Here is a 55,507-nt window from a genome sequence, read left to right as displayed (position 1 = left end):
AAGAACAACTTGTGACCGTGATTACTTTTGATCATTATAGCCACCATGGTATTTTACTGAATTCCTCACTGGCAGCTTGGCCAGATGGATTGTGAAATGAAAACTTTTTTGTTATTCAGTTGAACGGACTTAATTTTCATGGGGCTTGAGCTCGAAAGATTTCATGAAGCTTGACAGAGAAATTGATCTCGTTCAATTTATGTAGCTGCGATGAAACGCGACGCAAAACTAACAACTTGAAACCATTGATCCCGGCGTGGGCGTGTTAGAGAACTGTGACGTCACAAATGTCAGCGTTCCTGTCTAAACAGGTTTTGATGGTAGTGGCAGTCAACAAACTGGTGAATGAGCGTCGGTAGAGATTGTGATGCAACTATGCAAGCCGTTTGCACGAGATCTGTAACTCACATCGAGACAAAATATTGATTGAAGATTCAATTTGTGTCTTGATATCAATTTGTTACTCAAGGCATCAACTGAACATAAACTATTCGTGAGAATAGAAGACAAAGCAAAATGTGTTTGTAGCGTAAGTTCTTCCTTTGTTACGTCATGAGGCAAGAAGCGCTTTGTTTTTTTGAAATGCGCAATTCTCCACGATCCATGGAAAAATACTGGATTCTTTTAAAACTTAAACAGTTTCAGAAAACTTGTTAAAGTACAGCAAGGATTAACAAGGAGACGTAAAAGTCGCCACCATGAACCAGCTCTAAAATTGTCTAAACAATAACTGTATAACCGGTTGGACACTGAACCTGGTAGATGATCTGATAACTGGTTCAAATCAGACAGCCTACTACAATACAAAATCAACGCAGTTTGTTGTTTAGCAAGATTTACTATCTCGACTTTTAAGCTTTCAGATATTTTCTGACCTCTGTCTTAACATTACTTTTGTCAGCAAACATGTTTTCTTATAAATACTTTGACGTTGATCTCACGCACACGCAAAATTACTCACGCACAAAAGCACGCGTATCAGAATTTCTTTGTAACTCGATAATCACATGACTCATGCCATCAGCAGGTCGATCTATCTATTTTTGGGTCGGTGCTAACTTTCCCCTGATCAAAGTTTTAACTCACCAGCTAAAGACACAACTGTCATCTGCTAGGGCACTTTCACGTTGCAAGCACCACACCCCACAATCATATTGGCCGCAGATTGTCGGCCTGGCTTTTAAAGTGGATCCAAAGAATTCGCGAATGTTCGTTTACCAGCAGGGGCTTCCCCTGGCAATGACGGCGAGTGGTGAAATACTTGTGCGGTCTTGTGATTGTGACGTCACACTGAAACCGCTGGAGGCAAAAATGTCAGGAACTTTGGGAAGCTTGAAAGTGCAAGACGAAGCTGAACCTTATGAAATATTAAACTAAACCTTGCTGGGATTATAATGTCTGTGTGTTTGTTGAGCTTTTATTGTATGTTTGATGTGCTGTTAATAATGTAAACAAAAATCAGGCTATGAGCTCTCCTATTGTAAGCCAAACTATCACAAAGCGCTTGTAATAAAGTGATTAGTTTAGTTCACACCAGAAGAGCGTACTATGTCATTGAAATACTTGCCTGCTGAGCAGTGTCACTCAATTATTTGAGAAGTGTGGGTTCATCTATGTAGCTTACTGGGTCAGCACGTCACAATGAATGCGCCCGATCGTCAATGCACATTAACAAGAACTGAAATTCGTCAACATAGTTTTCTGCTGGTATCAAGAACAAAGTTATGAGAAAGGATGAAACGCGCGAGATCAACTTGGCTGCTTTCTACGAGTGATCACGTCATTTCGAACACGTTGGTCAAACTACCCAGACAACAAAATTCGTCGTTCAACGTCTGCAGATGTTGAATAAATGTAAAAAATGATTATTCAGCTGGATCGATGGTTGCCTTGATCATGTGACAGATACGACATCTTTCGTGAGCGGTACACTTGCTGGAGTGAAATAATGTCGTCATGGTGTCGTTGTAAAAACTGCTGACTCGTGCCTCGTCTAAAATGACAAATGGACATTCGACACAGGGTTGCCAAAGCCTACAAGTTTTTCAAGCCAAAAACTGCAAAAACAAGCCAAAAAGTTTTGGAGGTACAGTAATCCAAAAAAACATTGAAGATGTCTGCTACATAGACTTACCCTAATTTTTTACCCTCAATTTCGGAAGTTATTCCATTTTTATTGATGAACGTTTTTTTGTGTCACTCGGTAAGTCAAGATGTTACACACGTTGTCACATACTGTAACAAGGAATTTTACTGAGTTTCGGAAGTTATTTTGTAAATTTCCATCTGTGAATGGAAATTAACAAAGTAGACACTTTGCCTTGTTGGTTCATCAATTGAATTTCATTCCACAACATTGGCTCAACGTGGTTTATTAATTTTTAACTTTGCCAGAAGTGACGTCATTGGAAGTGGGTTTGCAGTGGAGGTCCCGTTGGGTTATTTATCAAGAAAGTTACATAACCCCACAGCGAAATAGCCTTTTTACGTAGATTCAAGAAAAATATGAAAAATGATTTTCACCTAAAATACCAAATCTAGAGGCAGGTTTGAACCGTTGAGAGGATAATTTGGGCCCAGTGCCAAATGAGATCCTCGGGGCCTCCAATCACGACAATTCTAAGAAAAAGATTCTGTATTCAAAAAATAAGCGGTGGCTTCTTCAAGTTCCCGGGTCTATTGGAAAGGTTTCGGAGCGCGAAAATCATCCAGACCCAGAATTTAAAAGTACCCCATGACCCCATGCGGTAATTTTAAACCTCTCAATTCCTTCCATAAAAACGAGGTGTGTGGGGGGGGAAGTTTGCATTGAATAAATCCGACTAACAGTAACCTCTTTTGAAAGGGTTCTAATCATTCTGACAAACCACACCCCAGATAGCAAGTCAACTGTTTTTTACATTGATGCAGCATCTGCTGACAAATTTATCATGTAATTGAGTCAATGCAAAAACGATTGATTTACTGTCTGGGACGTTTGCAAGAAGGAAGATCTGATGACGTAGCCACACAGACATGTTAGTTGACACGAAACCAAAGTAAATGTGGACTGGAGTCTGGATTACAAAATCACTTGTCCAAGTTCACATCCCTGGCTTGCTGTAGGGAGGCACTGTTAGATAACAAGACATCTTTATTGTGTTACAAACAAGTCAAGGGCTATCTGTTCGAAGTGCTAAATTTTTATCACAAAGTTGTAATTTCAGGTAGATTGTGTGTCTTTTTGAGCATGTCAACTTTAGTGTAACTTCTCTCGTGCCTCCATCAACTATTTAGGTGTTGCTTACAACGATGTCTTTCGTATGTTGCATGGCTCACCTAGCAATGCTAGTGCCGCACTATTCAAATTGAACAAAATATTTTGAACTTTGAGCAAGTATTTCACAAATCTCTTTACAACTTTTTATGTAGATGCCAATCTTAAACTAATTGTTACATGTATGCCCACTGCAATTCTGACGCTCTTGTCAAATCGTCCTACTTCAATGGCGCCATTCGCAGCTTACTCGTTGATATAATTCTCCGCAACAGCATTATCTGTTAACTGGGTTATATTGTGATTATTACTTGTATTGTTTGTTTCGTTTTTTTTTTTTTTGTATTTTTGGCAGTAAATATGAATGATCAATAAATTACAAAATTTAAAAATTGGTTGGTTGTGCTTTATTTGTGTACTGTATTACCGTGATTTTCAAACTGTAGGCTACTTCCCAACGAACTGGTGCGATGTCATTTGAACTTTCAAAGGACATTGCACAAAGGTTTGGTTTCCTAACTAAAAAAATATCGTACAAATGAATTAATTTTTTTAATAAGGCTTTGTTCAACTTAATTCTGTTGAGACAGCACTCTAATGATCACTGCTCAACTTAGACTGCTATTGGGCTGATGCAAATAAATAATAATAAGTTTTTAAGCAATCACTGAGTCATTAATAACTTGATGCATTGCAGGATGTGCCGCATCTGTTGGCTACGATCAAGAGTGCCAACAATCCAACAAGAAGATATCCCTGTATTTACTATAATTTACCCTGCTTAAAATTTTGCTTAGCATTGAACAATAATTTTGTAGTGTTAGTAGTAGGCTACGTTAGATTTGTGATTCATCTTCACTGCTGTTAGTGATGAATAATTTCAATAGAAATCACCGACAAAACACAAAACAATTGTCGCAACGCTTCTACAACAATCGTAATTTTGTGATTAGAATTCTTTGGCACAACTCACAACTACAAACTTTCTGTGATGGGCGATTCTAAAGGGCAGGCTACTTTGTATGTGTAAAATAATTGATTTTATGAGCTTTTCAAAGAAAATGTAAAAGTTCATTTGTAGGCTATTTCCACAACGAAGAGTTTACAAATTAATCTTTTTCACAGAAATTTATCTTTGGATCCCCATAAACATTTTTAAACTATCAACTACAGTATTTGAAGTATGAGATCAACCAATCAATCAATTAATTATAATTATGTATAATTAATTATGGAATCAAATAGCTCGCTTCTTAGCGACTTAAAACAAAACTGTTTTAAGAGTTTATTTGCATGTAGATTGCTATTTTACCTTACATCGCTGTGCAAGGCAGACTTGGACAACTAGATAATTCTAGTTGTTTAATTCGATAAATTAGAGCGAAATGTCGGCAATTCTAATCTAATTCAATAAAAACTTTTTGCTCTAATTGTAGTTCTTATCCAATATCCACTTTTGCTAAAAATTTTAGTTTGTCCAACAGTCAGTGGCGCGGGAACTATTTTTCTCTAGGGGGGGCTGAAGCTGTCGTAGTGTTATCAGCTTCTGGGGGGCTTCGCCCCCCAGACCCCCCCTTGTGTGCGAGTAGATTTATAAAACTGGTAGTGGCCATCCTGGCGCCTCCTGTATAAGATAAACGACGCCAAAACACACACATTAAAATCGAACAAATTAAAAAGTTATATGAAATCGACATTTTGTGGAAATGAGCTCTCCCACGCTTCCGAAGATTGATTTTCGCTCAGATGTCGTTTTGTCTATGAACTGTGTCATGAGTTCTTTGACATCGACAGTTTCCAAAATGTTTTGGTGGACATGCATTAACGCAAGATGAGTAGCCTACCGTGAGTCTTTTTTTGTGTCATTGAGCTTCTCAACCCCGTTTTCAGGCGTATTAGAGCAGAAAGAGAACGTTGTGATGATGCAGCTGAAACCGAGAGGTAAAGGCAGAGCACGAATTTTCGCGTTTCTTTGAAAAGATCTAGTGTTTGAGGGTTTAGTTGCGATAATAGCTCAGCAACCTTTCGAACGGAGTTTGCGGTTTTTTTACTTACAACATCGCTGAGCAAAGTAAGTTTCGTTTTTAGGCGATGGCATCGGGTAAGCTGATCTCAGTATCAGATCTTTCCTTACCGTTTACACAGCTCAAAAGGGCCTTTTCTCTGTTGGCTGCTGTAAGCAGATCCGCCTGGTCGAATCTTCGATCAAGCTCAGCTTGAACCAAATCAAGGGCTTCGATGTATTGCCGTTTCCAAGCTCCTTTTCCCGCAGACGACAAACTATCCGATTCCTCTGTGTTTCGAAATCTTGCTGGAGTTTTGCTCACTCGGGGATCTTTTGGCGTCTTTAGGTTATTAGCAGACGCAAAGACGTTCGCTGCTTCCATAAGCTTGGAAACGAATTCATCTTTTCTGAGATTTCTGATCCGTTCGCGGAGAATGGTGATTGATTCCAAAGCTGAAGAAGCAGAGATCTTCTTGTTTTGGAGCTGTCTTGCGACGGCTTCTGCAGGCTGAAAAACTTCACAGCTGCAGGTAATCGCAAAATAAAGCCGCATAGTGCGTGCTTGTTTTACCAAGCCGAATATGTTTGCATGTGCGTCTTCTCTCATTGCACAATCTTCTGTCATGTCGGTCAGATATGACAAAGCAATATCATATATTATATTGTAGCCTAATGTTCAAAAGTAGCCTACAGCATGAAATGTAAATATTGCAGAACGATGTCCAATAAACGATGGACCGCCGTGTTAGTAGGGAGGGTGGCTAGTACCGCTACTGCGAGGTAGCCTATATAGCTCCCTATGATTGACGACTCTTTATTGCAAATGATGAGCGCGACCACACGTAACAAGAACTCGATTCATCGTAGCAATATTATTGTTCAAAAAATTTTCTGAAAATATGTTATGTAGGCCTACCTTAAATTGTCAGAATTTTCTAGGGGGGGCTGAAGCAATTATTGAAAATTCCAGGGGGGGCTGAGTTTGTTCTAGGGGGGGCTGCAGCCCCTTGAGCACCCCTACTTCCCGCGCCCTTGCCAACAGTGTTTTTTTGGCAAATGGAAGGATACTGCGCTCTTATCAACGTTATACAAAGAAAATGCAATAAAACGATCAAGATCAAAGTGTCATTTCATCCCTTGAGCAGCAAAGTCGTGAAAAATTCAATTAATTCATCAATTTACTGACGTTACAATGTATATTATGACGTAAGTGGTTTTGGCGCTGTGATGATGGAATGACAGTTTGATCCCGAGTTGCCACATTGGCGTTTTTATCCAACTAAAAGAAGATATGTGACAACTGCGTCCACCTAATTCTAATCTAGTTTAAATTCTACTCTAATTTGGGAAAACTGGGTAGCTCTAATTCTAATCTTAGTCTAATTTGTAAAAGCTTAAATTACTTTAATTATAATTCTAATCTAATTTCGAAAGACTTCAAAAATTCTAGTTGTCCAAGTCTGGTGCGAAGATTCTAGAACTAATTTCAAAACTTTTAAACAATATTTCCAGTTGTGACGCGTTTTAAAACCGCTACAAGGAAGAAACATTTTTCCATTGAGAACAATCAACCTCGAAGATCACCGACTTGGTGGCTTGCTCAAAAACATGAAGATCGTTCACTTAAAAATATAAAATCAAACCAACTCACCCTGCTCACTCCTTCCGCCGCCATTTTGATGGGTCACCTCGTGGCTGCCGCTGGATATTTCGCGCTGGCACGGAGGCGGCAACGACTTTTAAGCGCGAAGCATTACGTCATGGTCACGTTCTCGTACTTTGAGCTTGACGTTTAAATAACATTGTTTGCATGTTGCATTGCCACAAGTTGAAAGTGCTGGTCCGTAACATACAAATGGAAGCGTTTTCAAACAACAATGTAGATTGCTGTTGGAAGAAATAACCCGAGCTGGGACTTTCCGAAGGGATTTCGCAATTTAAGGCAATTCTCATTACGCTTCGACCCTTTGCAGCAGTGTTTCCCACTCAAAATAAAGAAATCTAATCTGCGATTGCTTCACTTCATTGTTTCACAAAAGAATATTTGGTACAACTGACAACTAATCAAATCTTTTCAATCTTTTTGCTTCTGCACCACAAAGTAAGATCTTTTTTGCCTCAAACATGTTTTAAATATGTCAATTGGAAACACTGAATGTTGCTTTTCCAGTTGTACAAGGTCTTGTGCAAATATTGCCCTTCACAGCGATAACTTAAAACAACAGAGTTCTTTGTATCTCGGACGATGAACTGATCACTCATTAAGACAGTTTGTGTTTAATGCGTTCATTCAATATTGGAGGACAACAAAAAATCAATAATTTTGTGACTTCTCATGTCCAAGTAGCAAACCATGACAAACAAATTTTAACGTGCGAAACGCATCAATGTTTGATGACGGAGATGCAAACGGTTAGAAGAAAACTTATATTATTGTTGCGAACGTGTCATATTTCAAACTGATTATTCTGCTTTGGGATAATGCACGTTATAACATCCGCGTTTTGTCGCTTCTACCTTTTTCTAGACCTCTGCTATGTTTGTCATACATTGCTTTTTTTCGTTGTGATGGTCAGAAATAAAAACAAACTGAACTTAAATACACAAAGGGTTCATGGATCAGTTTTGCTTAGGGGTGGCTAATTACTTGATGGATTAATGGGCCATGTTGTGTTTGGGGGAAGGCTTTGTATTCTGTTAAAGTTAACTCTCCCTTGAGTAAATTGGTGCATTATTTCTCAACAATAAGAATTATACTATCACGCAACAATCAAGAGATCGAGGCGCCTGTCATTGATTCTTTGATGAATATTCTCAGTAAAAGCTTATTGGGCGACGCCATTGAACCACTTAGCTCTCTTGCTCCAACTTGAGATTTTGTAAAATATAGAAACAAAGCACGCGATGTCAGTCGTTCAATCTCATCACTCGATGACGGCTGGTGACGTCACCTGTGTGGTCAACCTTCGTAATGAAGTGCATCAAGCCTGCAGAGACTTTCATCTTTCTGCAGCAGGCACGGTCACCAGAATAAAGCTTCTGATTGTTGAAGAATTGTTTTTTCATTTCATTTATTCTGTTTGCTTGCTAGCCTATATGGCGCTATTGAAGCAAATAAATTGACTAGGTAGGACTTGTCATTCAAGTAATTTCGCCCAGTCCACTTTATCCGCCCCGTTAGCTCAGTGGTTACGCGCCAAGCTCAAGATCACGTGGCACTGGTTCGACTCTCGGGGTGTGCGCTTGAGCAACGTATTTCAGGACTGCTCTCCATTCAGCGGCACCTAGTGAATGAAATAATTCCCGGGCAGCAATACTTCAACAATCGGAAAATTTCACTCTGCAAATCTCGATGACCGGCCCTGCGTCAAGAGCCTCTACAAGCATGCGAAACTACCAGGAATAACCTATCAAGGCTTTGTCAGTCCGAGGATAAAGATTCAAAACCAACCAACCAACCAATTCTATTCCATTCGCTAGAGTAAGATTTGTTTTATTTGCCCTTCCAGCAGGAGAAAAAAAAATCGAGCAATTACACAACAGAGTACACAGTGTTGTACGCCGTCAACTTTTTGATAACGCTGAGGCTAGCGCCGTCATTTTTTTTTAATTGACGGAAGTGATAGCGCCGTCAACTATTTTGCCGATTTTAAGCGTCAAGCGCTATGCGTCATTTTTTGTTTTCATGGAAAATCTCGTTTTGCAATGAGAGTTTCACAATGTATTTTGGCCAGCGCGACTCTTCCGAGTTACCCGCTTTCGCGTTGGTTGGAATGGCTACTTGGAATACAAGCGGAAGAAGTTCGCAAAATGGTGATCACTCATATCGTGAGCAGTAGCCTATCGAGAACGAGGGATCAGACAGAGAAAGCGAAAAATCAATGAATGTCATCGCGGAGATTAAAGATACTTTATTTCAAGAGCTCTATGCCCCTGAAAAGAGCGATTTTGTTGCAATGGACCTCGTTGAAAGATTTATAGCCTATATGCTAAACCATCACAGCACGCTTGGAACAGTGATACATTTCCGAGTGAACGTTTTCAAGGTTTGTTTTTGAAATACAACACACCAATACCATCCAGCGCTGCTGTGCAACACATGTTTTCACATGGAAAGGACATTATGCGTCCCAAACGCAGCAGATTGTCAGACAAACGTTTTGAAATGCTTGTGTTTCTACAAGGAAATAACTAATAGGCTAAGCAACCAATTACAATACAGTCTCAAATCATAATACCTGCTCTTTATTGATAGCTATTGTTAGCCTAAACTTGGTTGAAATACTTCTGTTTTGTGAGACCCTGGCTAAAATACCGCTAGAAATTAGCGCAGACGCCGTCAATGTATTTAAGAGCTGACGCAGTACTTTACGCCGTAAAGTTTTTAGGCAATTCGCGCTGACGCTGACGCCTTCAATTTATTTCATTGATGCGTACAACACTGAGAGTACATATATAATGCAGAAAGGACTGGCAGCACTGGATGACCTTTCGGTTCACTAGTGACATTGATGAACGGAAATATGACTTTGAATTGTGCTGTTGGATTTGCAAGTTTAATTTGATTACACGTGATATGTTTTTATCAAAGATTTTATATAGACACACAGAGGTCGTTCAGTACTTTTCTGGATCTATATTTATGTTTTTCATGAGTAACTTAATTTTTCTTCTAACGTATTTTGATTGCTTTTGTTGTTGATACTTTATTGGTTTGTGTGCTGACCTATCACACTGATCACGGAACTTTTCATCCCTCCTCATCACATTCCGTCCTGCTTTCTCCCTCCCACTTGGTTCTCAGCTTCTGCGACGGGATGTTGCAACACTGAACCGATTAAGAAAGCGAGTTAGCAGTTTTAAAGCTTTACTCGATACCTCAATTGGTTAGCGCGCGACTTCTGGAATGAAGAAGCTTCAAGATCAAGCGGCGCTGGTTCTACTCTCGAAGTGTGCGCTTGAGCAAAGCACGTTAAGGACTGCTCTCCATTCAGCGGCATCTAATGGATGGAATACTTCCCCGCCAACAAACTTCAACAATCGGAAACTTCACTCTGCCAATCTCGGTGACCGGCCTGCGTCAGTGATTCAAAGCCTCTACAAGTATGCAAAACTGCTAGGATTAAGCTCTGCAAGAAGCTTTCCCAGTCCGAGGATAAAGATTCAATCAATCAATCAACTACGGTACTCGACATATTAGAGCGTGAAGGCTTCCCCAGCAAGTCAGTGCGGTGCGATGGAACATACCCTCAATTACGTCATCTCTGAGTGTCCCATTTATTTTCCTTCTAACGGAGTGACAAGCATGCACTCGCCCAAAAAACGACCAAGAAAATTTCTCCAAGTATGTTATTTTATTGCTTTTATGCGAATAGCGACGATCACGGCCACGATAATCTATTCAAACTGCCACTTGATATCGCTGCGCAGTCTATGGAACTACAAAGAAACATTTTTTCATGGCGAGATCATGAGGCCAGCTTCAACGCGCTGTGGACCATCAAATTAATGAAGGTCGGCTGCATAGTCGAGTGGTGATAGCACTGGGACGGCACTCGAAAGGGCGCTGGTTCGACACCGCTCAAGAGCATGCAGCTTTGTCTTTGGCTTGAAAATGGACATGAAGATTGGCTTCCTTGCCTTCCGTCCACTTGATCCAAACCTTCAACCTCAGGGTGTAATCCTGGATACGAAACACAATGAATGAAGAAAATTGGCAAAGTCTTGTCGGCATCTTCACGAATTGATTGAGAATCCGGCGCAGTCAATAAAACGAATGAAAAGATAAAGGTGAGTCCCATACTTGATTCAAGCATCAGGGGATGAGAAGATAAGGTTCTCATTGTACTAAGCCTTCGGCACTAACGAGAGTAGGGTGGCCAGTTTCTTTCTCTCGGCCGCCTTTCCTTCAGCAACTACGCCCACCCAATTTATTACACCCTGGGTAGAGGTGAGCGGTGTTTGTCAACAACCAGCATAAGCCGGGAGTCGATCCAGGATTGCATGATTGGAAAGCCAACACCTTATCCGTTGCGCCATCCCACCGCAATGAAAAGATAAATGAACACAAAGTAAAAATATAAAGTTCTTTTCTTGAGCATAATGGCTTGATGATTGTATTTGCTTTTGTATTGGTCTACACTAGGGTACATTATTACCCCTTATTTTGGAAATTCAACTTGTGCCATTCAGAAATCTTGACCACTCCAGGTCAGATTTAACCAAACATATACGAGGTTCACCGGACCCCCCTTACCACCACCTTCTCACTCTTCTAACAAGATAACCAATTAACCACATAGTGTTTGGTACTAAATTTATTGCATCTACTAGATTTAGTTCAAATATACAAAGAAAATAATGTTTCAAAATCTTCTACATACTTAATATACTTAATACATAAAAGCTGTAAGAAAAGCTCTAAAAAGCACGGATAAATAACTAAATTGAAACTTTGCCATACCAAAATATTAAGCGAAGATAACTGAAAACTGCATAAATAACTAATTGCGTGAACTTTTTCGTAAGTTGGGCAATTGAGCATGTCACATTTGCTTCTTTTTATCACCTGAAGAGTATTCTTCAAGTTTTTCTGTGTATAGCTTGATGATGATGATGATGACCTGTAGCCAACTTTATTTCTCGCTGAAAACAATCATTAACAACACTGATGATCTTATTTTTTCTTGTTGCAGAAAAATCTTGTATATGTGTTTTGTGGATTATGAGAGGTGTTTTTACTGAGTTCAAGACAAGTGATGGAGTCGGCAATGAAGAGGTAAGTCATTCCAAAGGTGCTGGTATTAGCTGGTGGTGGTGTCAATGTGTGAAGGTGCACGAACGAATGTGAAAGTAAGGAGAGGCTGAGAGTAAGATCGAACGAGGATAAGTACAGTACTATGACCTCTCATATTTGCTCTCGTTTTTGATGTTGCGAATGGAGGAGTAAGGGATGGCATACTGAGTGAAATTGTATATGTATATGATCTTGTCTTGAAGTATAGTATGGAAAAACTGGAAACAACTGTAAGAAATAGAAGGAAGAAACACTTTGCTCCTCAAAGGGAGGCCAGATTTGGCCCCCCCCTCATATTTCCGTTGATTACTTGAAGCACAGTAACGCCATGCACTTGGTTTTTCTTGACTTTTCCTAAAATTGCCAAGCGGATCTGATGATACTAAATTTGATGCTAAAAGTTGTGTAGTTTTCTTGTAAATTCAAGATTTTGGTGAATTTTTGCTATTTCTAGCTAACTTCCAGCAAAGCGTGAAATGGATTACATTGCGATAACAAGCCATAAGCTCATAATTGCTTCGTGAATCCATATGCGCGAGCAGAGAGGAACGTCCTCTTGTTTTCCTTTGTTTGGTTTGACCTCAATAACACAAAGCGCGTTATTTCTAATGCTACAAAAAGAAGCCAGTGATCACAAAGTTGTTAATTAGAAACAATAATAGCAAACGTTTTTTGCGTTATCAGCTTTACGAAGAAAAGCAATCTATGATCAATATAGGCAACAAACTATTCAAAACAGTTGTTTCAACCAGCAAATATCCATTGACGAATAAAAAGCGTTACAATAAGAAATCTTCCCTTAGGTAGTGAGTAGTGACATGAAAAACCTGGTTTCGAAATAAACGTTCTATGGAAATACTCTCATTGACAAAACTTTTCATTGAGGAAATGTATCACTTCAAATGCTTTTGGAAGAAGCTGAAAAATTGGCGTTTTTGCAAACAGTAATTGTGAGATACAGTATGCTCAAAATTATGAGATCACGTAGCAGCTTACTCGATGACTACAGGTCCCTTCGCTGCTTTATGTCGCCTACGCTTACTTGTTATGTGTTGCATTTTTGTTCGACGGTGCACTGTGTATTGTTCCAAAGAGAGCAAAATAAAGATGATAATGCCTCGTCTTCACTACAAAATATTTTGTTTTGTAGACTAGGCATAATGCTCGGCGTCACATCAGACAAACAACAAATCGGCTTTCTTGATCATTGATTCAACATCTGAATACGTTGCGCCAATGTATAAGAGGCCGGCTATTGTGAAAACCCGCCATTTATAAACGATCTGATTATTCCTAAAGTGGGATCAACTAATGGATCAAAGAATGAAAACACAATGCTGAGAAAACTAAATCTAAGTGACGAACAATACCGATGTCTTCATTTATTTTGCAAAAATGCTGCCTAAACTTATCAACAAAAATACCGAAAAAAAACGGCAGGGATCGCGAAAGCAGAATTTGCTCGACTTTGGCATGAATTTAGTCAGACACCTAATAAATCCACACATACAATAACGGCCACTCAACGGCTATAATATTCATAATCAACCTGGTTCTGGGCGGTTTGTGTAACAGTTCAGGGGAAGACACTACTTGAAATGGTGCACCACACAAAAGATTTTCAATGTTGATTGTGGATTTCTAAAAACCGGTGTGGATTGTGCTGCACAGTGACTTCAAGTTTAGGACAGAAAAGGCACAAAAATATCACGATAAAAACAAAGACCTTGTGGGAAATTTGTGGGAATCATAACACGATGCAAATACCATATACGCGTAGTTTGCATGCTGCTCTAAGCTGGCCGGTAACCACAAAAGTAGACAACAAAGGCAGTTTATAACTAGATAACAGCGTAATAAACATTATAAATACGTAACCCGACAGTTTTCTTTTACAAGCGTTTTACGTCTAACAGTAAAGTCTCCGCAAAAATTTTATGAAGCGTTTACAAACCATGGTTATTGGTTATGTGAAATTATTCATCATTATTATTTTTACTTTTCGGATGTTGTAAAACGTCATCAGAAAAAATCACAAAAAAAACATTTCATTACTTCAATGTAGTAGGCCTAAGAATTTTTTATAGAATTGTAGCCACGTTTTATCAACCAAGAAGCCATTTTTTGGCCATATGAAGTTATACAAAATAATTTGCAATACTGCAAATGTTTGAAAAAAATCTAGGAAGTCTTCTCACAATCTAGCACAAAATGATTGTGTTCATTGTATCTCTGCAATATTTTTTATGACAAATTTTGAAGCTTCGTTATAATCATTTTTATCTTTCAAGTCATAAGTCCATTTTTTTATAATCGCTGCTTTGCTCTTGTATCGCTTCGTCGCGTTTACGCGTATTTTTTGTGTTCCAAACAATAACGACCAAGTCAGCAATTCAGTCCATTTACATTGATTCAACATTTGTAAACGTTAAATTAATGTAGATCTGCTGACTGTGGGTTTATTTCACATTTCCTTTGTTTACGCATGTTCCTCACTGCGCTGTTGAATTGTTTCGACGGTAGCGGACTAAAATGCATTTTCAAATTGATTGACACAATCTTCAATAAAAAGTGAACTTCGAACTTAGCTTTGTAGATGTCAATTCTGTATTTTTAGTGGATGTAATTCATGAGTTATGTTTATAAACACCCGTAAGCTAAATGACTTCTGATGTAGCCTGCATGATATTTGTGATGCGACTTGACACAAATCCACAATTCCAAAAGCGCCTAATTTGAACTTAGAAATTTCAGATAATTTCAACAGCTTGTTCAATTGTCTTCTCTCTACTAAAAATATTCATACTACAAACTCAATTGTAGACCTAAAATACACAAACGAACATGTAAACAGCTATTCAAGTAGGCTAAGGTGTTACTTATGAGAAGTTTGGTTCCATAAAACAAGAAGCTGGCCATGGGTTTCGCAAAGCATTAGTTCAGGACAAAAATATAAAACAACGCAGTTTTGCTTTTTCAAATTCATGTAACAATGTTACTCTGTAACTATTTTATAATTAATGAGTAGCCTACAATAAGATTTGCTCGCATGTCGTAAATCTTTATCGACGCAATGAGTCGGCACACCGCACACACACTTCGTGCGGTTGATCGAGCTCTTTGTCCTTTAGAATTTTGCATGAAATCGGATTAGCACGGTTAATTAAAGGCGGCAAGTTAAATCAAAATTGTCGTTTTTGGGTACCTTTGCAAAAGTTGAAATATCAAGTTTAACATATAAAATTTTAGAATAATGACTTTTCAAACTTATAGACAAATGATTTTTTTTCACACCAGTGCAACTTTTGTTGAAATAGCACCAGCGGATCACACGTAACAGCTGATTGAATTTGATCCAAAAACGGCCCCCCCTTGAGCAGTTAACTTCCAAAAAAACGTTGAAAATCAAAGGGTTAAGAAGAGCATGAAATAAATCTTGAAAAACCACCCAAAAGTGATAGATAGGGGAGCAGAAGAAACAATTGTTAACAACAAGTGGATCCATGTGCAACACGTGGTAAAGTAGTGATACGGAATGTAAAAAGTGGGCGCATAGAAAATGTAGCAAGAGCAACAAGATGGGCAATTCGCATTTTTTTTGTAGGAAGTATAATAAAGAACAGGATTTAGTTGAGAGTTACGACTACTGTAAAGTTTCTGCCATTTTATCGGAAAGGCTTGAAATTTGTAGATGGAGGGAAAAAGGAAACGAGGACATCCATAAAGAACATGAAAAACAGATAAAAGATGAGGCAAAGAAGTTCGGAAAGGTGGAATGCGGTGAAAAAGGATTGAGAACAATCGCGGCAAGGGAAGAATCAGCCCCACCAAGGAATGAAAACATCTCGTAAAAACAAAAAAGGAACAAAGAAACAGAAGTCAACAATACAAAGATAAAACAAGAAAAACTAAAATCATCATCGATGTTTCAGTTTTTTTTTTTTTTTTATTATTTTGGTATGGCAAACTTTTATTTTGGTTATTTGTCCTTGCTTTCGATAGCTTTTCTTGTTATGACGATCGTTACTTTTTATGACGTTCGTTACTCAACAAACCGCATGAAATCAACATCATTGCCAAGTTTTCAGACATTTCGACGCTTTTGGTTAACAGTGACTTTGTAAAATGAAGCAATAGTGACTTTATGACGTTTTTATGACATCTTAACTTTGTAATAAGTAATAACTAAAAGCCAGAAGACAATCGATAAGGCTATTGCTGATGACGTCAGTTGAGTCGCAGTGCATTGTGGGAGGTATTCTCCCATGAAATAAATTCTCTAATGAAAATAAACGAGGTTGTAATTATTTTTAATAAAATAGAATTAGTTGGAGACGCTTCTGATTTGGGAAGCCCCAAAGGGGGATTTCTTCCTATCGCTTAATTACAGGAGACTTCTTTAATTAATATGACACGTCTACCTCGGTAAAAATCATATAGATTTTCATTAAATTAGTGACTTTTCTTTTCCAATGGAATGGTTTTTTTATTAAAAAATCTTTTCTTCTCGATTCCCATCGGACTTTGCGGCTCTTTCATAACGAGCTCATGGCACTGCAACTGTAATCCTTGTTTCATCTCAAACTGCATGAATAACATCGAAACAATGTAATCGTGATGTAATCTTTGTAAGCTATTGGCGGGTTGATATTTTCAGCTTCAGATTTAGAATCCCGTCACACTTTGTATCAAACACTCTAGGGTTCGATTCTCAGGCTAGTTCTACAAACTGCACAACAAATCTACTTTTGGGTCTTTAATTCTTTCTTTATATTTCTAACTTGTTGGAGGTCCACTAATCTTTCACATATCGTATGAGTTGGTTTGAATCTTTATCCTCGGACTGACAAAGCATTGATAGGTCATTCCTGGTAGTTTCGAATACTTGTAGAGGCTCTTGACGTAGGGCCGGTTACCGAGATTGACAGAGTGGAGTTTCCGATTGTTGAAATGTTATTGCTGGGGAATTATTCCATTCACTAGGTGCCGCTGAATGGAGAGCAGTTCTGAAATGCGTTGCTCAAGCGCACACCCCGAGAGTCGAACCAGCGAAGCGTGATCTTGAGCCGGACGCGTAACCGCTGAACTAACGTATAGTTTGAATGACATCTTCTTCAAAACAATTATTGTTTTGTTTTGGCTTGTCAGTAATGCTTGACCTGAACTTGGCATTTTCACCATAACAATAATAACTTCCCATGTTGTCGCAATAAGGACAAATAAAAGCTTGAATATTATTATTACAAAATGGTGAAAATAATTATATTAATAATGATTACATTAGTTTAGTTATTTTTAAGTTCAAATGATTTCAATACCTTTAGAACCCAACAACTGCGCGTGCTAACCCATCACCAAACCTACAATGCACTGATGAGGAAACAAAACATTTCTTGTTAATCAATCAGCTTCCCCGCGATGCGGTCACTGAAGCGATCTCTGAGCGAATCAGCTGAAGATGAAACATATGACGTCACCATGTTTGTGGTTTGTCGATTATCCTGTCGCTAGGAGGCGTGTAAAACCGGGCCTGCGACCCAGCGGATGGAGTGCCCACCTATGAGTGAGTAGGAGTTGTTCTGTCCCATCTCACAAGAAAGAAGAAGAATGGGTAGTTGTGGGTACAACAATTGACTCCTTGTCAGGTGGTTAATTGGGATGATTAATTCTTGTGGCAGGTGCAGTTCATCTTGGAAAGTCCCATGAAAGCCGCCATCTTGTTGCCATGTCAACCCATGGGCGTTACCAGGGTAACGATTCCATGAGCTCTGTTGGAAGCTTGGAAAGCGAATGCCTCTTTTTGTCACAATGACATATTGCAAAGGGGTTTTCCTGCTTACCCCAGAAGGCTATAAAGTTAATTCTTGAAAATTCTAATTAACAATCACCCAGCATCTTAGAGGTTTTAAACTGGATGTAAATTAGATCGAGCATGAGAAAATTAATGAAAATTCAACGAAACGAAATTAAACTGTTTGCTTCAGAGATTATCTTCAATTCGAGTTAAAATATTCATATCTGCAACTGCCCGATCTCACTGTTGGAGCTCTCTGGGGAGTGACGTCATTGCAAATAAATTGTGAGTTAACAAGCCCAAACTAAGACGCCTTCAAGCGCAGTAATTGTATCTTAAAATTCATTTCACAAAGGTTAATTACATCACAATAAAACAAACAGAAAGGCTATTATGCGATGATAAGCCGTGAAACTGAACAATCAAGATGGAACGTTGAAGAAAAAGGCGAAGAAAAAAATTTTTTTTTCCTAAAAAGAATTTGAAATTGAAACAGAGATAGACGAGTCTGGTCACGGGCGTGAAGGCTTTTGTTGAAAGTTTTCGAGTCTTTAGTTTCAATAGAATAAGAAAGAATATCTAATTTATTGGAATGGGGACATGTCATTCTATTTGAATAAGAAACTTCTTTTGATAACACTGAGGTTGTTTCATTAGCAATGGTGAAAGTTTAAACAGTGCTTTGCGATATTTGCACCAGATATGGCTCAATGTTAGTATTTGCCAATAGCTGCTCTATTTTTCACTTCTTTGGACCACAAAAAAGTTGGGTTAGTTTTCCATAAAATAAAACAAAGCAGCAAATCTTGACGCAAAAAAACACAAATTTGAAAAATAAATAATCCCCAGAACAAAATTCTAATTACGATCTTACCCAGATGAAGGTTAAAATGTTGATATTTCTTAAATCGACTGCCAGTCAGCTGACAATAGTTTCTGACTGTTGCTCGATTGTGATGACAAATGTTGCTTTTGTTTTTAGTACTTTGCTTGTGCTAAAGTTTGCTTTCAATTGTGCTTTCAAAAAAACTTGGTGAGTCCCATTCTACTGTAGATCCAAGCATGGGGGGATGAGAGGATAAGGTTCTCACCAACAAGAGTAAAGTGGCCAGTTCCTTTCTCTCGGCCGCCTTTCCCTCAGCAACTAGGCCCACCCAATTTATTACATCCTGGGCAAAGGTGAGCGGTTTTTCAACAACCAGCTTAAGCCGAGAGTCGAGCCAGGATTGCATAATTGGAAAGTGAGGGCCTGATCCCTTGCGCCATTCCACCGCTTTTAAAAAGTTATGTTATTGTGCGAAATGCTAATAACATTAAAACCAAAAAAGTGGTAAAGTTTATCTTGAAATTATTTTAAACTACTTTGAAGAAGTAAACTTAAAAAGCTGACTACGTCAACAAACATGACGTCATTGCAATTAAATCTGATTTGCACCAAGGATTGCTTTTATTCAATAGCACTGAAGATGAAGATAGTTTAGTTTTGGAAACGTTTGCTGAACATGAGTTTAGTGGGTTCTTTATCATCAGATTCCAACCATTTTGTTTCTAAACAAAATCTTCATTTTGAGATTTCGAAATTAATTTCATAATTTTGAACATTTTGTTTGTTTTCGGTCTTTAAATTGTCATGGTAACGGTTACTATGGCAAACTATCATTAAAAACTCTCTTGATAAAGTTTTTATGCTGCAAACGAAAAATGGCGATAACCTGAAATCATTAATTGATATGAACCGATTCTCACATGGCAACGTATAAAATACGGCAATGCATTCTAGCACATTCAACAACTCCCCACAGTGACTTCTAAGCACCCCTGAACGCCCCTGTTTAACTTAAGTAAATTTATTAGATGTGGCGTGTAACTTTAATGTCTCCATTACTATTTTTAAATTTATGTTTTTTTTCCCTCTAAACCCAGACACCACCAAACCGCTGACGTAGGTTCTGGTCGTAATTTGTGCTCTATCCTCGAAACAATTTTCCTCAAAAATCGAAAAACTTCATTGAAACAGTTTTTAAATAACTTTCAGTGGAACAATATTAATTTCAATCCAGTAGAGTGATGAGTGATTTGCGGTCTAGCTTTGCTTTGTTGAACATGTGTCAGCCCGTTAGCTTACTGTCCCTACCACGCGGCATATCACGATCGGGGACATCACTGCTGCCTCTGCCGCAATCCAGTTCTTCAATCTCAGCTGAAAGGATGCTCTCCACCGAGCTTCCAATTAATGGATGGAGCAAGAATCACAGCCGCTCGGGAGAAGACCCAATCAACTCTTCTACAACTGTGAGTTCTTATTTGATCAACCAATTGACAGGAGACTTTTTATTACAAATGTCAGAAATCTTTTGTATCAGAGAAATTGTTCAATATTAATCACTGTAGACACGAAACAACAACTCGTTAACACAAAACTCGTTAAATTTATTCCTTATTGAGTAGTTTTTAGTTTTACTAATTCAAAAAATTTTTAATCCCAAAAATTCCACGCGCTGTATGAAAACTTTTCTAACTGAAATAATCTTCCACTTCCTCTTTTAATTTAAAAAAATTAACATTTTTTATCTTTTGTATAAGTTGAAGATAAATAACAAATATAAACTGATCAAAATTGGAGAGTCCTCATCATTCTTACACTTTAGGAAGAAGCGTCACCATCACGTCATACCGGCACATCAACGTCATCAGCTACGTCATTTAAATCAGCAACCAATCAGGCGTGGTTTCTCAATCATCCAATTGGTTCTTTGTCGCTATTCGATCAAGCGTGGTCACGTGACAAAACTTTCAGCAACTTGGAGCCAGGTGGATTTTGTTGCATTTTCTTTGTTTGTTTCTTAGACTTCGGTACGAAGCGTAATTGTCACGTGGACAATGTGCAACCAATCAGAGACAAGTTTCTTTTGTTCAATGGAGCTTTATATCTGTTCACTTTCAGGCTCAATGTTGGTTTCTGCGATTCTTTCGCAAAATCGAAAACGACGAGCTCTAGGTTTCATTAAAGCAATTTAAAATCCAGATTTGAAATGCAGACGACCTCTGGTGTCCAGATTTATTTTTTGTTAAAATTCGAATTGTTGCTATAGCTGACGTCACCTACGTCATTGACGTCACCAACATAACTAACGTCACCAAAAAAAAAATTGCGTTTAGTTTGACTTCTTTTGTGACGTGAATAATGGCGGCGGTAAAAATATGTTTAAGAATCGTTTAAAGTTATTAGGCGATTATTATTTACAAGGAACAATAATATTGATATCATCAGCAACGTTGACCATTGCTGCGAAGCTCACCTGGAGTACAGCTGCTCCTAACACCGACTGAGGCTGTGCTAACAACTCGGATCATAATAGCTGTGGAAATAAACTACTTTGAAGCCGCATATGACTTCCTTGATAATTTGTGTTTGCATTTTCAATGTCTAGTCTACTGCTTATGTCAAAAAATACTACAGGAGATGCTAACCTCCTTTCTTGAAAGTGACAACACTGCCTCTCTTCGAAAAAATGGCAGCACTGTTTCAAATAATGTTTTCTCTCGCTTTGATAGGTATTTTTTGAAAAAAATATGAAAATTAAATTCCAGCATTCCAGACAAAGGAGTTATAGTTTTAACTATGGAAGCTATCGTTGCCCAGAGTAAAATTCTGCATCTCGCGAAAGTTTTTATGCGCCGGTTTTGATGCGAATGAAAGCTTCCCATTTTACGCTTAGAAAGATCTGGTGATAGGATTCAAATTCCATGATGGGAAGCATCTTGAACGCAAGCAACTTCCACAGCATTCCAATCCTTTCCAAGTGTTTCGTTAGAATGACCTTTCACTTTCTTTAGATTAAGTTTCGTTGCATTTTTGTTAATTTTGCATTAAAAAGAATTAATTTCGAATGAAAAACAAACAAATATTCTACGTCACGGCTTCACGCGACATCAAGCATTTGACGTCATAAATCTGATTATTATTTCAACCTTATAATTGGTCAGCTGGCGCCTTACGTCACGGTGACAGAAGGTAACGTAATCAAATTGAAATGAATCGTTTGCTGCGTCGCCATGGCAACGACTGAGCGAGGATCGATGATGACAATCAAAGCGCTGATTGCAGCGACTAATCCCCGAAGATGGCGAAAGCTTAATTGGCTTACTTGGATATTGCAAACAATATTTCTGTCAGTTTCCGTCGTTGCCAATCGGAAAGAAATTATTTGACGAATCTTCCAGCTGCTTTTGTTGAAAATATAAATAGAAATTTATCAAACAATTTATGTGGAATAAATCTATCCTCTAAATCTTAATTAGAAACTTTGATGTACCCATTTAAACCGACTTCTACCCTGTTTCTACTTCTAAAGAAACGATTTACCAAACTTTTCAAATTAGGTAAATATTTAGCAGGAAATTAATTTTCAACATTTTTACAAACATTTTGCAATATTAGTTTTGTGGATGACAAAATATTTCATTGTTTGACCGATATTAACCTTCCGGCCATCCTGTCGGCGATTGAGTGTGAAGGACATGGGAGGCGGAATTTTACATATTAAATAAACACGAAAGATGATTGTTTTAAAAAAAAAATTGGCCACCATCTTGATGTTGGGAGTTTTTTGGGATTGGAGGCTTATTTGGAAAGAATCGGGTTATCTGAGATCAAGAAAGGGGGGTTCTAGGGGCACTTCTCTCAATTTGTTTATGGTGTGTTCAGATGGTTTTGTTGAGGATCTTTCCCACAACACCGGAAGTAACATGAAAAGGCGTCGGACGCGAACGAACTTCAACCACTGGCAGATCGAGCAACTGGAAAACACCTTCAAGGCCACCCATTACCCGGATGTTGACATGAGGGAGAAGCTTTCCCAAGACCTGGACCTTCTTGAGTCACGTGTTCAGGTGGGTCACGTTATTTATTGACTGAAAAGCAACTATCAAAATAAAAAAATAAAAACATTCTTGACTTTTAATAGTTTTATATCAACATATCTTGTTGTTTCCATTTATCACTTTGAAGAAAATTTTTTCAAACAGCCAAGAATGTTGAATATTCGAAAGTAAGCATACCGACTTCAAGTATACCTATGTGGCAAGGCTACTTAATAGACTACATGATACACTGAACTTCCAGTGATTTGACAAAAACAAATTACATTCGCTTTGTACTCACAGCAACAAATCCTAACATAGACAATCTTTTGTTAGTCTGGACAGATATTTGTTTCTGATCCTATAATTTAGTCCTAACATGGTGATTTGCCGTGAATAATGACTGAGGTAGGATTTCTTTGCGCGGCTGAGAAATTGGTTTATTGTGGAATACAAGAAAATTACAGCGTCTGTCCTTAATATTCATGTAAAAACATCTGCAATTTCAAAAACTGGGATAAGTTCTCTAAAATAAATAAAATAAATTAAGGCAGAAACTTTCTGAGATTATATTATGCCCCCTTCAATTAAAGACTTAGGAATAATTTGAACCTTGAAAAATTCAAAGGAAATTATTCGTGATCAACGAGGCGTGACGATTTTTAGAGTTGAAAAGTCGTCACAAATCCTTTAACAATCGGTGGAATTGGAAGAGGCAGCTTCTTATAATGCCCAAGGCAGAGTTGATACCCTCATAATTGAAAGCTTCATGGACCCCAGGCCTGTTGTGACATCTCACAGTTATTCGTTATTTTTACAACGAATCAACGTTTCTTAAGGTTGTTATGACATAAAAAAGTAAACATTCAGATAAAAATGAGAATTTTTAAAGATATTTCTTGAAATCATAAAACGTAATTGACAGTTTTATAACAAAATGCTGAAATATAAACCACTGCTCCATTGCAAGAAGGATGAGCCGCCACCTGGCCATTCAGATGTAATTCTAAGCTATTGAATCATAAGACCAACTAAATAAAATTAGAACCACTGAATTTGTGGTTTTACGTCATAATGATGATATGTGACGTTGTCATGAAAAGTTATTAGACTGAATTGATAACTTGAAAGAAAACTTGATTTTAACAAAACTAAGGCATCAAGGTTTAATCCAGTAGATGTTTCAAGATCACTCTCATATGCAAAGACCAAAATTGTTGCCACATTTCAACAAAACTTGAATTTACTTCCAGGTTTGGTTCCAAAACAGAAGAGCAAAATGGAGGAAGAATAACAATACGAGGAAAGGACCTGGCCGCCCCCCGCACGACGCCCACTTGACCGTGTGCTCAGGTGGGTCGCTAATCCGTTGAAGCGACGTTGCTTGAATACAATGACGTCGCTTCATAGCGTCATCAACATAAAACAAAATGTTCCGCGTCTATTCATATTGTTCTTAGACCACATCAACTTTTGTTGATACTTGTTTTGTTGATGTGGATGAAATATTTTTAAATTTTGTCTTAAGATTCTAATTGTGTTTTGACTTTGCAGGTGTTCCTTTGGATCCCCAGGAAGTGGAAGAAAGAAGAAAAAAGAGGGAGAAGCGAAAAAGAACCAAAACGTTTAATTCAAAATGTCTGCACCCCTGGATCTCTTCAGAAACAACAAGCGATTCTTCTTTTCCAGCGGAGCAAACGTTCTCACGCTCTTTGAATGAAGAGCTCCACAAAGCGCTGGATCTGAGTTCGAAATCAAATGAAAGCAATGAGATTGATACGAAGTGGGGCGATCCGTGTATCGCAGGAAAGTATTTCAATGTTAATTCCTTGAAAAAAGAAAAAAATCCAGAAATTTTAGGTCTTCCGCCATCTTGTAGCAGATTTAGCAATCCCCAAGAATCATCTCAAACTTGCGGACGTCTCAGACCCAGTGCGGCCGCAACGTCCGAAGGAATTTTCTGCAATGATTACAATACAACTTCTTTCTCAGATACTCCGTGCTGCCCTAGAGGAGAAAGAACTTTCTTTCCCGACGTATCAGAGAAAAGGCCGCCCCCTTACAGCATAGAGAGAATCATGCAAAAACAAACCTTCGAACCTCGGTTTCAAGTTGGCCCATTTTCCAACCTGTGGCCGATAAATCTACTAGTGGCCGCTGGTAGCCATCATGCTTTGCCGATGACGCAACTCTTTCGTCATCAAGCAACGTCAATGACGTCGGCGATGAACGACGATCTATTTCTTCCGAGAAGTGTGCCCATGATGTCTGAAGCGAAGCAGCAAGATCTTTTTGAAAAATACTCCAAGTTCTATCAACAATATCAAACCAATCTCCAACTTCTCCACGAAACCAACTCACCCGAGATGCAACATCGCTCTTCCCTGTAGACACTAATAAGGAAAGATCTGTTTTTGTCGCTGACTTGTCTAATAAAAATACCAATTGCAGCAAGCGATAGGTCAGCACCGAAATGACATGATCCGATAAGATTCATCACATAATCGTCAGCATTGGTGGATGAATCAGTGTCATTGATGAAAATTAAACTTTTCAGTTTCAATCCTGCACCAAGACATGTCACCTAGCGGATATTACTGACAATGATGCAGTGAGACCTTTGCAAGGGTATAGCAACAAGTGCTAGAAAAGATTATCATTATGTTGTCATCGTTATTGGAGCTTCTGATCTTACAGTATCTTTTGACTAGCAAAGGGATATTAGTTTTGGCCGTTTCTTTGTTCAATCGTGCACCTTTGACATGTCTAGCGCAAATACTTTATGATGTTATGTTTTAGCCGCAAATTTTAGAACAATACAATTTGTTGATATTTCCACTACGCTACTTTTGGGAAGCAAAACTTGTCTCAAAATCGTTTTTAAATTTATTTTTTTACTGAAAGTAGATCTATAAGAGTTAATTCTAATAGCTACATGAGATATGTCTGTGCCACTAGGTAACGCTAATGAGAAAACCTGTTTGGTTTCGCAGTCCAGCGGGAACAATCAGGAATATTTATGATGTCACATTAAACATTGAAATACTTCTTTACATCGCGCAAGAACCATGACAATGTTCATCCGATATTGACTTTCAAGAACGACTTAAGCATTCCTTGTGCCAACAACATAGGCTAGTTGGTCGATGAGGTAGGCTACGCAGCTGACACACAAGCTGCTGTCTTGACGTCACTTAAATCTCGTATGAAGCTTTGTATTGAGTTGGTCAACCCAGAAAACCACGTGCTTTGAAGCTTTCTTCTTACAAAGCTTAGTCGGTTGCAAGAACAGGTCAGCTGCTTTGTAGTTTATTGGAGTTAAACGCAAGCATCCAATCATACCCGTCGCTAATCGAAGTGGAAACCATATCAGTGCTAAATATGAGAGAAGCTGACGAGCCAAACGGACGAAGCTGGAGTAGGTGAAGCCAAATACCTCAAATTGTGCACAGACATCGGGTGAAGCACGATGTTGACTTAGAAATGCGATGATCTGTTTGGCGTCATCCCAAGTACCATGCCTCACTTAAGCATCAACTAAAACTTCTTCAGTATTAGTCAGTTTAAGTTAGGGTTGCCGGATTTTTCATATTGCAACAATTAGGCTAAAATACATGCATTAGTAATGTCGGCTGCATAGCCGAGTGGTGAGAGCCCTGGAATGGCAATCGAAAGGGCGCCGGTTCGACACCGCTCATGAGCATACAGCTGTGTCTTTGGCAGGACACTTAAAGGCATGCCTGAAGGTGGACACGAAGATTGGCTTCCTTGCCTTCCCGTCCACTTAAACTAAATCTTCAACCACCGGGTGTAAGCCTGGATACGACAAACAGTAATGTTTTCATAAAAAAATATTGCAAAATATTTTGCTTGGTTCTAAATCTAAAATAATTGATAACTATTGCATGTCACAAAACATATTTCATTATATTATTTCATAACATGTTATCTACGTGATTTGTCTGAGTTTATTCAAAATAGCTTTTAAAAATCTAATAGATATTGCAAAGTCATGTGATTTGTGTTTTAAGAGAAAAATTAAACCAAACTTTATGTAGGCCTGCTGCCAATGACCTAGTCGGCAGCAGTGGCCGAGTGGTTAGCGCGTTGGGCTCGCAGTCAAGAGCCTGCATGTTCGACTCCAGCCACCCGCACTTGCTGTTGTTTCTCTGGGCAAGAAACTTTACGATAATTGCCTCTACCCAGTTATCGATTTCGAGTAATGGGTAGTACCAAATTTAAGTCATAAGTAAAGTAGACAACCGGAAACAGACATTGCAGTCGGCTGCAGCGTGGGTCAGGTGTACGTCGGAAGGCGTCCACCGATGCATAGCGCTCAAGTCCGCTTTCCCGCAATGCAGGATAAAGATAATAAAACCGATTAAATGTAGACACAAAATTATTCAAAAAGAAAATGTTGTAAATTGCAGCATTCTCAGAAACAAACTGAAAACTTGTTTAAAGGCCAATTTAAAAATATGTATACTATACCTACTAGACATTTGTTGAAAAGTGGTGGTTTTTGAAAGAAATTGAAAAATCCATTTTTTCATGGCAAATGACCAAACATTCGTTTCGATGCCCTCCCTTTGCTAATATTCTTTTTTCTTCTGCAACTGAACTGAGCGGGGGCAAGAAGGATCTTAATGACTGCAATCAATTGAGTTTATAATGGAAATTGTGACAAAAACACCAGTGATGAGTCACGCATGATTGAGTTATGTCCTTCGGACAGTGGGGTACGTTGAAGTGCCTACCTGAATTAATGACCGCACTCTTTGCTGCCATCTAACTGTTGTATTTGTCCAGTAAATTATTCACAAAATTTATTATAAACTAATTGCAACCGGGCTTTCCTTCCTACGTTCAGCCCAATGTTGGCGATTAGAATCACAACATAGCGACAAGTTCTACGAACTCGTCTTTATTTTAATTGTAAAACAATAACCAGGAATCGAACTCGAACAAACCGAAGCACAAGCGACGTCAACTTCACGCGCCGCAAGAAATCAATTGTTGCATCTCAAAAAGTTTTACTTGAAATCGTTAAAAAATAAAACACGAAATCATGACAACGCCATGAGGAGTAATAGCTGGAAGACCAGGAGAGGAAGTTGCTTGACAATAGATGATTGAACAAACGACGCCGAGCAATGGGGTTCCAGTTACAGAGAAGCTTTCTTGCGATCTTTACTGGAGAGCTGCGCGTTCACCAAACTGTTGATAGAAAAGAAATAATGACGTCACATCGGCGTAACAATGAGAGTGATCGGAGAGCGGGTGCAGGGCGCGATCGCTCTGAAACAAAAAAAGATTACGCAACGACTCCACCGTTGGAGCAACTCGGTGGAGCTTTGGACTATGAAGAATCGTTGCGAGCAGACAGACAAGTTGTGCATCAAGTGATGGATTAGCTCTCACCTGAAATATGCTCCTTTCAAAGCTATGAGCTCATCATGCGTTCCAACCTCAACCACCACTCCATTGTCGATCACAGCTATCTGATCGGCGTTCCTCACTGTGGAAAGCCGGTGGGCGATGATGATGCTTGTTCTTCCTTCTCTGGCAGCATCCAGAGCGTCTTGTACGATCTGGGACAAACAAAATCTTGAACAAAGCGAACTATAATCTGAGAGAAAGCGCTAACACTTTGATGATAAAGCGCACACCGCACAAATACAGGCGCGCATGAGGCTGTGGAACAAGAAGCGAAACAGCTACAAGCGAGATGTGGAGAATGGATGGTAACTTGTCATATTCACTTCCCAACATTTCCCTCACAATATGAAAAATAAGTTTGTCCTCACCCTTTCGCTCTCCGCATCCAGAGCGGATGTTGCTTCGTCGAGGAGGAGAATTTTTGGATTTCTTAAAAGAGCTCGCGCGATGGCGACTCTTTGCTTCTGTCCTCCTGACAATTGACCCCCTTTAGCTCCAACGCTGGTTGCGTAACCCTGAAAGTGATGTCATAATTAGAAAGCGAGCAGTTCATGCGTATTTTATTTATAGAAAGAGATTTGGCAAAATACAACATTGGTTGAAATTCTATCATCATTCCTTGAGATTCGCAGACACCAACAAACCACGATGAAAAGTTACAAGGATTCCGAACATTCCAGAGAAGATCAAGTCAACATCGCAACATAGGATGGAGCAACATCACAACATAGGATGGAGCAACATCGCAGCATGGGATGGAGCAACATCGCAACGTAGGATGGAGCAACATGGTAACATAGGATGGAGCAACATCGCAGCATGGGATGGAGCAACATCGCAACATAGGATGGAGCAACATCGCAACATAGGATGGAGAAACATCGCAACATAGGATGGAGCAACATCACAACATAGGATGGAGAAACATCACAACATAGGATGGAGCAACATCGCAGCATGGGATGGAGCAACATCGCAACATAGGATGGAGCAACATGGCAACATAGGATGGAGCAACATCGCAGCATGGGATGGAGCAACATCCCAACATAGGATGGAGCAACATCGCAGCATGGGATGGAGCAACATCGCAACATAGGATGGAGCAACATCGCAGCATAGGATGGAGCAACATCGCAACATAGGATGGAGCAACATCGCAACATAGGATGGAGCAACATCGCAACATAGGATGGAGATTCAAAACAATCCTCGATGTCTTCGGACAAAAGTATTAACTGATCTGCGGTGGATTTTTGGCGCCGGAACCCAGCTTGCTCCTTTAGGAGGAGTGGGTCGATGATTGGATTAACGTAGGCATTGGTCAGCTTTTCATGAAGCCAAGATTAGAGCAACATGTTCACAATGGGAAGCAAAAATATTTGAAATTAAACTCAAGAAAATCACAAAATGTTTGAACCCACATCCGGCAAGTCTGCGATGAAGTTGTGGATGTTGGCGTTCCTGGCAGCATCTTCCACCTCGGAGTGACTTGCATCTCTGCTGCAGTCTCCATACCTTGGAAACAAGAACCATGAATTGATGACGTCACAAAGAAGCATTGGAAATGATTAATTTTGTGTTGTTCTTCTGAAAGCAAGTAGCCAAAGTAACACCAGACCCACCTAATATTCTCCGCGATGCTTTGATCAAATAGTACAGGTTCTTGTGACACCAACCCCATCTGCTGACGTAGCCAGCCAATGTTGAGCTCCGTAATGTCATTTCCATCTAACGTCTGAAAATTAAAACAACTTCACTCATACGTTGTGTGAACGTTATAACAACGATATCCTGCGGTGCTTTCACAAGGGGTGTATTCATTAGGTTTGAAAAAGAAGAGGCTCCTTCAGTGTTCAAAAAAATCAACAACTGACCACCGAGCCCTCCTCTGCGTCATAGAACCTCTCAATAAGTTGAACTGATGTTGACTTTCCACATCCAGACTGACCAACTAGAGCCAGTGTCTGTCCAGGCTTCACCGAGATGCTGCATCCTTTCAGGATAGGAATGTCTGGACGAGTCGGGTAGCGGAAGAACACCGATTCCAGTTTGATCTCACCCTTGCAATGATCCTGGAAGAGGAAAAGCATCTTGTGATCCCAAGAAGATAAAATATCGGTGGTTACCATAGATCAATATCGAGACAAGAACGAGGTTCATTGATAAAATTAACTTAAAATCATCACAAAGCGATGACGAATCACGACAACGACCCTTCCATGGCCATTGAGGTTGGTTAGGATTCAGACGAGGATGGGGAAAGGACATGCTCCCAGCTGGAAAGCAATTGTAACAATTTCAATCTTCTCAAAAGTCGTTGTTTTCAATCTTTGAAGATGAGCACCACTCACCGGGGTCGCGCCGGTATCAGCGTACGCGTCAATGGTCGGGACGCGGTCGAACAACGCGAACATCCTTTGGGCAGAGACAGTGGCCTCCGCGTAGTCGGGAGCGAAGGAGCTGTTTTGGCCTACAGCCATCGCTCCGAATATGACGGCAGTGAGGACTCTGCGCAATTGTTAACACGTCATCAATGGATGCTTAATGCTTATGTTCGATCGTGTTCAACATTTATTGCTTCGTTGGTTGATGTATAACCCCAAACATGGCGCCACTAGAGAACGAATTCTAGTTACACTGACATGTGGCCGCTGAAGCAACAAAGCGCAAACATGAGTCTTCAACTAAAACCTCAACTTTAATTTCGAGGCACACACAGCGGGGTACATTGCAACACAAGAAAAAACTCACTTGAACACGTTGTCAAACGTCATTGCTTGAGTGATCACGAGTTCGATTCCCAGCCTGAACACGGCTGCGTATGCAAAGTAGATGACGCACTGCGAGTATCCGTACCCGATCCCGACCACCACGGCACGAGTTGTTGCCTTCCTGAATGACGTCATAAAAGCGATAGACCGTGATGAAGCTTGAGCGACTGACAGACGCCATGCCGACGCGGATTAGGTTGAAAAATGGTTCGACAACGTCGCTTCATTCAGCAGACAACGTCATGTCAGCGAAACTTCAACTACAAGCGAAAATTTCTTAATCTCGCCGAAGAAACGTGAGACGATGGTTCAAAGCCTCTGGAAGCTTCAGCAGTCAAAGTTTAATTGAACAAAAACTCTTGAGTAAAAATCAATGCCATAATAATAAAACTGACTTATATGGGCCTTGAAGCCTCTCCATGTATTGTCGGTACATGATCTCCTCCTTTGCTAACGACGCCACTGTGCGAATGTTCTTGATGGCTTCCCCGGCCACTTGACCTGCTCGGAATGATCAAGAACCGAATGAGAGCGCTCTCTAGTGCCACAATACAGAGAGCCCGTCGTTGACGATGGAAAGACACGACGGTAGTTGACGTTATGTTAAAGACACAACGGTAGTTGACGTTATGTTAAAGACACAACGGTAGTTGACGTTATGTTAAAGACACAACGGTAGTTGACGTTATGTTAAAGACACAACGGTAGTTGACGTTATGTTAAAGACACAACGGTAGTTGACGTTATGTTAAAGACACAACGGTAGTTGACGTTATGTTAAAGACACAACGGTAGTTGACGTTATGTTAAAGACACAACGGTAGTTGACGTTATGTTAAAGACACAACGGTAGTTGACGTTATGTTAAAGACACAACGGTAGTTGACGTTATGTTAAAGACACGACGGTAGTTGACGTTATGTTAATCAATCTAGAAGTTTGGTAATTCAAACACCGGATGGGGCTAAATCAAGACTAATGACGTCATAATTACACAAGAATGACGCCAAGTTTGGTAGAACTTCACACCTTGTTAAGGAAGATGACAAGTTTGCGCACGACGGGCAAACGCGGATCAATGTTGGTCGCCAAGTTTATAGATTATCTAACAGCAGTTTTCTAATCCGGGGTTCAAAATTTAACATGCAGTACAAAACAGTCGAGAAAGTAAACGCCCCGTTGTCACTGAGAGGTCATGGGAGTGTCCGCCAACAAACCTGCTTCTTCGTAAGCTTCCTTTTCTCCTTTCTCCTGGCCGGTGATCAATGTCATCTCCAGCATCCCACCGATGATGAGGAAGGGGACGAATGCAAGTGTCAGGAGGGTCAACTGCCATCCGTAGGCAAACGATATCCCCAGTGCCACCCCTGGAAACAATTGCTCGTTATGACCACAATGATCTACGACAATACACAAAGTGAGATGAACTCACCCATGGAAGCAAAGTTCTTGAGCATCACCCCCAGTCTGACGCCGGTGCAACCTTGAACACGTGACGCGTCGGTAGCCAATCGGGTGCAGAGGGCGCCGCTGCTGTGCTTGTGGTCGTCGAAGTATGAGATTTCCTGCCGGAGAATGGCGTGGAAGGCGAGTCGACGCAGGCGAACGGTCAATTCCATTCCAGACTTGGCGAAAAGGGTGGACTGGATGTTGGAATGAAGTGGAATCATGGAAAACATTAATCAATTCAACATCGTTTTTAACCTAACTTTCAGATATTAGTTTAAGATATTTGCCCACGGTGTGTGGTAGTGAAGTTACCAGGAATTATGTTTGTTTTTATCAAAGGTAACGGCAGGGGGCAACCGCAACACCTTGGGAAGGTTGGGTTGGGTGACATGCATCACATACCATAAGGTTGAGGTCGTTCACAACATAGTTTTCTTTATTGTCATTTTTGAATCGTCTTTATAGGCGTAAGACCATACAAGGAATCAAATGACCAGCACAAGGCCTGAAGACTAATAAGAAATGTCTGTTTGGCTCAGGATGGTTGGAATAACACAACAAAGATGTCTTCCACTGAGCGTGTTTGGTTGCGTGGCAATCACCTTGAACGGCTTGGTGTGAGACGGTGACTCACCTCTGCTGTGAAGGAGATAAATCCAGCCACGCCAAGCCCAATGTATATGAGGCCGTACAATGCAGCTCTTCTGGACTGCTCATCCGTATCATCGAGAGTGAAGATGTTGAGGATCTCGGCAAAGACTATCGCGTTTACCGGATCGATCGACCCGGCAATCGTGGAAAAAAAGCAGCCGACTACAAGACAAAGGGGGATTGTTGTCGTCATTGAATTGTCAGAGTTGGTCTTTCCGACCGGCGGCAGAGACGACTGAAAGCCGAATTAGTCCCGTGGCGTAGCCTGTCGGAAACTTACCGCCCATGTAGAGCCACTCGGGTTTGTTCATCTTCATCACTCTGCTAAATGGAACTTCAGGAAGATCTTCCTTTTCTTCTTCTTCTTCTTCCTCTTCTTTTATCGCGCCATGATCAGTTCTGCTGTGATAAGATGACTTCACTTTGGTGATGCTCCTACTAGACTTTCCCATCTCTTGCAGTCCCTTGCTCATCTCTGCAAGTCATGGGACAATTACAGCTCCATGTTAAGTGCAGCTGCGTACGTAAGTATAGCCGATTATACGACTGCATCTGTGCGAACGTGTGTGGTTGATTGCATAACTCAAGTTTTTTCAAAACTAAAAAGCAGAATCTCATAGCTGTTTACTATTTAGGCTTTGTCAGGGAACCAGTTTGTTAGATTCTAACAGTCAGTTACCTGGGTCGTAATTTTCTGTATATTTGAAAGCACTACATAGCGATTATTGTTTCATACTTTTCATTAAATCTCACTTCCAAGCTGTGATGAAATAGTGTAAGTTGCTAAATATTTTCTTCATTATGAAGATATATTTAGCAACTATTTTAGTTGCTAAAGGGATTATTTATGAAGATAGATTGGTTGGCATAAAATATGGTAATAGGGTAGCTTTAGAGAAAAAAACAAAAAGGAATATTTAATGCAAAAATAGATAAAAAAACGATCAGGAAGACCTGGCCCTGCAATTACAAAATAATGTCACAGACAGAAGCTGATTTAAAAATTCTGATTCCCAAACAAATAAACGAACATTTCGAAAAGAGTGCTGCAAGAGAAGTGAAAATTAAGTGCATGGCAAAAGGCTACAATTGGTGACGCGCGAGGTACATATACCGACGAAATGTTCCTTCAGTGAGTCATAAACACAAATGTTAAACAAAATGGAGCTTAAATAAACAGTGCAAACACTTTTATTGCCAAACAAAAGTTGTTTTTGTTGGGCATTTTGTGATGTGGTAGGCCAATGACGAAAACTGTCTGAAAGCCAGTTGGGTCAAGGCCTCTCTAGACTTGCCCCATCAAGCCGTAACCTGATCACTGGTGTTGGACGTTATGGTGCAGACATGCTGCGCTGGGGCTTGGCAAAGAGTGCTACATGAGAGTGTGGTGAAATACAGACGGCAACCAGCATAATCAAGGATTGCCGGCTGTACGGTGTACAGATCACCTCATGGTATGGAAGGTCTCCATTGACGATGGTCAGGTAGTGGCTAACCAATGGGTGCCCTGATATATAGCGACAACAAGAGAGAGGAAGACAAAAATTAAAATGTTCATTAGCCAAAACCGATTGCATTGCAGATCGTTTTAACTGTGAATCAAGCAACCCCGCACCACGATAAGATGAAGATACCAGTGTAATTTTTCATTCTTCTCATAATTTATACAAAACCACTTCAGTCACGTCGACCGTGGCTCTCCCTATAAAACGAACAATTTCTATGAGACTATAGTGTGATACCACCCACCAGTGGTAAACCACGGCCACCATACCAATGCTCAAAACATAAAACGAGTCAACTAACCCCACCCTCCTCGTTCTTTTGCTATGCTGAGCATGCCAAGGGATGACACAAGAACACAAAGAGACATTGTCAATTCAGCTACCAAGCCCTACGGCCTACATTAGGGTGTTTCATTTTTTCCACACTTTCGAAATTAAAAACGTTCGGGTTTGCGTATGATGGGATTTTGGACACTGATTTAAAAAATGTAATTTTTATTTCATTATGACGTCATTTAGATGTGGCACCGCGTGGTCGAAATTTGTGTGGGGCTAAAAATAGGGGATTTCCCGTAACTCGGTAACGGAACATGGCAGAGAAACGAAATTGGTGTCAAAATGCGCAGAAGGGCCGCTTTCCTATACCTTCTTTAGAGACTTCATTGCCGTATCTTCCCCGCAAAGCGAATTATATCGCAAAAACGATATTTCGCATGCACAAGGTGTTGCTACAAGTTTAATTTTTTCCTTCAGTAGAGCTGTTGCTGCAAATTTACCTTGCATTACTGCTACAAAGCTAAGAAAACGAAACATAATGAAAGTTGAGAGTGAGACCGATTTGGCTAACTTGGAAAGTTCCGACTAAGACGAAACTGATCCAACTTTTTTGCTAAAACCGATCACAGGTGGGAGCCAGTACGCAAAACTCAAGACTTTGAAAGTGAGTACCGTAGTGAAAGTTGCATATTCGCAGACCACCGAATGACAAGCATCCGTCAGCAATCAATCAACTCTTGTGCTGTGGAGGTGCTGAAATCGCTGCTTCACCATCGACGATATTTCGTCAACGTGAAAAAGTTCGCATGATGGCATTGCAGAATGTTGAAGTGCAGAATGTTTTCCTTGGGCCAATTTATCGATGAGAAGCGTGACAAGGCGGAAGCATTGATCGCAGTTAAATCTTTTTCCTCCGGTAGCTACATCTGTCACAAGTGAAATTTTGTGCAATACCATCACACAAGATGCTTTTTGTATTTTGCCTAATATTTATTCAGTGGTGGCAGACACGACGGCGGTCAATACTGGTAAAAAGTCGGGGGTAACAAACGTTTAGAATGCAGTAAAATCTTCAGAAGGTCAAAGAATGCACAGACAAAACGACGATCTCAGGTCAAACGACGATCAAATATGCATGCTGGTGGCTTGTTCTGCATTTATGGATGTACCACACAATTTGAAGCATCTTTTGATTTATAAACAAGAAACCATATGCAACTCCAGATGGATAACGACTGCCAATGGCTATCTTCGCTTGTTTGTTTTCAATTGACAAGCTTTCTACAGCAGACAAGTCAAAACTGATCAAGTTAGTGTCCTACATCGTGTCTGTTTACGTTCCTTCATTTATAATGGTTCATTTAAAACCAAAGGCATGTGATGGATCATTCATTACTTTGTTTCAGCGAGATTTGCTTCTAGAATACCGGGACATTGAAGAAGAAGTGATTGATGTAGTTTACAGATATTTCGTGGAACAGGGTTCTCAGTTGCTGTCTTCAGAAAACGAGACTTTGATTTTTTTTCGCAGTCTCCACCGTTTTCCCTTGAAATTGTGAAAATCCCTACTTCGCTTCCAGCAACTGTTGATATTCGAAATCTGTTGAAGAGCGGAGCAGCGAGGTTGAGGAATTTTTTTCACACTTTAAAGCCACTTTGCAACATGCGTTATGTGCGCCCATGCATCCCATCTTTCTGGAGGCCAATTGATAACAATAATCGTTCCACTGAGCGACGAATCGGAAAGCTCAAAAATGTTATAGGAGAGCAAATTGGTGACGAAACCAACCGCTTACCGATTTGCGACTTCGTGCATTTTTGCGCAGCATGGAATGATAGTGATTATAGTAGCGTTGTTTGCTGTTAAAGAGTTATTTTGTTATTAGAACCATCAGTTAATATAAGCAATACCATGAGAGAAATGAGCACGTCGAGAAATGTGAGCCGGTTTTGCAAAACCTCGTTCAGATATACAGTACTGCAAGATTAACTGTAGACATCACTAGCAAATAGCAAATTTAACAGTATTGATTTCGTACTAGCAATATTTATCTTTGCAAATTCTCAGCTTTGCATTGGGTATACAATTGCTAAGTTTGCAACAGAACAGTTAGGCTACCTCGTCGAGACCATTAAAGAAATATTACGAAAACGCACTTATTTAGGAGCAAAACAAGTACCGTGCATCATAAGTTGTAAAAAACGTTTTTTTCGATATAATTCGGTTTGCGGCGAAGATACGGCAAGGAAGTCTCCTAAGAAGGTATAGGAAAGCGGCCCTTGTTTCGTCTTCGTCGGAACTTTCCAAGTTAGCCAAATTGGTCTCACTCTCAACTTTCATAATTTTTCCTTTTCTTAGCTTTGTAGCAGTAATGCAAGGTAAATTTGCAGCAACAGCTCTACTGAAGGAAAAAATTAAACTTGCAGCAACACCTTGTGCATGCGAAATATCGTTTTTTCGATATAATTGGCTTTGCGGGGAAGATACGGCAATGAAGTCTCTAAAGAAGGTATAGGAAAGCGGCCCTTCTGCGCATTTTGACACCAATTTCGTCTCTCTACCATATTCCGCTACCGAGTTACGGGAAATCCCCTATTTTTAGCCCCACACGAATTTCGACCACGCGGTGCCACATCTAAATGACGTCATAATGGAATAAAAATTACATTTTTTAAATCAGTGTCCAAAATCCCATCATACGCAAACCCGAACGTTTTTAATTTCGAAAGTGTGGAAAAAATGAAACACCCTAGCCTACATTCTCTCTTCAGTACCCTCGTTCTCATTCGGATCAACGATATCTTCTGCTTCTTCTTCATCATCATGCTCTCTTCCGGCTTGCATGTTGATGAGGTTGGCATACACTCCATCTTCGATCTTGAGGAGTTCGTGATGTGATCCTTCCTCCATGACTTTTCCATCTTGGAATACGATTATCTTGTCGGCATTCCGGATCGTGGATAACCGATGAGCGATGACAACAGTGGTGCGACCTGTGATGGAACAATTCATTGATGAATCATTGAAATTGCGTCATCAAACTCTTTCTAAGATGATTCTAACAAGATTCATCTCACCTGCTGATGCCTTCTCCAACGCTGCTTGTACAATAGATTCACTCTCTGTGTCCAAAGCGGATGTTGCTTCATCCAGGAGCAAGATCTTTGGATTCCTGGCAATTGCTCTCGCGATGGCGATTCTTTGCTTCTGTCCTCCGCTCATGTGTCCTCCTCCTTCCCCAACTAATGTCTCAAATTTCTATAAAATTTTAGAGAAAATGAAAAGTTGACTGATGGCCAAAAATTGGCTGATCATGAGAAGTTAACTGATGATGAAATATTGACTGATGAGTGATGATGAAATGTTGACTGATGAGGAAAATTTGACTAATGATGAAATGTTGACTGATGATGAAATGCTGGCTGATGAAATGTTGTCCCAGCTGCTCCACTCATCATGTTTGTTCACACCACATTTGAACACTATTATCAACGATACTGAAATTGAACCAGAAATCAAGCAACAACAGGACACTTTGTTGAAACAAAGTAGTTCAACAAAGTCACTTTTTCAATCTTGTCGTGAATTACTTGAGGAAGCTTCATTATGAAGTCATAAGCGTTGGCTTGTTTTGCTGCTTCTCGCACTTCATCGTCGGTTACGCCATCGCGCCCCCAGCGAATGTTCTCAGCTATGGTTGTGTCGAAAAGAATCGGTTCCTGCGAGACCAGCCCAACCAAGTCCCGGTGCTGGCGGACGTTTAAAGACTTCACGTCGGAACCTCCAATTAATATAGTGCCACCCTGCGTAAGAATACACAGCAAGAAATGAACGATTTATAAACATAATTTACAAAAAAAAATACAATAATAATACAACTCAAAGCGCTTGACCGGACAAATTGGGGCTGGGGCATACCTAATTCTAAGGCGCAGTGATAACCATTTTGTGCAGTGACAAACCAAAATTGTGCAGTGGTAAACTGAAAAATGCGCTTTGATAAAATAAGTGTTCTGGCCGAATCATAAACAACGCGTACCAAACACAAAGCAGATTTGTTTTATGTTTTCAGTTCCATTATTTTTTCAAAAAACCAATCAGTGTAAAATAAATTTGGTTTGGAATGTTGTGTGATCTATAATGTAATAGTGTCCGTCTGGGCTTTCATCAGGTCATATAGGCCTACACAGTGAACACGAAACTAACTGGCAGACAATCGCTGGTAGGTCAAACATTCACTGACTGGTTGCACATCAACAATCAATATGCCACCGCTCTCTGAATATAAGTCAAGACCTGGGATTTTGAGGTGGATAGACGATAAAGATCGTAGTTAAATAACGCCACAAGCTGGGAAGCAAAAGTGGTTTGCAAAAGTTTTTCATCATAATGACAAAGGTGCGATTACAGACGAAACAAAAACAATTCAATGCAAAGTTTGAAAAATTTTAGCAGAGTGGTTAGCCGCCCCGTTAGCTCAGTGGTTTAGCTCAGTACGCGCCGGGCTCAAGATCACGCGGCGCGGGTTCGACTCTCAGGGTGTGCGCTTGAGCAACGCACTTTCAGGACTGCTCTCCATTCAGCGGCACCTAGTGAATGGAATTATTTCCCGGCAACAACACTTCAACAATCGGAAAACTTCACTGCACTAATCTCAGTAACCGGCCCTGTGTCAAAAGCCTCTACAAGTATGCGAAACTACCAGGAATAACCAATCAAGGCTTTGTCAGTTCGATGATAAAGATTCAAAACCAAACCAAGTTAATTTCTTCTTTCCTGCGTGAAGTAATACAATGTACATTGACATGACATCGGTTTCTTGATAACTAACCAATATGCATAGTTCCCCTGCTGTAAACCATGGCTACCTAAAGATATTAAACTCATTTTGTGTTTTTCAGAGTTGTTCTTGATATGTCATCAAATCAAAAGCGGTTTTAATTAAACCAATCAAGTGCTTTGATTGGCTGAGAAAATTTTTTTAAGTAATTTTTAATATTTCTTTATTCGTTTTACTTTTCCTCATCAAAATGCAACTTGATTGCCTTTCGTCAATTTGACAAAAAATGGATTTTGTGCAGTTGCCTAAGAAAAACTGTGACGCATTGTCAGCAAAACCAAGAGTGAAGTAACCGGAAAAGCTCCTTTGCTTAAGTTTGCTATTTCATAGTTGTCATGGCATTATGTAACTATTTTCTAAGAAAACGTGCAGTGATAAAAAAAATCCTTAGAATTAGGTGTGGGATGGACGCTGGTTCCACTCACCACAGTTTTGGTTTTGTCATCTCTTCCCGTTCAATATATACTGCTGGATACTAGGCGTGGGCAACACATACAACGCAATTATTTCCCTCTTTTAGGTTAGGATTGACCTACTGACGTGGTTGTCTCGACAAGTTTAAACAGGGATGTTGACTTAGATCAAAACACCCGGCGCAGGTTGCGTCATTTTCAAATTAAAAATATAGCTTGATGAAATTTCTTTAAAAGGCGAGTTGTGCTCAGAGCCTCTACTTTAATTAATCGATACAAAGCCCTATCCAATGCAGCTCCCAAGACAGCAAAATCCGTTTGCAAACGTTGAATCAATGTAAAAATGACAGATTTTGCAGTTGGGGTTTGGCTGGCAAAATCAAACATAAGAATCTGCAAATGAAAATCATAAACAGACATAACTCAGCAACAACATTACATTTAACATTATAAAAACAAAAACAATGAGCTAACGTTTTCGGCTAGTCATACAGCCCTTTTCAAGCCTATAAGAAAAATGTTTTTAGAAGAAATACTAAAGAATAATACACTAGTATCACAGCAAAAATATGGTCAAATCTAAACATTTGAAAAACTTGCTTATCTAGCTCACACAAAATGATAACTGAAAAGTACGCAGCACATCGAGTCAACTATTTGAGAGATATATATAATTAATTAATTGTTCAGAAAAGGACTTAAGCAGATTACGCAAGATGGACAGAAGCACAACACGAGATAGTGGCACAAAATGAATGTGAAATCCACAAAATTTGCAAATAAAGTTATTTCTCTCTCACAACATTGAAACAACATATTAACACCGCAACCAACATACATTGACATCATAGAAGCGTTGGATGAGTTGGATGATTGTACTTTTACCGGAACCACTTTGACCGACAAGCGCTGTCGTCTTTCCGTGCTCGACCGTCAAACTTACTCCCTTCAAGACCTTCAAGTAAAAGAGAACTTAACTTTTTTTCTCAGAGTTTCATAGTCAGACTTATTCCAGAGTCAGACTCGATGGTGAACATTGAACATTTGAACAACCATGAGCTGTGTTGAAGCATTTCATGGGTAAACCAATGTGGTTCACGAACAGGGCGATGTTAACGTCATATGATGGTGTCCTGTTACTTTCATGCGTCGTCAATCGGTTGACTACGATGCAAATATTTGTATTTTTAAAATGAAATTTGTAAAGCTCGGTTCGTTCTAGTGTTGCCGGTGTTGGAGAACGAGCTCACCTGCACATCAGAGCGGGATGGATACGAAAATTCAACGTTTTGAAAATCTATTGTGCTGCTTGAGGGGTTAGGGGATGAGCCTTCCGATGAAAATACGTCGATTTCTGGTTCTCGGTCAATAACCTCAAACAGCTTCGTTCCGGCCGCGGCTGCTTCTGCGAACGTGCCTACGTAGCTTCCGGTCTGTGACGTGTCAAAAGATAAATTGATTAGATTTGTTCAAAAACTGAAAAGCGGTTGTACAACTTGAGTTCCTTCGATTGTTACAAGTCCCCCTTGTTTGTTGGCGACGCAAAGAATGTTAAGTCTCATTGGCATAACCGAGTAGGGAATCGAACTAGAATCAATTGGTTTGTTTCAACCCAGACAGCAAAGTCCTCCATTTTTACATTCAATTCAATTTTTTTTTTGCTGGCGCGAAAATGAAAAGAACGATAAAGTGGACACACGAATTTGGCACCAACTAAAGGAAAAGATGACATAAACAGAAGGTTTAAAATACGAATCGCTAAACAAGTGTTTGTAAAACTCTATCTTAAAAATGCACAGCCACCAAACCTACTTGTTAGGAGTTCAAGTTAAAATGCAGTGGACAAGAACAGCCACTCCCATCAAAAAAAAATAAATAAACGACAAGTTATTATGATGCCGAACTTAGAGTGAGCGGTCGTTACAACTGCAGAGAGTAAAACAAAACAAACAACAACAACAGAAAAACATACTAAAAAAAAACAAACTTGGAGGCAGACTTACACCAGTGATCACTTTAAGCAAACTAACTAAAATACAAATAAATGCAAGCAAACTATGACTGAATGATGCTTGCACGGTACTTGAAGAATACTGATGGTATAGCCCACAATACCAATCCGAAGTTCGTTAAAAACGGCCTCTCCATGACAAGAAGCCTATAGTTATGATAGATGTCACCTTGTAACAATACATGCTAAATATTGAATAATGTGAATACATTAACAAAGAATTCGAAGCAATAATTCATTACGAAATACCAAAGCATTCGTAAAGTCAGGTGTCCCACTCCACGAATCTTAATTTTTGTTATGATTTTATGACAAAAATTGGCTTTTTTATGCTTTTTTTATGATCTTTTTGCTTATTTTATGCTATTTTTATGCTTTTGCACCGGCCACATTATATTGCTTAAACTGAAGTTACATTCGCCAAAAAAGTTTGGAAGCAATCCACAATACTGACGAGATACCAACGACTTAAGGGAGGGATTTCAAGCAATTTTGATTATTAACTAATATACCATAAGCAAACGAAACCAAGCAATTAACTAATATACCATTGCGCGAAAAAAAAACAAAAACGAAACCAAGCAACAACACGGCGTTTATCATGATACACAGGAAAAATAAATAAAAATTGCAAACGTTTTCAGCTAAACATCTAGCCCTTGTCAAGCATTTTGAGAAATGATTTGTACTACAATGAAGTAAGAAGTGCTAGAGAAATGATTACGCAACAAAACTGATAACGGCACAACATGTGATATTTAATTAAAGACGTTTAACAGATAGGAGGATCCTGCGGCAAAAAGCTGACTGCTAAGTGTTGGATTGAAAGATTTGATAAGCAGGGCTTCGTGAATTTTTGTGTCGAATTCAGAAAAGATTGTTCGTATTCTCATTCTTTGAGAATACGAACATTTATGTTATGCCACGGAACTCCAGCAATGTTCTAGAGAGCCCAAGAAGAGCAGTGACCATTTCCATACAACTACTGGGTACCCCAGCACCGCACAGGCGGCCACTATTGCGGAGTACCATCAGTCGCCTCTTACGACTCGCTGGATGGGCTTCACTATTCTGTCCGGGTGAAGCACGGGGGATTCGACCCTAGATGAACAAGTTTTACTTTTAGGTACCAGTAGGTATCCAAGACCACTTCTGCTTTTGAAAACTGTTCACATAAAAAATTAACTTTTTTAAATCACCAAATCAAATGAGCTGCAATTTTTATGATTTTTTATGACTGCAAGGTAAAATTTTATGACCATTTTATGTTTTTTTCAAAAAATGATAAATTTTATGATTTTTTATGATTTTATGCCGAGTGGGACCCATGTAAAGTTAACCAGGTGAGTCAGCAAGAGGGCAAAACAACAAGATCATTGATCAGCTGTTGAATCATTGTGAAAATGACAGATTTTGCTGTCAGGGAATATTTAGTAGGTTAATTTGTCAAATTGACGCGCAGTGAACCGAAGCATTTCTTGTGCAAGCAAACTTTAAAATTCAGGTTCATGGATCAACCAAACGTTCAAGTTAGCATGGTCACATTGGTCAGCTCTTACCGTCCCAAGCGAGAAAGCTGCTATGAGAACTCCGAAGAAACACGTCGTGAGATTCCCAATCGTAATCTCTCCAGCAATGACCAAAGTGGTGCCGTACCAGAACGCCAACGCGTACATTCCGAACACAGACAAATAGAGGACCCCCATGCTGAACCCTGTCATGAACCCCCGTTGAATTCCAACTTTCTTAGCGTCGCCCAGCTCCGAGGTGTACCTGGTGGCAATGACGAGAGCTGATGAATCGAGATGGTCAGATCGACAAAGCGTTTAGTCAAACATGAACTATAAGTAAGAAAAACTGCATAGCGTCACCTAGCATGCGAAGCTCACCTGTCTATTTCTTTATGTTGGCAGCCAAACGCGACGACGGTTCGTATCGCGGCGATGGCTTCCTCTGCAACGGCACCGGCCTTCGCATAAGCAGACAGCTCTTTCTTCGTGTACATGGTCGTCACCTTCAAGCATGAGATAATCAATCTTACGTCATCTTGTTGGGCTTCTTGATGACGTGGTTACGACCGGAAGAACACCCATCTTCAAATGGCGCCACCGAAAAGATAACAAGTAAGCGAAACATCCTTCTGCCAGCCCCCCTTTATTATTACGTCAAATGTGGAGCACACAATCTTTACCTGCATCATGAGTGCAGTGGACGCCCCGACGATGGGAGTGACGGACAGGGTGACGAGAGCAACCTTCCACGAGTAGACGAGGCCAACTATCAATCCTGACAGACACATCCCGGCGTATTGGATGGTGGTCGACACCTTCTCCGCTATTCCATCTTTGATCTTATCTACATCACTGAGAAATAAAACGTAGGTTTGTACTGGATTCTGTAAGTTGAGGATTAAAACAAAGTTAACGAAGGACTCATGCGTGGTCCGTGCTAGACCACGCAAGTATTGCGGATAATATCTCCTTTTAAACTTAATAAAACATTTAATCTTCAACGCCACCTGGCAAGACGAACGCTGAGCTCTCCTGCAGACGTGACGTCATGAAAGCCGATGTCCTGTCTGAGGATAGAGTGGAAATATGCGGACCGGAGCTTCTTCATTTGTCTGCAAGGAACGGACAAGCATGAGCGAAACGATCAAAGTTGGAAACATAACAGCCAAACATATTACAGGAAAAGAGATTGCGGATACGTTCATGCACACACCAGCGCACTAAGCTACCGTCAAGTGGGCTACCAGAGAAATGTAGCTCACAAACCTAACAGCCTGCAAGCACCAACAGCTGGTCTGAAGGGTTGCGAGCACAAAGACTGCCAAGGCCATGTAGACAAAGAAGAGGCAAAACTGAATGGAATCATCTCGGAACGTTTCTAGTGGTGGAAGGATCGTTGCATTCCACACCCTGAAAGATAGCACATGAATCGAAACAAACTTCAGTGAAGCCATTGTTAAAATGTTTATAGAATTCGAATTAGTGATACAAAATGTCACCATCAGGCAAGTTTTGGTTTCAGAATCAATTTGACACAAAGACACGTGAAAAATTATCACCCTGTTATTTTTTACCACGAATACGCTGAATGGTTTTTGAGTGGTCTTAGTAGGCTAATTTGAAAATATACAAATCTGAGATATTCGGTTTGTACTGAAATTGAATCTGACTCGATTAATCGTATGGCCTTTTTCTACCATGATAGCACTCTATCTAGGCTTCCATGTAAATTGTTTATAAGGGTTGGCAATACGGGCTTACAGTTTGAATTGTAAATCAATTTCAGCGAGCCGCAACAATTCACTTTTCTTACTTTGAAACCAACTTCTAAGCAAGATGTTTCTTATTGCACTGCAGTGACGCTGATGGCGACATTTGCGATAAGGGCTTTCAATGAGTCAATGACAGAATTTTTTTTGCATTGTGAGCTGAGTAAGTTAAGGTCAACTTACGATTCGTTGACTGTGGTGAGGTTCAAAGCGAAGCAAGTGTCGTAATTGAGGTCGCACTGCTGGTAACGACCGAACATGGTGAATTCTGTTGTCAATTCACCGAAGATTATGAAAAGACCTGGCAACCCTGCTCCATGAACTGCACCGGATACGGTCCCAAGGATGATTAGGAACCAATCAAAGGCGTTCGCGTAGCGATACTGAAAACACAACGCAGGGGTTTGGAGTTGGTTAGTGGTGGAAAGTTGTCACAAGGTTGAAAAGTTTTGCAATACACATCAAATATCATTAAAAATCTGGGTCTGAAATGAACTGGAAATGCTTCAGTTTCAAACAGCCTGGTAGGATGATGGATTGATGGCTCGTCCAGCGACGCCGCATAAGCCCGTCGGAAATGAAGAATCAAATATTCTTTCTTTTTAAGAATTGTTTTTCAAACTGCTCACAAATAAAGAAGATTTCTCTTCATTTGGTAGACAGGCACTCACGAGTTTGTGGTAGGGAATGGACGGAGGAAGATCCTCTCCACTCTTCTTAGTCTTCCCACCACCAACGCTGTCTGCATTGCTGCTTTCCATTATTTGCTCCTTATCTGAGTTTGTCACACTTTCCCTAGAAATAAACACAAACGTGGAATTCCATGTGTCCGTCGCTGATTGCCCCATACAATAAACCCAAAACGAGTGTTTGATGCTTTCCAGCGAAAACACGACATAAAGATGTACAGAAATGCTACAAAATGGACTTGGAAATTGCGTAGATATCGCCCGCAGTTCATGAGCTTGTTGTTATGTTGAAATAAATAACGAATTATGATGAACCATGATAAATAGGCTACCAGGCGAAGTTAACTTTGTGGTTCGATTCCCACTCAAAGCAATCTCAATGCCAGCTATATACCTACGTTAAAAAGCACACGTCTTCAGGAAGACGTAATGAAGGTGGCTAGGTACACGTGACCTCAGATTCTACATTTTACTTCCTTGATGTGTAAAACGAATTCACAACTTTCGCATGATGGGCAAGCTGGGAATTGTTTTGTTCAAATCCCATCAATTCTTTTTAATAAGCGGGTGTCAACATAGTATAGAAGTGATAAAATATATTGAGTAAGGAAAACGTGCGCAACATGTCTGCGAACTACCTGATACAGCCTCCCGGGGGTCATTAGAGTTACGACATTTATTTCGATAAGCAGCAAACAGGTTCTATTTTGTTAGGTAACCTATAAATTCGGACGTAAAAGTTTATAGTGTCTTTCATACAGGTGAAAGGTAAATAGTAACAAAAATGTTACTACATGTTATGTTGACCGTAACTGTTTTATTTAATTTACTTGTTTGCCTGCAGCACAAAAAAAGCACAGCATCAAAAATTAAAACATTACGAGATTGCGTTTATGTATACATCGCTCTGTAAGCAATGTTTCTGATCAATTTAACTTAAACATCACAAAGGAAACAAGAAAGCCACACAAAACGACAAGGAATAGACCACATGAGATGTGATAAAACAGCAAAGTGCGTAAAATTAATTAATCGATACACGCAGACGCAGCACAGAAGAAAAAGTCTCAAGCACGCAATTGCCTGGCAACTATTCAATTTCATCTGAAATAAAAGTTATTGAAATGCTTATGCGGCCATGAAACATATAATTATTTCAATTTTAAACTTGTACAGTTGACGAACTTCGTCAAGTGGTGCAAAAAGCACATCTTAAAAAAAGCACAATACCGAACTGGCTCGCAAAATACGTGAAAAGCGATCAGAACAAAACTAATTTGTCATAATGTTCCAGACAAGCGGACAAGTCTCCCAGGTCCTCAACCAAGCTATTTGCTACGCGAGATGCAAGCTTTTGGTTGACCATTTCTTCTTAAAATTATTTCATTAATGAAATTCTGGTATCTCCCGAAACCCTTTTCTAGTTCTGTTACTAGTCTACAAGCATCTAAAAATTCTGAAACCGAACCTTTGCAAAGTGCTCAGTTTAACAATTAGCAATTCAGATGACTCTTGTCTGCGTTTCTTCAAACTTTTTTTTGGCTACCTCAGTAATCGAGCATGAAACTATGGTTGAGTTAGCAAACGTTATTGTTGTGCCATTGAGGATTTTTTAAATGTTTCTTATCTAGGTCTATAATTAAGACTTCAAATACCATTAACACATTTCACACACAATCATTAAGAAGAATTTTCAAAATTTCAAAAACATATTGACAATGTCTTGTTATATGGTGCCGTAGAAGAAACTCCCCTGCTTAAACAAACATCAACTTCTCTATTTAGGACATAGAATACAACATCCACTAAACTCAGTTTATAATGAAAACCAAGGAAGATCAGCACAAACTTTTATGCGAAAGGTTCGATGCCTCACAAAACATAACCCTGAAGAACTGTGACAGTTGGCTAAAAATCGCCATTTGTGGAGACTTTTAATTTACCCTATTTTGCACCCAACTGGTGTGAAATAAATTATTATTATCTAGGCCTACTTAAACATATCTATATTTTAAAGTTATTGTGGAATAGGTTAGAATCAGAGTCAAAACTTATAATCAATAATATGTTAGGCTATTTACCATGTGCCATTTTTCAATAAGTCTTCTCTTGCTTCATTTGCAGGCCTATCTTCCACTTTGTTGGCCATGGTTACTTCTCTTGCTTCATTTGCAGGCCTATCTTCCACTTCGTTGGCCATGGTTACTTCTCTTGCTTCATTTGCAGGCCTATCTTCCACTTCGTTGGCCATGGTTACTTCTCTTGCTTCATTTGCAGGCCTATCTTCCACTTTGTTGGCCATGGTTACTTCTCTTGCTTCATTTGCAGGCCTATCTTCCACTTTGTTGGCCATGGTTACTTCTTTCGAACTCAATAAATGCAAACTCCGTTTGTTTCGTCATAAATTGTTTGCTTGTCAATCAGTCCAACCAATCTGTTTAAGCCAGCGTTGCCAAATGCGTAAACTTCTGAACGATTTATTGAGTACAAAAGCAGACAACCAAATTATAACAGCACAGACAATACTAAAAAGCAATGTTCGCTGCACCAATAATTCAGCACCAAAACAAATATGCAATTATTTGATTTTTCCTGGGCCTGCATTTTTTAATTTTGTTGCTTTTCCAAGTTATAGTCTTGCAACGAGTTTTTAAGAGTTTGACATTTAAAAATAAAGCGTTGGTCTTACCTTACTACATTGTAACAAAACTATTTTGGATACTTTGTGCATTTCTTGAACGTTTTGATGCTTTGGTCAGTAGTAGCTAGACATACCTTAACCTGACTGATCTCGTGCTACTTATTTGTTATTTTATAATTTTTACAAGAATTTCTTGGCTCTGACAGAAGCAAGAGCAAGACTCACTGTACTTGTAACGAATTGAATGTGACTTGTGAGGCTTTTTTAAATCTGGTCGTACAAATAAACTGTAAAAGCTCTAGTTAGGCTGTAGCTTCCAATTGTCTTTACAAAGAATTACAAGTCTTTTTTAACATTTACAAAACCACTTAAAATTGCTGTTGTTGTTTGAAGTGGTTGCCTGTGTCGGTGTTGCCAGACGTCTTCAAATGAATGTTTTTGCAGTCGCTTTGTAAATCTTCTAATCGAAATTTTATTTTCCCAGCATTTTTTCAGGCTGTTTTCATTTTCCAATTGGAAACGCATTTCACCAATTTTTTAATGTCGGATTGCACCTCTAACAAATCTGCAATTCTTAGATTGATTCCTAAAAAAAATAATAGGCTACCGCCTACAGTACTAATAAATAATGTTATCAGTGGCGTACGCAGGATTTTCTCCAGGGAGGGCTGGGGAGGGGGGCAATAGAAAAAATTTTCGGATCGAAACTAAAACGAATTGAAAAAAAAACATTTGCCAATAATAACCAGTAAGTCATATTGTGTAAGATTAGCCTACCAAACTCAGCTTGTATTGACGATACGGTAGCCTAATTGTTTAGTTTGCCGCAACTACTTTACTCATTTGGATAAACTTATATTGAAAACAAAAATGTGATATAACACCCTTGACTTGACTTCGCATATAATGTTTTACGTAAGCGACGTAGTTAGCTTACTCATCCCAGTGAACCACGCGTATTGAGGGCAGTGGCCCCGAGAGAGAGGGGAGTCGGGCCAGTTTCCCCCCTAGCAAAACATTGTAAAGGAAAAACGAGTAGTTTTTTGTTTTTGCATTTTTGAAGGGGCCCATTTTTAGTAGGCTACTAAAGTAAAATTGCACCAACTAAATTATCAACAAGTTCTTAAATGAAGTGCGTAGTTCCAAGTATTTCTCAATCATTGTAAATGTCACTCTCGATGCCTAAATGTCACTCAATGCCATCAAGAACAAATCATTTTCCTGGGTAGGCGATGTTGAACAGCTTCAAGACGTAAAATCTGAAGCTAAAATGATTTCTGTATCACTGAACGGTTTCGATTGTATTGGTAGTTTCAACTTGAAAATTGGTGCTGTTTTAGGTAAGCGGGAACTATTTTTGCTTGACAACTGAACCTTAACTTCAAAATCTGCGTTGGCCAGGCATAGGATGTTGTATCCAACATAAATTATCTGGGAAAGTTAAAGGTACCGTATCATTCCAAGCACGATTAAAGAAAGAAAATCTTGTATATTTTTTGTTTATGGATCATCATCAGTCATTATCTCCGCCTGCAGCAGATTGCGCATCAACATGGTTATCAACAACAACATCAAGAATTGGCGCTCCAGTTGTTCCAGGAACGAGGAGGCGACTGATTCTTAACTAATTCATCAACTTATTTTAAAGTATCAGGTTTGGTGGCCGTGCTTGACTATATTTATTGATGCATATACCGCAATATTAGATCCTTTCACGCACGTCTTAAACCATTAAGGTTTTGCCACCTTTTCCTTTTGTTAGTTTTGTTACTGTATTTCTTTTTCTCAATATCATTTCTTTTGCATTCTGACAAAGAAAAATAAATTGAATTGAATTGAATTGTTAGGCTATTTGCTTCCAAGAGTGGTGATTTTAAGCCAGCTCGCCCAGTGTCGCCAAGTTGAGTCCGGTCCATGATTGGATGTTGTCTTGCCATCGTTTTGGTTGTCTGCCACGTTTTCTTTTTCCTTCTACTTTGCCTTCTGTGCAAACTTTGCTGATTCCGAATTGTGATCTTTTAGTGTGACCGAACAGTTTTAAAACTTTTGATTTTATTAACTTATTGCTGCAATTGGATGTAGTTTTGTCATAATTAAAAGATCTTCTGTTTTCGTGTGGTCAAGTAGCCTTTTGTTGGTCATGCTTCTCATGATGTGATTTTGGAAGGTAGTGAGTTTTTTTTTCTTTATTTGAGTTTTTTGTTTATGGAGGTTGTTGCTTAAATCTAGTTGGAATTCATAATGTGGCCTACAGACAGCGTTGTTCAAATGTTTTACCATTTTTGGAGTACCGGTAATTGTAATTGATTATCTGTAAGCTTGTGGCATCTTTAAAGTTATAGCCCAGTCAGAGGAAAATTTCTGAAAAATCTAAACAAAGCTGTCCTATCATCTTGCAAAGAAAATTGACTTCGAGAGGGTAATCAAGGCGTGGTGCAGTCAAACCCAATGCTTTACATCACCCTTTTGCAATTGACGCTCTAAAGACTTTTCTTAAATGCATCAAGTTGGAACCAACAAGAGCTTAATCGGAAACTAAGTCAATGCTAAAGTAGCCTACAACTAGCAGTTTTAAATTTGTGACTGCTTTGTATTATGTGGATTATGGTCCTAAACAAGATTCACTGATGAATTTAATGAAATTAAAGGAAGATGTAATCTGAGTAAGAGAAAGCTGAGAAGAGTAGGCTACTACTCGCAAGCTAAAGTTGCAGTGGCAATTATAAATTTAAAAGAAAATGACTTTGTTTTCCTGAGGACAGAACGCTTTTATAACTCCACTTAACTAGCTGAATCATTCGAAGGAAATGTATTCTACCGTACATCGCAAAGAATTCGATAGTTGTTGGAATTGACAAATGTGTCAACAAACTCAAACATCTCGTCGATGAGTTTGAAGTTCCATGAAAATTTCATCGTATGTCTGTTGTGCAGTTGCGGGCATGTGGGACAAATTTAAACCATTTGTAAGCTACAACAATGACATTTTTCAAGACATTTTGGATGAGTTGGTACTTTTGACAGAAAGCCACACAGCAAACTTCAGCTGCAAACCGGAACGAACTACCCCATAGTCTCTACACAAGGAATCATTGATTGCAACTTTCGAAAGGTTTTTCCAAATAGTTTTATTATGATTTTTTTTGTGTTCCGGTAGCTACCTCCAAGTCCAACAGTTGTGCTTTGAGAACGTGGTTTTAGCAATTACTGAAATTTGTAAAGAATTGTTTGCGCTCCAGTACGCCTATGACTCAAAACCGATTGAAGCCTAACTATACATGTTGTGCATCAATTCAGACGTCGCAAAATTTTATCATTTGATGCTGTGATCCGTAACTTTGCATTGCAAAAAGTCCAGAAAGGGTTGAATTAAATCAGGGATGTGCAAAGTCTGGCCCGCGGGCCAACTCCGACCCACGAGACGTTTTTGTATGGCCCTCACCTGTTGTTGTGTACATTGTGTTATTTTTGGCCTGCAGACACACAAAAATCATATAAATTCAACTTGCAGTTTTCAGAAAAATTATTGTGGCTGTTGGCCTGCGAACTCTTACTGTATTATCAAATGTGGCTCGCGTGGGAAAAATTTTGGACACTCCTGAATTAAATGCTTGGTTGAACTATTTTTGTTGCCTGTAGGCCTATTGTGTGTTTACAAAGCTTTCTAGACAAAATAGTTTGCCTCAATGGCATTTTTGCTGCAAGTGTAATCCAGTGATTAATTGGTGATTTTTACATTAAACGAAGTTCTTTTTATGCTGAGGAAAGTAGGTTAATTTCAGCTTAACACGAACATGCAATGCAATATTTGCTAAAAAATATTATGGGGCCCATTTTTCGTGTTGTTTCCCGACCAGTGCTGCCTTCTCTCGGAGGCCCTGATTGAGGGTACGTTCAGTGTACGTACGCAGGTATAATTTAACATTTTTTTTTATCAAGAGTATCATAGTGTTACTTTGCTGTGTGGTCTGACCAAAGCTTAAGGTAGCCCAGGCTATCTGTTGGTGGTGAAATATAAACTTTCACGATCTTTGCGCATGTCACTGTACTTTTGGATTAAATTATCAGATATGAAAGTAGGCTATGACGACTCTAAATTCCAACAGGGCTCATGTTTAATTTGATATCAGGTTTATCACGTCATCACATTATTACCAGATTAATCCGGCGTTGTGCAAGAAAGAACACAATCGGTAACGTTTTTAAAATATGCTCGTTAGGTCTAACTTAACTTTACGTATATAACGTAAAGCATTTCTACTCAGGACTGTTGAAGAGAAGCTAAGTCGGGCCCAGTACCAACGACAATTCTGGACACCAAAGACACCGTCAAAACTGTTTCTTACAAACACCTAACAAAGGTGCCTTAGGCTGAAACAGAATAGCCTACAAGCAAAATCCTTAAAGAAAATGTGAATTTTCTTCCAGCAGTTGTCTCCCAAACAAATAAACTTGATAGACAATATGCTTTCTTTAACTTTCAGGGCCTTTAGGAAAAGCTTCGGGCTCCTCAAGTCATCCCCCACGTCTTCGCTACTGTTCTGCTTATTTAATTATTGCATTGTTTTACCACACGCTTACCGCCTGTCGGTTCGCGCTTTCTTGACAACGCAGTGAGGATAAGTCGGTTAATAATGTGGTGACATTCTGTAGAAGATGCAAAATTGATAAAGAGAACTGTCGCTAAAAAAAATTAGCTGTTAGAGGACCGACAATAAAGGAATCGGAATTTTATTTTAATTTGGAAGAACAACTTTGTATTAGTTTCATGTGTTTTGATGTTGTTTCTACGTATCGGAAGATGCCGACAATACTTGTTGGGCAACATAAACATGACGCAAATTTGACTAATAGTGATGTCACTAAAAGGCCTCAGTTGTTTGTGGAGCGGCAATAAATAACCAGGCCGTGCCATAACCAGGCCGTGCCATAACCAGGCCGTGCCATGACCAGGCCGTGCCATAACCAGGCCATGCCATAGCCAAGCCATGCCATAGCCAGGCCTTGTAATAACCAGGCCGTGCCATAACCAGGCCGTGCCATAACCAGGCCGTGCCATAACCAGGCCGTGCCATAACCAGGCCGTGCCATAACCAAGCCGTGCTATAACCAGGCCGTGCCATGACCAGGCCGTGCCATAACCAGGCCGTGCCATAACCAGGCCGTGTCATAGCCAGGCCATGCCATAACCAGGCCATGCCATAACCAGGCCGTGCCATAACCAGGCCGTGCCATGACCAGGCCGTGCCATGACCAGGCCGTGCCATGACCAGGCCGTGCCATAACCAGGCCGTGCCATAACCAGGCCGTGCCATAACCAGGCCGTGCCATAACCAGGCCGTGCCATAACCAGGCCGTGCCATAACCAGGCCATGCCATTACATTTCACTATTCCTTCAGTTCCGTTGTTGCAGCATTGTATAGGCTATCGTTGCAAGGAAATATTTAGGCCTATCTATTTTCTTCTTTCCACATCTAGTTGTTTTTTATTCCAATAAAACCCAACCCAGGCAGTAATTTAAGTGTAGTCAGTTCACTTCAGCCTATAAACGAAACCCCCCACAACCACTTCGAGAATTCTCCAAGCACAATTAGTTCTTGTTCATTGCAAATCCTCTGGGTGGTTTCATGGTGATCATCAGTCGCCATCTTCACTTGCAGCAGATTGCGCATCAACGTTTTTTATCCAAACACTTCAAAATTTTTGCAATTGGAATTTGCTCTCGCAACAACCTTAAAAATGTTCGGTACTGGCCTATCTTGTTGCAGTTTGGTTTATCGATTTGTCACAGTTCAGCAATGTTGAAAGTTATTTGTGAATTTTTAAGCTCAAACGTTCTGTTCCAGTTAGATCAAGCTCCTGGGCTAGCATAACAAGATTGCTGGACCCAAAATAATCGACCTTCCTTGTCATGGAAAAGCTCATCTACTAACGTTGGGAATACTGTGTAAGCTCTTCTAACGGTTCGCTAAATTAGGTTGATTTTTAACATTAATAACTTATCTCAAGCTATTTTCATTAAACTGTATTTTCTATTTGATTGATTTTTTTAACCAAATCATGAATAAGTGCAGCCTACTGTTGCATTCTTGCTTTCAATTGTCCAGACTCGAGGTCTGCTGCAGCTGCAAGGTAGCGCTTACAGAAGCCAAAAGGTAAACATTTAAAACCAAGATTGATACTAAAATATGCCATAGAATTTTTCAGAGCAGCTTCACTAAAATTTTAAACAACACTAGCTTAAAGGTAAAGTGGTCTCATACTTGATCCAAGCGTCGGGTATGAGACGATAAGGTTCTCATTATACTAAGCCTTTGGCACTAACGAGAGTAGGGTGGCCATTGGCCAGTCCCTTTCTCTCGGCCACCTTTCTTACAGTAATAATGCCCACCCAATTTATTACACCCTGGGTAGAGGTGAGCGGTGTTTTCAACAACCAGCTTGAGCTGGGAGTCGAACCAGGTTTGCATAATTGGAAAGCAAACGCCTTATCCGTTGCGCCATCCCACCGCTTGCATCATGTTATTTTAATTTCTTAAACCTTCATCATCATCATCATTTTCAGCCTGTGAGAGCCCACTGCAGAGCGTAAGCCTTCCCTTTTTCATGCCAATTTACATGATTATGTGCTAGTTGGTAGGTCTACCAATAGGTTGTATTGCATTGTTTGTCAATGTCGTCCCTCCATCTCACTTTTGGTTTTCTTTTCTTTCTTTTGGTTTCTCGTGGTGTCCATGGTCTTAAACCTTACAGAAACCTTATTCAAATAAAATTCATTACTCTTTAGTTGCAATAGCCTAGGCCTTGAAAGATACTCTTTGTC

General features: G+C 39.7%; 2 protein-coding genes across 2 annotated transcripts; one reads left to right on the top strand and one right to left on the bottom strand.

Annotated features, from left to right (window-relative positions):
- The first annotated feature begins 19,901 nt into the window (after positions 1–19,901).
- Positions 19,902–25,510, top strand: LOC145771337 (uncharacterized). Its single transcript, XM_082583087.1, has 5 exons — positions 19,902–20,143; positions 20,500–20,662; positions 22,560–22,744; positions 23,968–24,067; positions 24,269–25,510. Exons 1-5 carry the CDS (start codon positions 19,919–19,921, stop codon positions 25,102–25,104), a joined length of 1,509 nt encoding a protein of 502 aa, XP_082439213.1. The 5' UTR covers positions 19,902–19,918; the 3' UTR covers positions 25,105–25,510.
- A 2,094-nt stretch (positions 25,511–27,604) lies between these two features.
- On the bottom strand, positions 27,605–48,411 carry LOC145770463 (ATP-dependent translocase ABCB1-like). Its single transcript, XM_082582119.1, has 26 exons — positions 48,124–48,411; positions 46,025–46,148; positions 45,548–45,736; positions 44,851–44,936; positions 44,592–44,696; positions 44,265–44,436; positions 43,963–44,087; positions 43,633–43,846; positions 41,313–41,495; positions 40,901–41,017; positions 38,400–38,612; positions 37,887–38,067; positions 37,584–37,802; positions 33,308–33,502; positions 33,011–33,189; positions 32,360–32,570; positions 32,145–32,294; positions 31,323–31,428; positions 30,908–31,048; positions 30,508–30,664; positions 30,031–30,228; positions 29,779–29,891; positions 29,578–29,671; positions 28,522–28,668; positions 28,136–28,305; positions 27,605–27,931 (listed from the first exon to the last, which is right to left on the bottom strand). Exons 1-26 carry the CDS (start codon positions 48,393–48,395, stop codon positions 27,880–27,882), a joined length of 4,113 nt encoding a protein of 1,370 aa, XP_082438245.1. The 5' UTR covers positions 48,396–48,411; the 3' UTR covers positions 27,605–27,879.
- Positions 48,412–55,507: the final 7,096 nt, after the last annotated feature.

The sequence above is a fragment of the Aplidium turbinatum genome, chromosome 5 (genome assembly GCF_918807975.1).
Source record: "Aplidium turbinatum chromosome 5, kaAplTurb1.1, whole genome shotgun sequence".
Classification (NCBI taxonomy): Eukaryota; Metazoa; Chordata; class Ascidiacea; order Aplousobranchia; family Polyclinidae; genus Aplidium; species Aplidium turbinatum.
This window is presented reverse-complemented; position numbering and strand designations above follow the sequence as displayed.

Coding starts and splice junctions, on each gene's coding strand:
- LOC145771337 (XM_082583087.1), top strand. CDS start 19,919: ATGAGTGATTTGCGGTCTAGCTTTGCTTTGTTGAACATGTGTCAGCCC. Junction 20,144..20,499: donor CAATCAACTCTTCTACAACT/GTGAGTTCTTAT, acceptor CTTACACTTTAG/GAAGAAGCGTCACCATCACG. Junction 24,068..24,268: donor CCACTTGACCGTGTGCTCAG/GTGGGTCGCTAA, acceptor TTGACTTTGCAG/GTGTTCCTTTGGATCCCCAG.
- LOC145770463 (XM_082582119.1), bottom strand. CDS start 48,395: ATGGCCAACAAAGTGGAAGATAGGCCTGCAAATGAAGCAAGAGAAGTA. Junction 44,937..45,547: donor TCGCTTTGAACCTCACCACA/GTCAACGAATCG, acceptor GATTCCATTCAG/TTTTGCCTCTTCTTTGTCTA. Junction 28,306..28,521: donor TGGATGCGGAGAGCGAAAGG/GTGAGGACAAAC, acceptor TGTTTGTCCCAG/ATCGTACAAGACGCTCTGGA.